Source organism: Macaca fascicularis, chromosome 15 (assembly GCF_037993035.2).
Source record: "Macaca fascicularis isolate 582-1 chromosome 15, T2T-MFA8v1.1".
NCBI classification, from domain to species: domain Eukaryota; kingdom Metazoa; phylum Chordata; class Mammalia; order Primates; family Cercopithecidae; genus Macaca; species Macaca fascicularis.
The window spans coordinates 45,067,053-45,139,141 of NC_088389.1; the positions used below are offsets into that span (position 1 = coordinate 45,067,053).

A 72,089-nucleotide genomic window follows, 5' to 3' on the forward strand; every position below is an offset into this window, starting at 1 on the left:
ACTGGTAACTTTTATCTTTAGTAACTGAACACAGCCCAGCCCAGCTGCAGCTTCCTAACAGGGTGACCACACAGCCATACAAGAATCAAAGGTTTCTCATTCCCCACCCTTTTATCCTTTCTCTTCCTATCCATTTAGTTTCAGCTATACCATTTTTTCATTCATTTTGAAGAAATCTTACTTTTCCTTTAGCAAAAACCACATTGTCATGCTTATTAGCTTAATAAAAAACATATCTTTATACACGTTGTATGTAGAATTGTTTTCCATGTCTAGTAGTTTTATTGCATATATTCTACTATTCTAACTCTTAATGACACAAATTTCTCATTTTTTTCATTAAAATTTCTTTCTCCATGACCTCATATTGGAAATGTAGCTTTTTTTTTGTGAGACTGGGTCTTGCTCTGTCACCCAGGCTGGAGTGCAGTGGTGTAATTTTTTAATTTTTAATTTTTAGTAGAGACAAGATCTCACTATGTTGCCTAGGCTGGTCTTGAACTCCTGGGCTCAAGCAGTCCTCCTGCCTCAGCCTCCCACAGTGCTGGGATTACAGGCATTAGCCACCCTGCTAGGCCAATAACCCTAATTTCTATTGAAAAACTAGGATTACTTAATTTAATATAATGACTTTAACATTTTAAATTACTGAAAATAATTTTGAAACTAGTTTTATTTACCAAAGATTACTAAAATCACATGAACTAAAAGGCATTTGAGCTAGCTTCATTTTTTTCTGATAAAATATTTCATTTAAGTGCTTATTTTTCTTTAAACCAATCAATTAGAGCTTTTATTATTATTATTATTATTAGTAGTAGTAGTAGTAGTAGTAGTACACTTTAAGTTCTAGGGTACATGTGCACAACGTGCAGGTTTGTTACATATGTATACCTGCGCCATGTTGGTGTGCTGCACCCATCAACTCGTCATTTACATCAGGTATAACTCCCAATGCAATCCCTCCCCCCTCCCCCCTCCCCATAATAGGCCCCAGTGTGTGATGTTCCCCTTCCTGAGTCCAAGTGATCTCATTGTTCATTTCCCACCTATGAGTGAGAACATGCCATGTTTGGTTTTCTGTTCTTGCGATAGTTTGCTGAGAATGATGGTTTCCAGCTGCATCCATGTCCCTACAAAGGACACAAACTCATCCTTTTTTATGGCTGCATAGTATTCCATGGCATATATGTGCCACATTTTCTTAATCCAGTCTGTCACTGATGGACATTTGGGTTGATTCCAAGTATTTGCTATTGTGAATAGTGCTGCAATAAACATATGTGTGCATGTGTCTTTATAGCAGCATGATTTATAATCCTTTGGGTATATAGCCAGTAATGGGATGGCTGGATCATATGGTATTTCTAGTTCTAGATCCTTGAGGAATCGCCATACTGTTTTCCACAATGGTTGAACTAGTTTACAATCCCACCAACAGTGTAAAAGTGTTCCTATTTCTCCACATCCTCTCCAGCACCTGTTGTTTCCTGACTTTTTAATGATTGCCATTCTAACTGGTGTGAGATGATACCTCATTGTGGTTTTGATTTGCAATTCTCTGATGGCCAGTGATGATGAGCATTTTTTCATGTGTCTGTTGGCTGTATGTATGTCTTCTTTTGAGAAATGTCTGTTCATATCTTTTGCCCACTTTTTGATGGGGTTGTTTGTTTTTTTCTTGTAAATTTGTTTGAGTTCTTTGTAGGTTCTGGATATTAGCCCTTTGTCAGATTAGTAGATTGCAAAAATTTTCTCCCATTCTGTAGGTTGCCTGTTCACTCTGATGGTAGTTTCTTCTGCTGTGCAGAAGCTCTTTAGTTTAATTAGATCCCATTTGTCAATTTTGGCTTCTGTTGCCATTGCTTTTGGTGTTTTAGACATGAAGGCCTTGCCCATGCCTATGTCCTGAATGGTATTACCTAGGTTTTCTTCTAGGGTTTTTATGGTATTAGGTCTAACATTTAAGTCTCTAATCCATCTTGAATTAATTTTCGTATAAGGAGTAAGGAAAGGATCCAGTTTCAGCTTTCTACTTATGGCTAGCCAATTTTCCCAGCACCATTTATTAAACAGGGAATCCTTTCCCTATTTCTTGTTTTTCTCATGTTTGTCAAAGATCAGATGGCTGTAGATGTGTGGTATTATTTCTGAGGACTCTGTTCTGTTGCATTGGTCTATATCTCTGTTTTGGTACCAGTACCATGCTGTTTTGGTTACTGTAGCCTTGTAGTATAGTTTGAAGTCAGGTAGTGTGATGCCTCCAGCTTTGTTCTTTTGACTTAGGATTGTCTTGGCAATGCGGGCTCTTTTTTGGTTCCATATGAACTTTAAAGCAGTTTTTTCCAATTCTGTGAAGAAACTCATTGGTAGCTTGATGGGGATGGCATTGAATCTATAAATTACCTTGGGCAGTATGGCCATTTTCACGATATTGATTCTTCCTATCCATGAGCATGGTATGTTCTTCCATTTGTTTGTGTCCTCTTTTATTTCACTGAGCAGTGGTTTGTAGTTCTCCTTGAAGAGGTCCTTTTCATCCCTAGTAAGTTGGATTCCTAGGTATTTCATTCTCTTTGAAGCAAGTGCAATGTGGTGCTGAGAAGAATGTATATTAGGTTGTTTTTGGGTGGAGAGTTCTGTAGATGTCTATTAGGTCTGCTTGGTGCAGAGTTGAGTTCAATTCCTGGGTATCCTTGTTAACTTTCTGTCTCGTTGTTCTGTCTAATGTTGACAGTAGGGTGTTGAAGTCTCCCATTATTATTGTATGGGAATTTAAGTCTCTTTTTAAGTCTCTGAGGACTTGCTTTCTGAATCTGGGTGCTCCTATATTGGGTGCATATATATTTAGGATAGTTAGCTCTTCCTGTTAAATTTATCCCTTTACCATTATGTAATGGCCTTCTTTGTCTCTTTTGATCTTTGATGGTTTAAAGTCTGTTTTATCAGAGACTAGGATTGCAACCCCTGCTTTTTTTTTTGTTCTCCATTTGCTTGGTAGATCTTCCTCCATCCCTTTATTTTGAGCCTATGTGTGTCTCTGCATGTGAGATGGGTCTCCTGAATACAGCAAACTGATGGGTCTTGACTCTTTATCCAATTTGCCAGTCTGTGTCTTTTAATGGGACCATTTAGTCCATTTACATTTAAGGTTAATATTGTTATGTGTGAACTTGATCCTGTCATTGTAATATTAGCAGGTCATTTTGCTTGTTAGTTGATGCAGTTTCTTCCTAGCATCGGTGGTCTTTACATTTTGGCATGTTTTTGCAATGGCTGGTACCAGTTGTTCCTTTCCATGTTTAGTGCTTCCTTCAGGGTCTCTTGTAGGGCAGGCCTGGTGGTGACAAAATCTCTAAGCATTTGCTTGTCTGTAAAGGATTTTATTTCTCCTTCACTGATGAAACTTAATTTGGCTGGATATGAAATTCTGGGTTGAAAATTCTTTTCTTTAAGAATGTTGAATATTGGCCCCCACTCTCTTCTGGCTTGTAGAGTTTCTGCCAAGAGGTCTGCTGTTAGTCTGATGGGCTTCCTTTGTGGGTAACCCGACCTTTCTCTCTGGCTGCCCTTAACATTTTTTCCTTCATTTCAACTTTGGTGAATCTGACAATTATGTGTGTTGGAGTTGCTCTTCTCGAGGAGTATCTTTGTGGCATTCTCTGTATTTCCTGAATTTGAATGTTGGCCTGCCTTACTAGGTTGGGGACATTCTTCTGGATGATATCCTGAAGAGTATTTTCCAACTTGGTTCAATTCTCCCCCTTTTAGGCAGCCCAATCAGATGTAGATTTGGTCTTTTCACATAATCCCATACTTCTTGAAGGCTTTGTTCATTTCTTTTTCCTCTTTTTTCTTTAGACTTCTCTTCTCGCTTCATTTCATTCATTTGATCCTCAATTGCTGATACTCTTTCTTCCAGTTGATCAAGTCGGTTACTGAAGCTTGTGCATTTGTCACGTATTTCTTGTGTCATGGTTTTTATCTCTTTCAGTTCATTTATGGCCTTCTCTGCATTGATTATTCTAGTTATCCATTCTTCCATTCTTTTTTCAAGATTTTTAGTTTCTTTGCGCTGGGTACATAATTCCTCCTTTAGCTCTGAGAAGTTTGATGGACTGAAGCCGTCTCCTCTCAACTCGTCAAAGTCATTCTCCATCCAACTTTGATCCGTTGCTGGTGATGAGCTGCATTCCTTTGGAGAGGGAGATGCGCTCTTATTTTTTGAATTTCCAGCTTTTCTGCCCTGCTTTATCCCCATCTTTGTGGTTTTATCTGCCTTTGGTCTTCGATGATGGTGATGTACTGATGGAGTTTTGGTGTGGGTGTCCTTTCTGTTTGTTAGTTTTCCTTCTAACAGTCAGGACCCTCTGCTGCAGGTCTGTTGGAGATTGCTTGAGGTCCACTCCAGACCCTGTTTGCCTGGGTATCAGCAGCGGAGGCTGCAGAAGATAGAATATTGCTGAACAGCGAGTGCTCCTGTCTGATTCTTGCTCTGGAAGCTTCGTCTCAGGGGTGTACCCCGCTGTGTGAGTTGTGGGATGTCGGTCTGCACTTCAGTTGAAAATGCAGAAATCACCCGTCTTCTGTGTTGCTCGCGCTGGGAGCTAGAGACTGGAGCTGTTCCTATTCGGCCATCTTGCTCCCGAGACCAGAGCTTTTTCTTATAATTTTATTAGTGAAATATCACATAACATGACACATATATACAGACACACAGACAGAAGCAGATCTTATGGATTTATAAGATTCTTAATTGCCAGGCTTCAAATTGTTTCTATCCCCGCTTTAGACTATCAGTCTCTTGATTACCTATTCCATGCCCTAAACAATTGTTAGCTAGGCAACTTTAAATATGCATCTCCAAAGACGTAATTCTTAGGTGAAACTAGGTAGAAAATATACCTAACGAAGGCGTATGGAACACAGATCTAAACAAAGGCAAGCTCTATTATGTAAACCTTAAGCCATTGTCTTCCCTATAGTTAAAGTTCCTAGTGGTTTAGGTGCACAGATAGAGATGCCCTGACAAATAAAGACTTCCTTTAAAGATGTACATTTCTTTGACAAGGAGTTTCAAAGACTGATTCAGTTAAATTGGTGGTCTTTTCAACTAAACTTATTTTGTAATTGGATCACTGGCTTTAGGGTTAATCTTCTTAAGGAAGAGGTCCAAGAAGAAATGCAGTTTTTAGGGGTGGAACCATACTTTTCTTCTCCAAACCTGTGAAGAAATGAGTAGCCTCCTGTAGTAATGTAATCAAGCAGCTTAGCTTCAAACCACATTAAAAAGACCTGCTTTTCTTTCAACCTAAAAGTTTTTCTGTACATTGTGAACTATAACAAGTGGAGGTGTAAACTGACTATAGCCCACACCTGTACCAATCACTGAGTTTTGGCCAGTCAAACGTAGCCAACTATTCAAACTGCGTCTGAATAAGACAAATGTTAAGCTGTAACCAAGCCCGTTATTTCTGTACCTCACTTCTAATTTCTGTACATCACTTCCCTTTTTTTGTCAATACATCTTTTTTTTCACCATGCAAAGACTTCAGTAAGTCTCTCTGAATCTGCTGTGATTTTGGAGGACTGCCCTATTAGTGAATCATTCATTGCTCAATTCAACTCCTTTAAATTAAAAAAAAAAAAAAAGACATGCAGTTAGAGGATAGTGTTCAAAGGTCACTTTGAATAATTATATACCATTGTGGTTATTTTATCAACTTCATATATAATTCATTTCTTCGTTTTTATTTTAGGGGCTTATTTTTTGGACTGAATTTTAATTTTTTAAAAATGTAAAAGTTTTACAAGTTTCAAAAGTTGAAACTATATAGAATGACGTACTCATAAAAGTCTTGCTTTCATTCCTCTCCATTGACTGTTTTTTCCTCAACCTCCACCATTTTAGACAGCCATTTATAATGCCTTCTGGTTCATCGTTCCAGCATTTTTTTTACATATATTCTCTCTTTTATGTTATAGTATGAACATTTTCAGTTATACACATAGAGGCAAATATAAAGAATTTGCCTCAATAGTTATCAACATTTTAAATGTCACATCTATTTCCTCTTACATACTTTTTGTTCTGAGTATTTTAAAGAAAGTTGGCTTTTTTTCCTTCCTGGTTTTCATCCACTTCAGTTTTTAGTTTTTGAAGTTCCAATTCATGGCCATTTTCATGTCCTCAAATGCTTATTTCAGTATATTTAATTTTGTTTGGAGGGCAGACAAAATTTTCTTCTGTCTCGTGCCTAGTTTTGTTTGCTTGTTTATTTTTTGCAGGGGGCAGTTTTCTCTGTTGATTTCTATACAAATTTATTTCCTGATTTTCCATAATAGTTCTCTATCAGCTGTCCTTTTCTTCTCTTCATTTTTATCATATCTCAGGGTTTTTATATGGTTTCTAATTTTGTGGAACCTCTTTCTGTTAACATAGCAAGGTTCACAATACAGTAGCAGGGTTCCTTTCTTTCTTCCTTTCCTCTCCTTTCTTCCTCTTCTCTTCTCCTTCTCTCCTTGTCCTTTCCTCTTCCTCTCTTTCTCCTCTTTTCTCTCCTCCTCTTCTCCATCCTCGTTTCTATGATGGGGGAAGAGTTTCAGGTTTCCTGGTTTTGTGATTCTCATTTGTCTTACAGGACCCTAAAATTTCCCATTTTTCTTTTTTTCTCTGTCTTCACCGCCAAATTACTAGGAAGTGTTTCTTCATTTTTTGCCTTTTTTCTCCCTCTGGATCTATGCTTGTTCTTTTTAAATGAGTTTTGTTCTGTCTTATACCTGGCCTTTATAGGTTATTTGACCCTTTAAAATGCACACACTTTAAAATCCTTTCTCTGTAGTTGTGCTCTAAGTTCTCTGGTTACTTGTGAAGTATTTCTAGATTTAGGGTAGATTTAATCTTTCTTTTGGTCACTTCAGCTCACTCTCACACCCCTTTGCTAGTGTCATTCCTACATCTTTCCTGCAGTTGTACTTTGCTCTGCTTCTGCTATTTATAGAGCCTTGAGGTCAAGTGAGGGTGAGGTGAAGAATGTGGTACTGTGTGAAACTGTGATACTGAATTCATCAGCTCTTCTTTTTTCCACTGTTCTCCTGCCTACTTCTTTTCATATATGTTTCTTCTTCTGTCTTTAGGTTTTATTCTATATCCTTGGGTGATATTCTTTAATTTCAAAGCTGACCATACTTACTGTCAGATTTCCATTAAAATTTCCATTAAAATGAAGAACTTTATTTGACTTTTGTGTTTTGTTTTCTTAAAAGCCAAAGAGCAAAGTAATATTTACATTTGGACTTTATTTTAGACTTTGAAATTAGACCCAAAATTAATGAATTAACTTTTCAAGAGAGAATTTCTAAAAGTATACTCTATAACATAGTATTATACTCAATTTTTGAAGGCTGGATGGAAACTTGAAAATGAGTTAAATAATCGGGAAAACCAAGACAAGCTTTTGAACAAAGTTGTATTTAACAATAAGTCATTGACTGAGTAGATAAACCATTAATAGAGGAAAGCAGTTCCTCTAAACAGAACATCTAATGTACACATCAGCACCTTTATTTAGAAATCACACCTCTTTGCACAACCTCAAATTCTTACTAGCAAGAAGCCATATAAATGTATGCAGTGTGGAAAAGTCAGGACTCACTGTACATCAGAGAATTCATACAAGAGATAAACCATACAAAAGTAATGAATGTGAAAAGGCATTTATTCAGAAGTCACAACTAACTGTACATCAGAGAACTCATACAGGAGAGAAACACTATGAATGAAGTGAGTGTAAGAAAGCATTCATCCAGAAGTCGAACATTCATCCAGAAGTCAAAAAAAGCATTCATCAGAAGATCCACGCAGGGGAGAAGCCCTATGAATGCAGTGAATGTGGGAAAGCTTTCATCAAAAGTCAACACTTATTATCCATCAAAGGGCTCATACTGGGGATAAACCATATGAATGCAATGAATGTGAGAAAGCCTTCATCTGGCACTCTGCTGATAGTACATCAAATAACTCATACTGGGAGAAGCGGCATGGATGTAAGGAGTGTGGAAAAGTCTTCAATAGAAAGTCAGAACTGAGTGTTCACCACAGAATTCATACTGGGGAGAAACCTTTTGAATGTAATGAATGTAAAAAAGCCTTTATTCAGAAATCAGATCTCATCGTACATCAGAGAACTCACACTGGGGACAAACAATGTAAATGCAATGGATGTGGTAAAGCCTTTGTTCAGGGTTCGTAATTCATCAAACATCAGATCATACTGGAGAGAAACCCTACGAATGCACTGAATGTGGAAAAGCGTTCAGCAAGAAATCACACCTCACTGTATATCATAGAAATACTGGAGATAAACCTTATGAACGCAATGACTGTAGAAAAGCCTTTAGCAAGAAATCTACTCTCATTGTTCATCAGAGAATTCATATTGAACAGAAACTTTTAATGGAATGAGGAAACCATAAGTCAGTGATCAAAACTTTGATACATATTATAGAATTTATACAGACTAGAAACTCTATGAATATACTAAGTAAGCATGGGATGCCTTTAACAATAGCTTCAGAAAAGCATGAGAAAATTTATACTGAGAAACAACTACACTAATTTGATGGGTTTGAAAAATCATCTTTCAAAAAAAAATTACACTGGACACCTTGGTTTGGACCTAATACTAGAAGGTTTTTAAAAATATGGTAGAAAAATCTCCATTACCTATGATTAACTTGTTCACTGTGAAGTGCATATTTTTAAAATAAATTTATTAATCAGGAAAACAAAGTGACAAACATAAGTGGCCAGTCTGCAAATGATGTAGGAATGGCATTCCTACAATCTTAAATTATCTGTTGATTGGAGGTGAAAGTGGATATTCACACTGCTTTTTCACACTAAAAGACATATTCCCCACCTCTTAAAACACAAAATGTCAAATGACAGTTTGAGAAAGCAATATGGTTTGTTATTTAACAAGAGAGTAAAAAATGTGTTACATATCACTTTACACTTTCTTGATGTGTAAAGAAGGAAGACAGAATAAATTTAACGTATTTCTATGTAATCCAAAGTCATTTGTAGGCTTTAAAAGTGTAGTTTTCTGTAAAGTATAAAGTGGTAAGAAGGACACCAGAATAACACAAAAGAGGGCAGCAGAGTGGCAGCTGACAGGCTTGGCATGCTACACACTTGAGTAGTTCTGCACACGGAACTCCTGTTCACACACTTCTGTTAGTTTTAACTCAGTATAGTATTTAGACAAATACTGTTATGCAGAGCATGAGTTCTTTGTTTCCTTGTGGTGATCAGAGTGAATTTTTAAAATCTTTTATTGGATGTTTCTACCACACAGGAATTTTGTTAAGCAATTTAGCGTATACTTTTTTAATTTTAAAGACAGGGTCTTGCTCTGCCACCCAGGCTGGAGTGTGGTGGCACAATCATAGCTCACTGCAGCCTCAGCCTCCTGGGCTCAAGCCTCAGATTGTGAAATATCTGGGGCCACAGTTGTGCACCACTGCACCCAGATATTTTTTTTAAGTTTTTTTGTAAAGGTGGGGTTCCACTTTGTTGCCCAGGCTGATCTCAAACACCTGGGCTCAAGCAATCCTCTTGCCTCATCCTCCCAAAGTACTAGGATCATAGGTATGAGTCACTGCACGTGACCTATACTTCTTACTTAATTATTACAAATCTGTGGTCTGTGAGGTACAGAAAATCTGTAAGACTGGCATTTTCTCCATTTTGTAGATGAAGCAAGTGGAGTCCAGGAAGGGTCCCTGCCCCAGCTAAGGCCAGATGGCTGGTAAGTATAAGATGGTGCTTCGGACCAAGTTTTTAGTCCCCACACTGTTCTGTTCCACTGGGCACATGAAAGGATAGGTGCCACATCACCTCAACTCCAAACATTATTGAATTTAATTTGATCAGGCATCATGGCATTTTGTATCCTCTCCCTGCATTTTGTTCAACAAGTTAACAAGAAACATGCATTTTAAAAACATTATTAGATTCATATTCCTTATATGTAGAAGGTATTGGAAATGTTATATTTTGGGGGATATTGCTTCAGGTATGTCAGTTTTACTGCCCTATAAATTTCCTTTTGACCAGCCTGAACATTGGAAGTTATACCGTTATTTTTTAGTTTGAAAAAATTAATCTTTCCTTCATTGAGCTGTCATTTTATTTTCACAACTTTTCCTACAAATTCTGTTATTACCTAAGGCATGATTGCCTTTTGAAGCATAACCTAATCTTACATATTATAAATATTCATTGTCAAGTAAAGGATTGGTATCAAAAAACCTTTTAAGCCTTTTCTTGAGTGAAAATGAAATTGATATACCCTATTGAACTTGAACCCAGTTTTTCTTATATCAAATTTTTCTTTTGTAGATTTATAAATTAAAAATAATGTTTTTAAATTGAACATAGTGAATAACTATGATTTTTAATTTAAATTTTAAAAATTAAAATTTCAAATAATAATTTTTAACTAAGTCCATTGCATTCATGATCTGGGTAATGGTTGTATTAGTCATTTTTGAAGATGAATGTTGAGGTGGGACTGTAAATTGTGACACTGGTTTTCTAAACATGTCAAAATATCTATGTCTGTCTTGCCCTTCAACATTGTCATTTTGGGAAAATAAATGATAATGCAGGTTATGCAGTGACACCAATAATTTGTGGAACACCTGTCTTTTAGAATTTCCTTCAGATCCAGTTTACTATAATGTTTCATATAAAACCAAGTAATATTTTCAGAAAGCAATTATTATTAGAATTCATTGTCTTTCTTGTCCTTATCCCACCCACATAGTCATTACCACCATTTCTATTAATTCTGTGCATGACTGTACTTATGCCCAAGGCTGAACCCTCTGATAAGTTACATCAGAGACGTCATACTATGGAGGAAATATTTTGACTAAAATTGTCTAGCCAAGTTGCTAAACAAGTAAACAAGCAAACAGCAAACCCTGGGAGAAATCCATATCTAAACTTGTTATGATATATTGTCTAAATCACCTACTTTTTGACAAAAATTATGAGGCATGAAAATAATCAGAATGATGTAACCCATACATAGGGGAAAAGCAATCTATAGAAACTGTGAGAAGACACATATGTTAGACAGTACACAAAGACTTCAAATCAGCCATTATGAATGTGCTCAAATAGTTAAAGGAAATTATACTTTACAAAGTGAAGGGTGTTATGACAACCTCATCAAATACAGAATATCAACAGAGACAAAAATGATAAATAAGCAGAATATTTCAGAGTTGAAAAGTATAATTTAAATGAAAAAAATCACTAGTTGTGATTATAGTAGATTTCAACTGGCAGAGGAAAGGATCAGTGAACTTGAAGATAGAGTGATAGAGGTTATGAAATTCAGAAAACAGAGTGAAAAAAGAGTGAAGGTAAATGAACACAGCCTCAGAGAAGTGTGGTATATCATTTAGCACATCAACATATATATATAATGAAAATTTCAGGACAAGAGAAGAGAAAGAAAAATATATGAAAAAAATGATGGCTGAAAACTTCCCAAATTTGATGAAAAACATTACAGGCATGAACTACTGCACCCAGCCTCCCTTCTATCTTTTTGCCATGATTATAAGTTTCCTGAATCTTCCCCAGCTATGCAGAACTGTGAGTCAATTAAATCTCTTCTCTTTATAAATTACCCAGTCTCAGCTAGTTCTTTATAGCAGTGTGAAAATTGACTAATACACCTAGATACATGATATTAAAATGTTGAAATACAGAGAAAATATTGAAAGCAACAAGAGAAAAACAACTTGTCATTAAAAGGGAGCCCTTATAAAATCAATAGCTGACTCCTCATCAGAAAGAAAATGGAGGCTATGATGCAGTGGGACGGCACATTTAAAGTCCTAAAAGAACTGTTGGCCAAGAACGGTGGCTCATGCCTATAATCCCAACACTTTTGGAGGCTGAGGTGGGAGGATTGCTTGAGCCTAGGAGTTTGAGTCCTGGCAACATAGTGAGACCCTGTTTCTGCCCAAATTTTAAAAATTAACCAGGTGTGGTGGTGTGCACCTGTAGTCTCAGCTACTTGAGAGGCTGAGGTAAGAGGATTTCTTGAGCCTGGGAAGTGGAGGCTGCAGTGAGCCATGAATATGTCACTGCTCTCCAGCCTGGCAACAGAGCAAGTCCCTGCCTCATAAAGAAAATTGTCAATTAAGAATTTTATATCCAGCAAAACATAAAACATTTATCTTTCAAAAATGAATGCAAGAGATAATTCATTGCTAACTGACCCGCCTTACAAGAAATAATAAAGGAAGTTCTTCAGGCTGAAAGCAAGTGATCCAAAACACTAATTTGAAAATTTGAATCTATATGCATACATGCATGCATATGCACACACACACATACACACACATACACACACACACACACACACAGAGAGAGAGAGCGAGTGAGCAATAAGAAAGGTAATTTTTTTTAAAAAAAAATCTATATTACCAGGGACAAAAACAGACAATGGATAATGATAAAGGGGTTAATTCATAAAAACATAGCTAGCAATCCTAACTAAAGGTGATTACACCTAATTAAAGAGGTTCAAAATAAAGAGAAAAACTGACAGAATAGAAAGGAGGGTCAGACAGACTTACAGTTATAGAGCTCAGCACTCCTTTCCTTCCCAATTAGTGATAAAACAAATAGACAAAAGTCAGCAGGAAGGTGATAGACATGACCAATCCTATCAAATTCATTTAATTGACATTTATAGAACATTTCACTCAACATCTGCATACTATACGTTATTTTCAAGTGCACGTGACACATTCAACAAGTAAGACCATTTTCTGAATGACTTTTTAAAAGTCATGATACATTTTAAAATATTGAAAAGATTCAGAATATATTCTGTGAACAAACAGGATTAAACTGAAAACCAGTAACCCAAAGATAACTGAAGTATCCTTAAATTAAACATCACAATTTTGAACCACTTATGGGTCAAATAAAAGATCACAAGAGAATCAGAAAATGTTTGGATAATACTGAAATGAAATAAAAAAACAAAAAAAAATTTGGAATGCCCTGGTGCACAGCTTAGAAAAACAATTATAGCTTTATATGTTTTGTTAGAAGAGAATAAATGTCTAAAATCAATGACGTAAAGTTCCACCATATGAAGAAAGAAAAATACAAGCAAATTAAATCAAAATTAAGTAGGAGGATATCAGTAATAAATATAAGAGCACAAATGAGTGAAGTAGAACAAGGGTCAGACAACTGGCCAAATTGGTCCAGTGACCTGTTTTCATAGAGGTCTTAAATTAAGAATCATGTTTGCATTTTTGAAGGCATGTAAAACAAAGCTAACAATATAGACTATGCAGTTTCACAGCTTAGATTAAATGGAAGGTTTTCTTTAAAAATATTTTACCAGTGGCTCATGCCTGTAATCCCAGCACTTTGGGAGGCCAAGGCGGGCGGATCACGAGGTCAGGAGATCGAGACCATCCTGGCTAACATAGTAAAACCCCGTCTCTACTAAAAATACAAAAAAAATTAGCCAGGCATGGTGGCGGGTGCCTGTAGTCCCAGCTACTGGGGAGGCTGAGGCAGGAGAATGGCGTGAACCTGGGAGGCAGAGCTTGCAGTGAGCCGAGATTGCGCCACTGCACTCCAGCCTGGGTGACGGAGCAAGACTCCGTCTCAAAAAAAAAAAAAAAAAATGTTACCAAAACTGGGTAGAGAAGAAATAGAATGCCTAAATGGCCCAATAACAATTAAATAAATTGAAGTAGTAATTTTAAATCTTCCCCAAAAGAAAACTCCAAGTCTAGATGACTTCACTAGAGTATTTTGTCAAATACTTAAGGAAGAAATAATACCAATCCTATAAAAACTCTTTGAGAAAGTAGAAGAGAATTAAATACTTTTAATCTCATTTTAGTGGATCAGTATTATCCTGAAAGCAACACCAAAGACATCATAAATTGGAAAACCTCCAAATCAATATCCTGGATGACTATAGATTTATAAATTCTTCAGAATTTAGTATATTAATTAGTATATTGAATCTAGCAATACATAAAATGTAGAAATTTGTTCTGATTAATTGGAATGGCATTTTGGGAATGCAAGTTTTTAATTTAATTGTGAAAATCAATGTAATTTAGCATAATAAAATAATGGGAAAACTTACACAATTATTTCTATAGAGTCATACAAACATTTTACAAAATTCAACATCTACTCATGATGAAAACTCTGAACAAATGAACAATAGATAGTAAGATTTTTTTTTTTTTTAACCTCTATCAGTTTTCTGGTTACTGCTTTGTATGTAAGATCAAAAACAGAAAAAATTATCTGTTCTCATTTTTATTCAACACTGTAATACAAATCCTGGCCAGTATAGTAAGACAAGAAAAATAAATAAAAAGCAGATGAGTTGAGAAGAAAGAAGTAACACTTACTTATTCACATCAATATGATCATAGACATATAAAATCCTAAGGAATCTACAAATATTAACTAAAACTAATAAATAAATTTATCAAGTTCCTAGGGTAAAAGGCCAATATAAAAAAAGCAACTGTAAGCCACGCATGGTGGCTCACACCTGTAATTCCAGCACTTTGGGAGGCTGAGGCAGGCAGATCGCTTTGAGTTCAGGAGTTCCAGAGCAGCCTGGGCAACATGGCAAAACCCCATGTCTACAAAAAAATACAAAAATTAGCCAGACATTGGTGGCTTGCAGCTGTAGTGCCAGCTACTCAGAGGGTTAAGACCGGAGAGTCGCTGGGCACAGTGGCTCACACCTGTAATCCCAGCACTTTGGGAGGCCAAGGAGGGCGGATCATGAGGTCAAGAGATTGAGACCATCCTGACCAACATGGTGAAACCCCAGCTCTACTAAAAATACAAAAATTATCTGGGCTTGGTGGCGCATGCCTGTCATCTCAGCTACTTGGGAGGCTGAGACAGGAGAATCACTTGAACCCGGGAGGTGGAAGTTGCAGTGAGCCGAGATCGTGCCACTGCACTCCAGCCTGGCAACAGAGCGAGACTCTGTCTCAAAACAGAAAAGACTGGAGAGTCACTTGAGCCCAGGAAGAGGAGGTTGCAGTGAGCTGAGATCACACCACTGCACTCCAGCCTGAGCAACAGAGCGAGACTGTGTCTCAAAAAAATAAAAAAGTAATTGTATTTTACATGTTAAAAATAAAATATTAAAAAATAAAATTTAACAATCCAATTGCAACAGCATGTTAGACTATAAAATACTTAGGAGTAAATTAATGAAGATAAGCTCTGAAAACTGTAAAACATTGCTGAGAGAAATTTTTTAACTTTTATTTTAAGTTCAGGGGTACCTGTGCAGGCTTGTTATGTAGGTAAACTCATGTCATCGAGGTTTGTTGTACAGATCATTTCATCACCCAGATATTAAGCCATAAGTTATTTTCCTTGATCCTGTCCCTACTCCCATCCTCCACTCTGCAGTAGGCCCCAGTATGTGTTGTTTCCCTCTATGTGTTCATGTGTTCTCATTATTTAGTTTCCACTTAAAAGTGAGAACATGCAGTGTTTGTTTTGTTTGTTTGTTTGTTTGTTTCTGCATTAGTTTGCTGAGGATGATAGCCTCCAGCTGCATCAGTGTTCCTGCAAAGGACATGAACTCATTCTTTTTCATGGCTGCATAGTATTTCATGGCATATATGTACCACATTTTCTTTATCCAGTCTACTGTTGATGGGCACTTAGGTTGGTTCCATGTCTTTTGCTATTATAGTGCTGAAATGAACATATGCATGCATGTGTCTTTATGATAGAACAATTTCTTTTCTTCTCCTTTCCTTTCCTTTTCTTTTCTCTTCTCTTCTTTTCTTTTCAAGACAGAGTTTTGCTCTTGTTGCCCAGGCTGGAGTGCAGTGGCGTGATCTTGGCTCACTGCAACCTCCACCTCCTGGGTTCCTGCCTCAGCCTCCTGAGAAGCTGGGATTACAGGCATGTATTGTCATTGAGCAGTAATATTTTGAAAGGAATCTTTCTCTGAGCAACAGTTCTCAACAATGGACTTAATATATTCAGTAAACATGCTATAAAGCAGTGTCATCCTGGCTTTCTTGCTTCATTTGTAGAGCACAGATGGAGTGTATTTAGCACAATTCTTAAGGGCCCTAGGACTTTTAGAATGCTAAATGAGCATTGGCTTCAATTTAAAGTTACCAGCTACATTAACCTGTAAAAAGAGAGGCTGTCCTTTGTAGCTTTAAAACCAGGCATTAACTTCTCTCTAGCTAAGAAAGTCCTAGATGGCATCTTCTTCTAGTATAAGGTTATTTCATCCACACTGAAAATCTATAGTTTGGTGTAGCAACCTCCATCAATTATCTTAGCCAGATCTCCTGGATAACTTTCTGTAGCTTCTACATCAGCATTTGCTGCTTCATCTTGCACATTTATGTTATAGAGAACACTGCTTTCTTTAAATCTCATGAACTAATCTCTGCTAGCTTCCAAATTTTCTTCTGCAGCTTCCTCACCTCTCTCAGCCTTCATAGACTAGAAGAGAGATAGAACCTAGCTCTGGATTAGACTTTAGCATAAGGGATGTTGTGAATGGTTTAATCTTCTATGCAGACCACTAAAACTTCCTCTATATCAGCAATAAGGTTTTTTCGTTTTCTAATCATTTGTGTGTTCACTGGAGGAGCACCTTTAATTTCCTTCAAGAGCTTTTCCTTTGCATTCACAACTTGACTAATGGGTTGGCACAAGAGGCCTAGCTTTTGGCTGATCTTGGCTTTTTATATACCTTCCTCACCAAGCTTAATCACTTCTAGCTTTTAAAAAAATTGTTGGCTGGGTGCGGTGACTTACGCCTGTAATCCCAGCACTTTGGGAGGCCGAGGTGGGCAGATCACGAGGTCAGGAGACTGAGACCATCCTGGCTAACACAGTGAAACCCTGTCTCTACTAAAAATACAAAAAAAAAAAAAAAAAAAAAATTAGCCAGGCGTGGTGGCAGTCACCTGTAGTCCCAGCTACTTGGGAGGCTGAGGCAGGAGAATGGCATGAACCCAGGAAGCGGAGCTTGCAGTGAGCCGAGATCACGCCACTGCACTCCAGCCTCGGCGACAGAGCGAGACTCCGTCTCAAAAAAAAAATTGTTAACAATTTTTGTAGACAAGATATTACTATGTTGCTCAGGCTGGTCTCAATCTCCTGGACTCAAGTGACCCTCCTGCCTCTGACTCCCAAAGTGCTGGGATTATAGGCATGAGCTACCATACTTGGCCTAGCTTTTGATTTAAAGTGAGAGATGTGTGACTTTTCCTTTCACTTGAACACGTAGAGGCCATTATAGAGTTATTCATTGGCCTAATTTCAGTATTGTTTTATCTCAGGGAATAGAAAGGCCCAAGGAGAGAGAAAGAGATGGCAGAATGGCCAGTAGGTGAAGCAGTCAGAACACACACAACAGTGATTAGGTTGGCTGTCGTATATGTGCATGTTCTGTGGCACTCCAAAAGAGTCACAATAATGACATCCATAATTGCTGACCGGAGATCACTATAACAGATATAATAATAATGAAGAACTTTGAAATATTGTGAGAATTACCCAAATGTGACATAGAGACATCAAGCAGGCACATGCTATTGGAATAATGGTACCGATAGGCTTGCTCGGTGCAGGTTGCCACAAACCTTCAATTTGTAAAAATGCATTATCCGCTAAGTGTAATAAAGTGAAGCACAATAAATAAGGTATGCCCATATATAGAAAACTCTAAGGAGTCTACAAAAAATTCTTAGAATTAACAAGCAAATTCTTTACGAATTTGCAGGATACAAAAAAAAAAAACTTGCAGGATACAAAATCAACATATAAAAATCAGTTATGTTTCTATACATTAACAATAATCGATTCAAAAAGGAAATTAAGAAAACAATTCCATTTACAATAGCATCAAAAAGAATAAAATACTTATGAATAAACTTAACCAAGGAAATAAAAAACATAGACATGGAAAACTACACAACATTGGTGAAAGAAATTTCGAAAGACACATAAATGGAAAGACATCCTGTATTTGTGGATTGGAAGAATTACTATTCTTAAAACATCTGTCTTAGTCTATTTTGTGCTGTTACAACAGAATACATTATAAATGACTTGGTCATTTATAATGAACAGATATTTGTTGTCTCACAGTTCTGGAAAATGAAAAGTCCAATATCCAAGTTTCAGCATCTGGATAGGGCCTTTTTGCTACATCATTACATGATGGAAGGCATCATATGACAGAAGAGCAAAGAAAGAGAGAGAAGAGCAAAAGGGAGGCAAACGCATTTTCTTGATAGATAAAGGTATTAGTCCATTCGTGAGGGCACAGCTCTCACGAACTAACCACCTCTTTAAAGTCCCACCTCTCAATACTGTCACAATGGCAATTAAATTTCAACATGAGTTTTGAAGAAGACAAAGATTCAAAGCATAGCAATGTCCATACTTCCAATAGTGCCCTATAGATACAGTGCAATCACTATCAAAATCCCAATGACTTTTTTTTTTTAACAGAAAAAATCCTGAAATTCATTTGGAACCACAAAAGACTCAAATAACGAAGGAAAATTTGAGCCTGACTAACAAAGCTGGAAGTATCACACTCCCTAATTTCAAAAATATGTTACGAAGCTCCATTAATCAAAAGAGTATATGACTAGCATAAAAACAGACATCTAGACTAATGGAACAGAATAGAGAGCTCAGAAATAAACCCACAAGGATGAAAAGATAGTCTCTTCAATAAATAATGTTGGAAAAATTGGATAGCCACATGAATGAAACTGGACCCTTATGTTACACTACATGCAAACATTAACTCAAAATGGATTAAAGACTTAAACATAAAACCTGAAGCAATAAAACGTTTAGAAGAAAACATAGGGGAAAATATTCTAGACATTGTGCTGTCCAATGATTTATTGGATATGACACCAAAGTGGGATTACACTAAGTGGGATTATATCAAACTAAAAACCTCCTGCACTGGCCAGGTGCGGCGGCTCACGCCTGTAATCCCAGAAGGCTGAGGCAGTTGGATCACGAGGTCAGGAGTTTGAGATCAGCTTGACAAACATGGTGAAACCTCCATCTCTACTAAAAATACAAAAATTAGCCAGGCATAGTGGTGTGCACCTGTAATCCCAGCTACTCAGGTGGCTGAGGCAGGAGAATCGCTTCAAACCGGGAGGCGGATGTTGCAGTGAGCCAAGATCATCATGCCACTGTACTCCAGCTTGGGCGACAGAGGGAGACTCCGTCAAAAACAAAAAACAAAAAACAAAAACAAAAACAATAACCCTCCTGCGCAGCAAGAAACAACAAAATAAAAAGATAAAAAAAGCAACCAACAGAATTGGAGAAAATATTTTCAGACCATATATCTGATAAGAGGTTAATATCCAGAGGGTTAATATCCACCTGACAAAGGAATTCCTACACATCAATGGCAAAAAACAAATAACCTGATGAAAATTGGGTGAAGCATCTGTATAGTCATTTTTTCAAAGAAGACATACAAATGACCAACAGGTATATGAACAAGTGCTCAGTGTCACTAGTAATCAGGGAAATGCAAATCAAAACCACAATGAGATATCACCATACTTCTGTTAAAATAGCTATTATAAAAATAAATACATAACAGACAATGTAGAGAAAACAAACCCTGTGTACTATTAGTAGGAATGTAAATTGGTTCAGCCACTATGGAAATCGATATAAATGTACCTCTAAATATAGCATTACCCTTTGATCCAGCAGTCTCACTTTTGGGTATATATCCGGAGGAATGGAAATCTGGATCTCGAAGAGATATCTGCACTTCCATGTTTATTGCAGCAGTAGTCACAATAGCCAAGATATGGAAACAACCTACATATCCATTGGTGGACAAATAAAGAAAATGTGGTATATACTTAAAATGGAATATCATTCAGCCTTATTAATAATGAAATCCTGTCATTTATGACACCATGGATGAAACTGGAGGATATTGTGCTAAGTGAAATAAGTTAGGCGCAGAAAGACAAATATTGCATGATCTCACTTATATGTGGAATCGAAAATAGGGAAATACATAGAAACACAAAGTAAAATGGTGGAGGGGCTGGGTGAGGGAGAAATGGGCAGGTTTTGGTCAAAGAGTACAAAGTTTCAGTACTTATTTATATAAAATAAATAAGATCTGGATGTCTTCTGTACCATAAAGAGCCTACAATTCATAATAGTGTATTCTATACTTAAAAATAAGTAAAGAGGGTAGATCTTACATTAAGTGTTCTTACCACAAAAGGCGGGGGAAGACCAAAGGGGTGTAAACTTTTGGAAATAATAGATGAATTTATGGGATTGATGCCATGACGGCTTGATGGTTTCATAGGTATATATATACTTATCTCCAAACACATCAAGTTGTGTATATTAACTGTGTACAGTTATATCAATCATATCTCAATAAAGCAATTTTTTAAAGTATGTGTAGTTTTATACTTGAGAATATGTAATGATACAGAATTTGTATATATATGCATAGAAATTACATATTTAAATATAGAATAAGGAGTATCTTGGAGTGAACTTTCATCTGACTTTAATTTTGTTCTTTTTTCTTATCTCTATTCTCTGTTATCTACAATCTATCTATCTATATTCGTTTGTTTAGGAAAAAAGTTAGATATGCATATTCCCTCTTCATTATAGTCGTTTCTTGGACGTGTTTGTCAAGAATAGATGTGGAGGAGGGAACAGATTAATCTACAAGGTTGTTCATCAGTATACTATTTTTGGTAGCACTGAAGTGATCATAACCTAAGTTCCTAACAGAAAGAAAAAAGCTAGAAAAAAAATTTACCCCAAAAGTATGACCACATTCTTGGATGGAATCTCTCTGGTGCTTGTTCGCTGTCTCTCTTTCTCTGCCGCCTGTTTTTCCCCCGCCCCGCACCCCACCATCCCCTCAACACACACTCATAACAAAGAAGCTGGCTATAAATCAGAGATTTACTTTTAGAATGCTAAAAAAGAATTAATCACTGCGTTAATAAATATTTCTGCAATGAATTCATCTGGGTAGTTTGCTTTTTTATCTGTTGAATAAAGGGTTATTTATAAATCATCTATTAATGTAGTGAATAGGTATTACTTTTGTGTCGGGGGTGTTGTTAACGCAAACTCTGCATCTCTTTGGATTTAAGTTGTTTCTAGCAAAAGAAAAAAAATCTTTGTTTTTCTTTTCTCTTCTTTTTATTTAAACAACAGTGGAAAAGACTCACGTTCGCAATGCGCAAAGCGTTAGAAATATACCGGTGGAAGACGCAGCTCGCGGGCGCCCTTTGCAGAAGATGCTGGGAAATGTAGTTCCTGTCGGCCGCGTGCGCAGGCGTACTTCTTGGCTTGGGAACCTCATCGTCCGACAGTGCTCTTTATTTTTCCGTGGAGCAGGTGAGCTTTTTCTTTCCCGACCCTTGGACTCCTGTGGGAGGCTGGGAGAGAGGTCTGCTTCAAACACAACCATTCGGGCGGGTCAGCCGAGGCCTGAGAATGCATTGGCCGGGCCCGGGGGCGGAGGCGGGGGCGGAGGAAAGGCGATTAGGTCAGGCTGGGTATTTGGTTCGCGTTGCAGTGATGGCCCAGGGTGATGGTGACCGGGGCCAGCATCCCGCTTCGGGGTGAGGAGGCGGCAAAGCCCTGTGTGCGCACAGCCTTACTAGTCGGGGCCTTGGGTTCTCTTCTGGGTTGGAGGGTCATGAAAACAGAGCTCAGAGCTTTTGGGCCTTGCTTTGACTCTGATGGGGGGCAGTTTATCTGGGGAGAGGCAGCCACCCCAGACCTTGGTGGTAGACCTGGGAATTGCAAGAAAACTGTGATAGGTATTTAGTGCCAACTAGAATTTAGGTTTCCCGACATCCAGTTCTTGCTCTTTCCTCAGAAACTCACCTCCTCGCTAGATGTAGTTTGTTTAGTTTTACTGGTAAATTTCTGAAGTCTCTTCTATAAAGAACTGTGGAATTGATTCCCTACGCTCTGCGGGCAATGAAGAGCAATTGTTTGTTCTTTGAGATGGCATTTGTGGATGCACTTCGAAAAATTGTATATGCTTTACAAGTATTATTATTAACAAATAGGGGGCTGATGTACTCGGTGCCACCCATCATGGGAGGATAAAGTTAGCCCTGTTTCTGGTTTGTCAGATTGGACCAGTGACCAGAGACAGGAATGTAAGTGGCCTTTCACTTCGTACTCTGCAGGGAAACAATCTGTTCCTAGACTCATTCTGACATTTTTACAGAGGGTGCGGGTTATATCCAGGTAGTCAGACAGGCTTCCCATAAAGACAATCCTGATTTCTCAAGGCCCCTTTCCTTTTTCAGCTCTGCTTTCTCAGGTCTCTACTTACTTCTATAAGATGGCATCAAGAAGAAGGACCTGACCACTGGCCCCTGACTACATGGTCTTTGGTGAGCAGAACTTTTCAAGGCATTTCTTAGTAGAAATTAAGCTGGGTTTAATTTCTAAAGTTCCATCTTGCAGTGTGGAAAAATCATATGCAATTAAATGTCCCTTGAGAATCTCTTTTATTGCTCATTATTTGCTTTCTTTTTTTTTTTTTTTTTTTTTTTTTTTTTTTTTTTTTTTGAGACAGAGTCTCGCCCTGTTGCCCAGGCTGGAGTGCAGTGCATGATCTTGGCTCACTGCAACCTCTGCCTCCTGGGTTCAAGTGATTCTCGTGCCTCAGCCTCCTGAGTAGCTGGGATTATAAGCGTGCACCACCACGCCTGGCTAATTTTTGTATTTTTAGTAGAGACGGGGTTTCACCATGTTGTGCAACCTGGTCTTGAACTCCTGACCTCGTGATCTGCCTGCCTCAGCCTCCCAAAGTGCTGGGATTACAGGTGTGAGCCACCGCACTCGGCATAATTTTTCTTTGTAACTGACAAATAAAAATTGTATATATCATGTGTAACGTGTTGTTTTGAAATATGTATACTTGGTAGAATGGCTAAATCAGCTAATGAACATGCATCACCTCACGTACTTTTAATTTTTTTGTGGTGAGAGCACTTAAACTGCTCTCATAGCAATTTTCAAGAATACAATACATTGTTATGAACGATAGTTCATAATGTGTATTTACATGTAGTGTGTATACAACCATGCAATAATATACATTTATAAATGTACCCCAACTATGTTCTTTAAACATTAAAATAACTCAGCATAGCAAGATGCTCACTTACGAGAGGGCTGTGAGAACTGAGACTGAGGAAACAGGAGATGCTCCCATCTCACTCTTACCTTTAGATGACATACTTTCTTGAGCCTGTAGGGCAGATTTGTACAAATAAAATATACATATGTGTCTGTAATGCAGCTCTGCTGTATTTTTTATTTCCTGAAATATCACCTCTGTCCAGAGGGAGGGAAGATTTTCTTTCACTCACTGAATAATATTCATTGAGTGCCTACTTTTTGCCAGCTAATATTCTAAGCATTGGGATATAACAGTGAATAACACAAAGTCCCTGCCTATGTGGAGCTGACAGTCTTGGATGGGACAATAATGTAAACACAGATATTCCTCAACTTAGCATGGGGTTACATTCCAGTAAATGTGCAAGTTGAAAATATTAATTCAAAAATGCACTAATTCACCTAATCTACTGAACATCATTCGTAGTGATGAATAGAGGAAACTATACCAGAGTAATGGGGCTAGGGAAGGCATGGGACAGCCATTATTTAATATAGGGGAGTGGGAGAAAACTTCACTGGTAGATGACATTGAATAGAGACTTACAGAAAATGAGAATATGGGCTGGGCGCGATGGCTCATGCCTGTAATCCCAGCACTTCGGGAGGCCGAGGCAGGCAGATCACGAGGTCAAGAGATTGAGACCATCCTGGCCAACATGGTGAAACTCTGTCTCTACTAAAAATACAAAAATTATCTGGGCGTTATGGCAAATGCCTGTAGTCCTAGCTACTCGGGAGACTGAGGCAGGAGAATCGCTTGAACCTGGGAGGTGGAGGTTGCATTGAGCTGAGATCGTGCCACTGCCTTCCAGCCTGGGCTATAGAGCAAGACTCCATCTCCAAAAAAAAAAAAAAAAAAAAAAATATGAGCGTTGCAGATATTTGGGAAGGGGGAGGAGGAGGATTAAGTTCCTCAGCAGAAGCAACAGCAAATGCAAAGCCTTAAGGTGCAGATATGCTTAACCTTTGTGGGAACATCAGGAAGGCCATGTGTCCTGAGACGGGTGAGTGAGAGCAGCACAGCAGGAGTTGAGATGAGAGAGGTAAGGCATGTAGACCACACAGCACACAGGCTAGTATAGGCCACAGCCAGTTTGGCTTTTGTGTTGAATGAGAAGAGAAAATGTAGGAGGTGATGGTAGTTGGTGTTATTGTTTATTCAGCTCTATTGAGATTTACATATAATTTACCAATTTTCATAGGAGGATTTTGAATAGAGAAGTGACATAACTTGACTTAGTTTAAAGGAACCATTTTGGATGCTCTGTTGAGAATAGAGTATAGGGTACCAAGGTCAGACATGGATACTGGCTAGGAAGCTAAAGCAATCATCCAGGTGAAAGATGGATTTTTCTATTTCCTTCATTATCTGACTTTTTAAGCCAACCAACACTTCATCTACCCCAAACTTCCAATTCCTCTCCCCATCTCCACTCTCATGCTTCCTATTTTACTAAGAGAACTAGCAGAGAACTTCCAAATGCTCTCACCACTACATCCCCTAATCTTCCAGGAAGTATTCCCATTATACTCCAAAGTAACAGGAGGGAGCCTGTCCTCCCTCCTGTTACTATGGAGAAATGGCCTGGACTCTAATTTATGGCCAACTCCTCTACTAGTGCACTAGATCCCACTTTCTCTCAGTTTCCCAGGACAGTGCCTGGGACAATCATTGGGCAAAATTCCTGATAGTTTTGTCATTTATATATATTTTGCTTATTTAGATATATAGACATAATTTTTCAGAAAAATAGAAAAATTCAAATAAAATGCTGGATTTTAAAACCATAAATGATCTAATATCCATCAACACTAATTTGCTGTGAGAGAAATCTGCAAATACATAATGCTTCTATCATTCTTGAGTTGAAAGGGACTTCTGTTAAAAGAGTTCAACTATAATTCCATGGGTTAAAACTATTAATAAATCCATAGAATTTTCTTCCTTTTCATAAATATTTCTTCCTGTTACTTCGTGTTACTCTATGCACCACTCCCTCCCACTTTCCTAGGAAGGAATACAGACATTGGAAGTAGAACACTGAGGTACAATGAATGTAATGATGTAACGAGAGGAAAAGTACAAGGTGCTGTGAGTTCATTTTTGCAGGTAATGTAGCTATTATTAACAATGTGTATGACTCAAAGGTAATTTATTATGAACCTGGTGTGATTATAATGTGACTTTGTAAAATAAATACAAATAAACCTTTTCCACTAAGAGTATATAAGAGCAGCCATTTCCCCAGTACTTAAAACAGTACTGAATATTGCCTGTTTTTAACATTTTTGCCAATCTGATGAATGAAAATTAGTATCTTAATTTGTATTTCTGTGATTAGAAGTGAGCTTGAAAATCTTTTTGTATATTGATCATTTGTATTTCTTTTGTGAATTTCCTGTTCATATGTTCATATCTTTTGCCAGATTTGTATTGCATTATACATTTTTCCTATTTGATTTGTACAAATGCTGTAAAATACAGAAAATTGTCCTTTTTGCTTTATTAGTTGCAAATATTTACTCCCAGTATGTCTTTTGTCTTTTAATTTAGTTGATTGCCTTCTATGTTTGTATAGTCAAATCTGTGAGTCTTTTTCTATATAACCTCTAGATTTTATATTTTATTAAGGATTTCCCCATTGCAAGATTATAAAAATATTCTTCTAGTGGTTTTCCTGGTTCTTTTATAGTTCTAGTTTTATGTTTAAGTCTTTAATTCATCTATAATTATTTTTTATAAAGCAGTGGCTTTAAATTTATTTTTTCCCTAAGTGGATAAACCAGTTGCCCTAAGATTATTTGTTAAATTTTTACCCTTCCTCAAATAATTTGAAATGCTACTTTTAACATATATTAAATCCCTGCAAAATAAAGGGCCTATTTTTAGACTCAGTTTCATTTTATTATTCTTTCAATCTATCTCTGTGCCACTACCACCCTATTTTAAAATTAATGTAACTATAGAATATGTTTGGATGTCTAGTATGGGCAAGTCCCCTACCCTCAATCCTCATCTTTTTTCTTTTTGAAAAGTATGTATTATATAGGTGTTTTAGACAGTTTGGGCTGCTGTAAAAGAATACTATAGACTGCATGGCTTAAACAACAAACATTTCTTTCTCATAGTTCTGGAGTCTGGAAATTAAAAATCAGAGTGCCTTCATGGTCAGGTTCTTGTTGAAGGCCCTCTTCCTGGTTTATAGATGGCCATCTTATTGTTTTCTCACATGGCAGAGAGAAAGATCATTTCTCTCATGTTTCACCTTATAAGGGCACTAATCTCATTGGTGAGTCCTCCATCCTCATGACCTAATTACCTCCCAAAGGCCTCACCTAATACCATCACCTTAGGGGTTAAACTTTCAACATATGAATTTTGAGAGGACACAAACATTTAGTTCTTAGCTAAAGTTTAGTCAGTTAAGTTGGGGTATGCATTAGTAGCCTAGCAGTGCCCTAGCAAAGTACCACAAATTGGGTAACTTAAAACAACATAAATTTATTATCTCACAGTTCTGAGGCTAGAATTCCAAAATCAAGCTGTTGGCAAGGTCATCCTGCCTCTGAAACCTGTAGGGAAATCATTCTTTGCCTCTTCCTAGCTTCAGGTGGTTTGCTGGAAATCTTTGGTATTCCGTAGCTTGCAGCTGTGTAACTCTGTTCTCTGCCCTTTCATCACATGACTTTCTCTATATGTCTGTGGGTCTTCCCATGACCATCTTCTTAAAAGAGCACCAGCCATACTGGATTAGGAGCCCACCCCATTCCAGTGTGAACTCACCTTAACCAATTACATCTGCAGTGATCCTGTTTCTAAATAAGGTCACATTCTGAGGTACTGAGGTTAGGATTACAACATACCTTTTTTGGAGGGACACAATTCAACCCACAACAGGGGAGAATTGACATCTTTAAAATATTAAGTCTTCTCATCCAGAAACATGGCTTTTCAGTTGATTTTCTTGAACTGCTGAGGAGTCAGCAGTCTTATTGTTTCTGCTTTGAAGTTACCCTGCCCTTTTGTTAAATTGCTTTTAAGATTGTTCTCCTTTTCTCTGATTTTCAGGAGTTTGACTATTCTATTCGTGGGTGTAGCTTTCTTTTTATTTAGCTTGCTTATGGTTTGAGGGCAGTGGAATCTGAGTCATTGGTTGCGAAAAATCTATCCCTATTCCCTTAAATATAGCATCATTTCCATTCTTTTTTTTTTTAAGACTCCACTTATGTGTGTGTTAGACCTCTTAAGTAAGTCTCATAAGCCCCATGCTCGTTTTTAAGAGATAAGCTTTATTGAATGTCTGATATATGAAAAGGACTACATAAACTGCATCATCAGGAAGTAAAACATAAAACAAGGTGTATTAGTCCATTCTCATCTGCTAATGAAAACATAGCCAAGACTGGGTAATTTATAAAGGAAATTATAAATTATTAATGGACTCACAGTTTAGTATGGCTGGGGAGGCCTCATAATCATAGCAGAAGATGAAGGAAGAGCAAAGGGACTTCTTACATGATGGTGGGCACGAGCTTATGCAGGCAGAGGAACTCCCATTTATAAAACCATCAGATCTCTTGAGACTTATTCACTACCATGAGAACAGTATGGGGAAACTGCCCCCAGGAAACTGGGCCCATGATTCAGTTATCTCTACCTGGCCCCATCCTTGACCTATGGGGATTATTACAATTCCAGGTGAGATTTGGGTGGGGACACAGCCAAATCGTATCACAAGGTGTCTTGGTTTGTGCTGCTATAGCAAAATACCTGAGACAGGGCAATTTATAAAGAACAGAAATTTATTTCTCACGGTTCTGGAGGCTTGAAGTCCAAGATCATTGTGCCAGCAGGTTTGTTGTTTAGTGAAGGCTCAGTCTCTGCTTCCAGGATGGTGCCTTGTTGCAGAGAACACTGTATCTTTACATGGCAGAAAACATGGAAAGGTACAAACCCACTCCCTCAAGCCTTTTTATAAGGTCCTTAATCCCTTCTATGAGCGCTGTACACTCATGACTTAATTACCTCCCAAAGGCCTCCACCTCCTCATATTATCACATTGGCAATTAACTTTCAACATGTGGGTTTTGGGGGATTCATTTAGAATATAGCACATGGCTAAATGATGATTAAAAGAAAAACATAAGCTATAAGAAAATAGTTGAAATAAATAGGAGATTAACTTAAAAATAAGGTATCTCTTGCTTTTATTAATAAACTTTTTCTTTTAGCATAGTTTAAGATTTGCATAAAATTTACAGATATATTACAGAGAGTTCCCACATCCCCGTAGCCAGTTTTCCCTACTGTCAACATCTTATATTAGTTTGGTACATTCGTCACAATTAGTTAGCCAAGGTTGGTACATTATTATTAACTGTAGTATTTCATTAAAATTTTTTTAGTATTTATGTAATGTCATTTTTCTACTCTCTGTTCTCATTCGAGATACCATGTTACATTTAGTTATATTTTCTCCTTAGGCTTCTATCAGCATCAATATTTTCTTAGCTTTTTAAATTACCATTATTCTTTTCTTTTAGCTCTCTGTACTTCATTTTGTGTATTTTTGTTGATCTGTGTTTCCCTTAGGCTTAGTCTGTTGTTAAACCCATCCTCTGAGTTCTTAATTTCAAGCGTTCTGTTCTAGAATACTAATTTGATTCCTTTTGGTTGATTCCAAATTGGTATTGAAATCTTCCAGTCTTTTCTCTATTTTATCTATTCTTCTATTTTGTTTCCTCTTATCTGTCCTGTAGTATTGACTCTGTATGTCTAGTAAGTTTTGAACGATATATGGAAATACAGCACCACATGTTTATCTTTTGTGACTATCTTGTTTGAACACATATGATACATGTATAACATACATAATATATTGTCATCATGTATGAATGCATCATAGAGGTTCAACTTGATGGCATCTTTCACCAGGAAGGGTCCTCTTTTTTCTAAGAAGATATACTCACTTAGCCCAGCTGAGTTGGGGCTGGGCTGCAGTTTGGATAAGCCTTATTCTGCCTCTCCACTGCTTCTTTTCCTATGGGTGGCTCTCCTGGGCATTCAGTTGAGAATGTGTCAAGTCTTTGTCTCCTTTACCTTGAAAAACTATGGAAGATTTGCCTCTGCCATTCACAGGTTTTCAGCTTAGCTCTTCAAACTCCTGACCCAGCTTCAGAATTCAGCCAATTCCTTGGGAAGAGTCTGGTCATGTGTTTGGAACCCCTTCAGTTCCCAGTTTTGTTACTCTAGTCACTTACAAATGCCAAAATCTATGTTAATTTCTCTGCTCTTGAGTGACCTTCTGCAAGAGGTCAAGCTTGGATTCTCAGCCTCTAGCTTAGGCCAGAATGGTAAGAGTGTAGTTCCCCAAGGTGAGGTGAAAAGAGGCTGTACTTCCCCAGTGTCATTTCACCATTTGTTTAACACTTTCTTCTGCTTGTTTTGTTTTTATGCTCCCTCATTTTCCTGCTAAGTTTCTATAAGACTTTTCTTTGCAAATAGAGTACATATCTTTTAGTAGCAAGTTCTGTTTCTATTATTCCTTTTCTGTCAACCATAGAGTGTAACACAAGGAAGATTCTATTGTGATTATTTAAAAAATGGCAGACAGTGATAACAAAGTTTTCTGGGGAAGTTGGTTGCCTGGTTGACATCCAAGGAATCTCATATTATGGCATTTATCTTGGTGAATTCCTCATCATCTGGGAACTTATCCTTCTTATATTTGCAGTCCCAGAAGCTTGAAATCAGTATATACATGGATTCACACCACACAAGCTTGCAGAGGACAGATGAGTTAAACAGAAAGTGGATTTATTATTTTATGTTGATGTGTTAGTTGGTGTTCTCCAGAAAAACAGAACCAATAGTATATCTACATCTACATCTATATCTGTTTCTCTCTCTTTAGCTTCTCATTTTTCTATACCCTCTTATAATTGCTTTACTTGAATAATCAATTTTTCTTTTATGTGTATCGTTGCCATTAATAGGGTTATAACAAGTACCTTGTTGCACTACCCACTTACGATATTTCCATATTTTCTGTTATTTAAGTTGAGTTTATAGTTTACCTATATTTTATATGTATATATACATATAATTACACATATTTTTTTTAATTTTAGGTGTCTTTATAGGGAAACTTCAGTATTGCTTCTGTATATCCTCAACAGGTAAGTAGTAGACACCAAATAATAAACTTTTGGCCACTCTTGAGCCTAGAATTCTGAACCCTTTTTGAACAACTTAATAGTCCTCCACTTTGTCATTTTTAATTGTTAGCTTTACTCTTTCTTTTGTAAATGTCTGCAGGACTGATCCCTTAATAAGCAGGTACTTGTTTGATGTTTTAGGAACCAGTGGCATTGGAAGATGTCAGAGACATGGCACATGGATGTGATCTTGAAAAACTGTTACAGCTTCATCTCATTGGGTGAGTACAGTTTCTCCAATCCCAAAATATGTAGGATCGTGAGATTTACAGGTGTTCAGCTGAGACTGAGCTTTGAGTTTAGGGACCAGAGACAAGATATTTCTGTACTGAATAGATGATAGTCCTTTTCTTTAAAACTTTATAAATAGATAGTCTTACTTTGTTATCTTAGAAGTATCAACATTTCTCTATCGCAGAATTCCTGAATACTACTTAGGACATAATTCTAGGATCCATGGATGTTATCTTCCAACTAAGAAGAACCATATAAATAGATAACAAAGGAAAAATGGAGAAATGTCACAAAATAACAGCCAGGAAAGAATCAGATAACGAAAACAACCAAGAAGACAGGAATCCTTGTAAATAAGAGTCCATTTATCCATTATGGTGGTGCTAGTAACAATAGTGGTACTAGGAGATAGCTTTTGAAATGTTGGTTAGGGTCCTCTGTGCAGAGCCCCTCATCTGTATTTTAAAAACCTGCATTCATCTAGTAGAAGCAACAGCAACTTCATTTCTATATAACTTTATCTATCTTCTCACATATCTCTTGATCTCAGAGGAAGATTGGCCCTCTTCCGTTGTTAGTCTTTCCATTCTGTACTTCAGATTCCATTATTTTTTACTTATTTTAGGGTCTGATTTAATGACTGTTTCATGATTCAGTCTCTCCACTTCACCAGCTCCTTTCCTTCTACTTTCAGACATTAAAAAGGTTTTCTTGCTTTTAAAATAATATGTTGCCTAAAAATTTTTTATCTGCCTTTCAAAATTATTCTGTCATTACCAAATGTTTCAAACTTGTAGCTAATATCCTCAATTCCTGTTCTCTTTTAATCTTTGGAGTTAGATTCTTGTCTTCTGCTAAAATTATTTTGAGGAGATTCTTGAATTCTTTCTTGATAGCAACCTATTCTTAGTCCTGTGTTCAGACTTTCTGCCGTGTTTGATATTTTGTTTTACCTTGTGTGACATCACCAGATTCTTTTCCATTCTAATCTTTTTCCAAATGCTTTTTTGTTAACTTCACTTGCTCCCTAACATAAACGCATGTGCCTTTATGGTTTATTTTCTACTTGTTTATTTTTTATCTCAAAAAGTTAGTGCATTCTGACATCCTCAAATAGTCCTTCTATGTTAACTTTCTTATATATATTTTTTCAACTTAAGTGTTTCACTTACATTCTATCCCCATATATTCCCCTGCTTAAAGTTTATCTCCATTAGAATGTCGTACTTCACTTTCAATCACTTTAACCTCAATATGGTGAAAGTAAAATCACCAGCTTTCCCTAGGTTGCCTCTCTTTCCTTCTTTTTCTATCATTAGTACCACTATTCTTCCAGCCTTCTTGGCTAGAAACCATTGTATCTTTATGAATCTTGTTTTGTAAAAATTCCCTATAATCTATTTCAGCATTTTTTCTTTCTTCTTTTTTATGTATTATCTACACTTACACCAAATTCTTACTAGTATTATCCCAATCCAGAATCATATTATTCATATTATGCCTTCTTGCTAAGTTTCACCATTGTTCTTTTATTCATTTTAGATAGAATTAACAAGCTTTTAATCTAAAACATCACATCTAAGATATATTTATCCTGTTAATGTTCTGACAGAAAACTTCAGTTTTCCTGTCTCCTGCTAGATGACATTGAATTTCTCTGTTTAAAGTGTGAGAGTTTTTTATTATCTGATCCCATTTCACTTTTCTGGATTTTTTCCTCTGGTTTCCAAAAACATACATACATTTGAATTAGTTCCATTGTCTTTTATTCACAACATTTATTTTACTGAATGTTTACCTTTGATTTTATTATGCACTTTGTCTCAATGCTTCCATTTCTTTGATCACACCTATTGCGATAGCATACGAAATACATCTGGTCTTTGTTTCCAATTCTTGTCACCCAGATTGAAAGCCCTCCAGATTTCCTAAGTGATAGGAATAGATTTTGTTGTTCATAGTACACCTTTTTTAAAGAAAAGGTGTATTATGATGAGTTTATGTTGATGAGGTGAAATAGGGTAGGGCCCCTAGATAGCCTCAATAGTGGGTCTGATCACTAAAAAGACCAAGCAACTAGAGGGTTAGAACTTTCAATTCCACCCACCAACCTCTGGGAAGAAAGATGTGGGGATGGAGATTAAGCTCTATACAAACTCTTAAACAGTGATATTTGATGAGCTTCTAGATTGGTCAACACATCAAGGTGCTGGAAGTGTAGCATGCCCAGAGATGATGCAGAAGCTCTATACCCCTTTCCCTTCTGCCCACCTTGCACTGTGCATCTCTTCCTGAATGGCTTTTTCTGAACTGTATCCTTTATAATAAACTGGTAAATGTAAGTAAAGTGTTTTCCTGAGTTCTGTGAGCCATTCTAGCAAATTATTGAACCAGAGGAGGAGGGGTTATAGGAACCCTCAACTTGTAGCCAGTCGGTCAGAAGTATGGGAGGACCAGCTTGTGATTGTCATCTGAAGTGGAGGCAGTCTTGTGGGACTGAGCCCTTTAACTCGAGGGATATGATGCTTACTCCAGGTAGATAGTGTTGGAATTAGAGTAAATTGTAGGATATCTAGAGTTGGTGTCCAGAGAGTTGGGGAACTGGTCAGAATGGAAAAAATCCCACACATTTGCACATAGAAGTGTTCTGTGTTAAGTATGAGTTATAGAGAGGACAAGGCTGTGGCTATACAATTTGTCAAGAGTTGTTGTGAGTAGAGAAACAGTGTTTTTCAGACATATATATCGATCCATTTCACCTTTAAACTTCCCTATTAATCAGTACTTATATTGAAAAATTTTACATTTTATCATAGCACTATTTTATTTTTATTTTCTGTAACTGATGAGTGAGCCTTGTTTTCTGCCTTTGTATTTCAGAGGAAAGAAATAATATCTTCTACTTAATCCTGGATACTATATCCAAAGTTAGAGCATCCACTCCAAAGCCGAGAATTTCTGAAAAACAAAACAATGTCATCATATGACGTTAGAATCTTTTTTCAAATGATGGTTCCTAATACTTCACGTTAGAAGAACTCGAATTTGATAACGAGTTTCAGAAACACCAGTATAACCAGATTACAGGAAAAAGCAAGTCAAAAGGAAGATCATGAATATAACAACTTTGAGGAAACATTAATCAAAGACCAAAGCTTTTTAAACAACTGAGAGTTTTTATAAGAAAAAGACCTCATGCAGTAGTCCCCAGTTATTCATGCAGTATACATTCCAAGACCCCAGAGAATGCCTGAAATCACTGATGTACCAAACCCTAACCAGGTTCTTAGTATGAGCTACTGAATGACGAATGGGTGGGTAGTATATACAGTGCAGATACACTGGACAAAGAAATGATTCACAGCTCAGGCAGGACAGAGCAGATCACACAAGATTTCATCACAGTACTCAGAAAACCACACCATTTAAAAGTTACGAATTGTTTATTTCTGGAATTTTCCATATAATATTTTTGACCACAATTGCCCGTGGAGAACTGAAACCATGGAAAGTGGAACTGTGGATAAGGCAGGACTACTGTAACTATGACATCAATGGTGGGAACCTGAAGCATAATTCTGCTGTAGTGGATTTTTTCAAAAGGCAACTCATGAATGAAAATAATTTATTAGATATAAGAAAGGATGCATTTGTATCTCAAACTTTACTTATTTACTTATTCTGGAAATAAATGAAAAGCCAACACCTATTACATACCCACAAAAATGAAAAAATAAATAAATATAAAGCCATAGTTCAGTACTGATGGAATCTGAGAAAATTTATATGAGAGCGAACCCATACCTCTGTACTGAATGTGGGAAAGGCTACACTTGTGTTGCATCCCTGACCCAGCATCAGAAAACACATATTGGAGAGAAACCTTATGAATGTAAAATATGTGGTAAGTCCTTTACCCGGAACACTAATCTTATTCAACATCAAAGAATACATACTGGAGAGAAACCTTATGAATGCAATGAATGTGGGAAAGCTTTTAGTCAGAGCACTAATCTTATTCAGCATCAAAGAGTCCATACTGGGGAGAAACCTTATGAGTGTAATGAATGTGAAAAAGCCTTTAGTCATAGGTCATCCCTTAGAAATCATGAGAGAATCCATACTGGAGAAAAACCCTATCCTTGTAATGAATGTGGGAAAGCTTTCAGCCATATCTCTGCCCTTACTCAACATCATAGAATTCATACTGGAAAGAAACCATATGAATGTACTGAATGTGGAAAAACCTTCAGCCGCAGCACACACCTAATTGAACATCAGGGAATTCATTCTGAGGAAAAATCCTACCAGTGTAAGGAATGTCGGAAGGTTTTTTGCCACAGTACATCACTAATCCGACATCAGAGAATCCACACAGGAGAGAAACCATATGAATGTAATGAATGTGGGAAAGCTTTCAGCCACACCCCAGCCTTCATTCAACATCAAAGAATTCATACTGGAGAAAAACCCTATGAGTGTAATGCATGTGGAAAGGCCTTCAATCGGAGTGCACATCTTACTGAACACCAGAGAACTCATACTGGAGAGAAGCCCTATGTTTGTAAAGAATGTAGAAAAACCTTCAGTCGAAGGACACACCTTACTGAACATATAAAAATTCATTCTGGCATGAAACCCTATCAATGTAATGAATGTCAGAAACCGTTTTGCTATAGAACCTCACTAATTCGACATCAGAGGATGCATACAGGAGAGAAACCCTACCAATGTAATGAATGTGGGAAATCCTTCAGCTTAAGCTCAGCTCTGACTAAACATAAGCAAATACATACAAGGGAGAGACCTTATCAATGTAATAAGTGTGGTGATGTCTTTTGTCGTAGTACATCCTTAATTCGACATCAGAGAACTCATTTCAGAAAGGAAACCTTAGCCGAGTAATGGGTGTGGGAAAGCCTGCAGTCAGTTGTAGGTTATTGTCTACACCTGAGCATTCACAGTATAGGAAACTGTAAGATTGTTATGTGAGGAAAATCTTCAGGCAAAACACTCATTTACTTACTATGCTACTTGTACTGAGAAGAAAGACTATTCTTTATAATCTAAAAAATGTGTTATTGAAAGAGAAAGTTATAATGGAAGTGTTCATCCAAAACTAAGGTTTGTTTTTTTAAAGACATATTTAGAAAGTTATTTTCAGAGATAATTTATTAAAATGTATATATTTGCTTATAAAAAAAGCCTTTTGAAGTACACAGAAATCTTAGTAGGATAATGAAAATTGTTCACTGTATACATAATCCCTTTTTATTAAGTCCTATGTTATATTTCAGTGTTCAAGAAACACTTTTGTAGAGTGTTTGAAAATAAAATTGACAGATTTCATTAATAGCCATAGACAAATAATGTTTTCTCCGACAAAGATACTATGCATTATTTTCTAAGATTTATGTAATAGTTTTAATGGAATATATATATATATATATATATATAGTTAAAAAGAAAATTGCAACAAATTCTCAGAGGGAAATATTCAGACACTCCCTAATTATTTTTTCAGTACATTGCAGTAAAAATAGAAATGAAAACAACTAAAAGTAGCACCCCAACATGATTTAGAAATTTAAAATAAGTTTCTAAGTAATTTTGGAGTTAGAGAATAAATCTGTACAGAAAAAAATGTGTGATTATTAGAAGACAATAAAGCTAGAACAAAATTATGCATTGAATTCAGAAAGGAAATAGTATAAACCCAAATAAAATAAAATAAATGCTTTAATAAAGATAAAAACACACATCAATGAAATAGTTACAAAAGGTAGATTTCATAAGGCAGTAGACAAACTTCTAGCAAGTAGGAATGATGGGAAAAGGACAAAAAAATCCAAGAGTAAGAAAATGATTATAAATATATATGGAAAGAAACTTAAATACTCGAAGTCAATCGTTAAGAAATCTAGCAGTTTCATAAAGTCAGTACTAAGGTTTATTTTAGAACTTCTAGACTATTTCAAAAATAGAAATCTACATTAATAAAAACCTATCTTAATACATGCTGTAAAAAGTCATTTAATAAAATTCTATATACACTGGTGACTTTTTTTAAAAATTAGAAAGAAAATTCCTTATATTGATAATGAACATTTATTAGTGTGTGTTCTCCAGAGACAGAAGAGAGAAGGAAGAGAAGGAATGGAGAGAGAGAGAAAGGAAAGATGGGAGGAGAGAGAGAGAGAAAAAGGAAGGAAGGAAAGGAGAGAGAGGGAAAGAAGGAAGGAGGAGAGAAAAAGGAAGGAAGGAAGGAGATGTGCATGGACATTAATGGATGATAAGAAGCCCAAGATCTGCAGTCAGCAAGCTGGAGACTCAGGAGAGCCGATGGTAAAGTTCTAGGCTGAGTTTGAAGGCCTGAGTCTTCTGAAGGCCAGGAAAACTGAAGGTATAAGTTCCGGTCTGAGTCTGCAGGCAGGCAGAAAACCAGTGTCCCAGCTTGAAGACAGGCAGGGAGAGAAGTCTTACTAAGCCTTTTATTCTATTTGGGCCTACAATGATTGGATGAGGTCTACAGCCACATTGAATAGGGAAATCTGCTTTAGTTAGTCTACTGGTTCAAATGTTAACCTCTTCTTTGAAATACGTTCAAAGACACCTAGAAAAAATGTTTATTCAAATACCTGAGCACCACATATTTGGACTGTCAAGTTGACACATAAAATTAACCATCATGGGCTATTCACTAGAAACCTACAAGAAAAACCATGAATAACCCAAAGCACTCTTACCAGAGACAGCAATGAGATAAATGATGTTTGATGCCACCATTATTAGTCAATATTATGCTAAAGATTCCAGGTAATCCAATTAGAGAAAAAAATAAGATAGCAATAATTTAAAGGAAGAGAAAAACTGTTAGGATTTGAAATACATTCAGTATTAGAAAATCCAATTAGTAGAGCTACTAAAATGATATATGTATAAAACAGTATACTAATAAAAAAGTAGGAGAAATAGAAAAGGTAGTAGAAAGAAGTGACATTTACAATTTTGACAAGCTAAAAATATGAGGAATTTAAAAAATCTGAGATGTGTTTATAGAATAAACCTTTTCTAAAAAATATAGAATAATAAATGAAAAGAACTGATTGGGAAAAATAATGTAAAAATGACAGTTTGTATTTCATTTAACTTTGATTTGCAAATTTAATAGAATCTATAAATGGAATTTTAAAAAATGATATCTATATTAAGATACAATTCACAAGAAACAGCTGCAGACAGAGGCTCCCACTGAGAAGAATGAAAACAGTGAGTGAATCCTGCACTGGTGACTGAGGTATCCAGGTTCTCCTATTGGGACTGACTAGGCAATTGGCATGACTCACGGAGAGTGAGGAAAAGCAGGGTGGTGCAACAGTCCACCTGGGAGCCACGCAAGGTAAAGGGAGCTCCCACCTGCAGCCAAGGGAGGCAGTGAGTGAGTGTGCTACCCTGCCCAGGAAACCACACTTTTTCCATGGATCTGTGCAACCCACAGATCAGGAGATCCCCTTCATGAGCCCACACCACAAGGGCCTTGGTGTGTAGCCATGAGGCTGAAGAGAGCCTACCACGGAGCTGTGCAGATTCTCAGCAGCCACTAGGCTGGAGACTGCCTAAGGCTGCTGAGTTCCCAGGGGAAGGAGTGGCTACCATCACTGTGGCTTCCTGCTGCCTAAGATGACTGAGCTCCTGGTGGGAGGAGTGGCAGCCATCACTGCAGCTCCAGTCTGCCATTTTTCCCCTGCCAGTGCTGGGGAGACTGGGCAGTTTGGACCCAGGAGGAATTCCCCACAGCACAGCATAGCAGCTCTCACAGGTTATGACCAGACTGTCTCTTTAGGCCAGACCCTGATCAATCCTCCTCACTGGGTGGGGCCTCCCTGCAGGAACTTCAGCAATTCCTGCCAGGGGTTTAGAAACAGAACTCTGATTTCCGTGAGACTGAGCCCCTGCGGGGAGGGGTGGTTGTCATCTCCATGGATCAACAGACTTAGTCTTTTCCCCCTGCTGGCTCTGAGGAATCCAGGCAGTCTGGACGAGTGGGATTCCACCCAGCACAGTACACCCCCTCTGCGAAGGGGCAGCTAGAGTGATTTGTTAGGTGGGTTCTGGATCCCAAGCCTCCTGACTGGGGGGATCTCCCCAACAGAGGTCACCAGACACTGTATACAGGAGCATTCCTTCTGGTCTTAGGTTGGTGCCCGTCTGAGACAGAAATCCCAGAGGAAGGAGCAGGCAGCAATCTTTGCTGTTTTCCAGCCTCCACTGGTGACACCTCCAAGTATGGGAGGGACCCCCAGCAAACTGCAGCAGCCCTATGGAAGAGGAGCCTGACTGTTAGAAGAAAAACAAACAGCAACAACAGCATCAACAAAAAAGTTCCACAAAAAACTTATCCAAAGGTCAGCAGCCTCAAAGATCAAAGCTAGGTAAACTCATGAAATGAGAAAGAATCAAAAAACCTGAAAACTCCAAAAGCCAGAGTGCCTCTTCTCCTCCAAATGATTGCAATGCCTCTCCAGCAAGGACACAGAACTGGGCAGAGGCTGAGATGGATGAATTGACAGAAGTAGGCTTCAGAATGTGGGTAATAACAAACATTGCTGAGCTAAAGGAGCATGTTCTAACCCAATGGAAAGAAGCTAAGAACTGTGATAAAACATTACAGAGATTGTTAACCAGAAAAACCAGTTTAGAGAGGAACATAAGTGACCCAATGGATCGGTAAAACACAACACAAGAACCTCACAATGAAGCCACAAGTATTAATAACCAAATAGACTGGAGAAAAGAATTTCAGAGCTTGAAGCCTATCTTGCTGAAATAAGATGGGCAGAGTGGATCAGGAGAATGAATACACATACACACACACACCCCCCCCCCCCCCCACATACACACATACCCTGTCACTCTCCAAAAGCTAAGCCAGGGCCTTGTGCCCTCTGCAGTGCCATCTGCTCTCCTGTCTGGTTTATCCTTTCCTCTCTCTTGGTTGGGCATGGTGGCCCCTTCACTTTCTTTTCATGGTCTCATTTCCTTTGTGGCACCTGCAGAGATTTCTTAACTGGCCTCTTTGGCCTGCTGCCCAGGCTTGGTGAGAGTGGGGTGCAGAGAGAGGGACAGAAAAGAGTGAATGGGATGCTGACCTCACCATCTTAGTTTGGTGAAATAATTAGACCAGGCTTCAAGTTGCACCAGAAGCCAACTATGGCCCCACTTACAAGTGTTCTGGCTCCACCTAGCAGCCACCAACCTTCCACTCCAGCTTCCCAGAGCCCTGCCTTTTACTGCAACTGCTGATTTGCCTGGCAGTTTTTGCCTCTCATTTTTGCATGCATAGAACCTGGGGCCAGCAAGAGCTCTGCTAGTCTGACAGGGGACTGAAGGGAGTCAGCACTCAGATGCCAGGACATTTCCATTAAAATGGAAGAAAATTAAGAAATGAATTAAATTCTCAAAAAACTAGTAAAAACATTAATATAAAAACAAAAGAAACAAAATAATAAAGATAAAAGCAGATAATGGTGATGTATAAAACAAAAAAGCAGTAGAACTAATATATAAGTAAAAATCCTCATTTATTTACTTGTAATTTCTTTCCCTCCTCTTTATTCCTCCATCTCTTTCTTTTGAACAAGGTGACACATTCAGCTGGAGAGGGAGCGCGTCACCCTCTTCAGTCAGCTATTTGTGTTTTTGCTCACTTTCACCTTGGGATTCTCCTTTTTTTTTTTTTTGAGATGGAGTCTCCCTCTGTTGCTCAGGCTGAAGTGCAGTGGCGCGACCTTGGTTCACTGCAACCTCCGCCTCCCAAGTTCAAATGATTCTCCTGCCTCAGCCTCCCGAGTAGCTGGGACTACAGGTGTGCACCCACCACACCTAGCTATTTTTTTGTTTGTTTGTTTTTGTATTTTTAGTAGAGATGGGGTTTCACCATGTTGGTCAGGCTGGTCTCAAACTCCTGACCTCAAATAATGCGCCCACCTTGGCCTCCTAAAGTGCTGGAATTACAGGCATAAGCCACTGCACGTGGCCCCAGGACTTTCCTTTCATGTTATCCTAGGAGTTCCCTTTACTTCCCTCTTGTGTATAATCTCCTATTTCTTGGATCCCAGATCTTTCTGTTTCTTAGTTTCTTCCCTCATTTCATGAATTTCTTCCTCCAGCAACTTCCCAAGAAAGGATACATGGAAGTAAAATTTTCAGCTTCTCATTTGTAAAACTGTTCCACTCTTACACGTGATGGATAGTTTGGCTGGATATAAAACTCTAGGTTAAATACAGATGTTGGCAGGGTATTAAAAAAAGAAAAACAACATAAAAAAGAACTCTAGGTTAAAAATCATTTTCCTCAGAAATTTGAAGGCATTTCTATATAATTTTCTAGCTTCCAGTGTTCCTGTTAAAAATGTCTTTCTGATTTAGCACGTGACCTTTTTTTTTTTCTTTTTTTGTTTGTTTTTTTGTTTTTTTCAAAGGGAATTTTGCTCAGTTGCCCAGGCTGGAGTGCAGTGGTGCAATCTCAGCTCACTGCAACCTCCCCTTCCTGGGTTCAAGCGATTCTCCTGTCTCAGCCTCCTGAGTAGCTTGGACTACAGGCACATACCATTACACCCGGGTAATTTTTATATTTTCAGCAGGGACGGAGTTCTCCATGTTGGCCAGGCTGGTCTCGAACTCCTGACCTCAGGTGATCCTCCTGCCTCAGCCTCCCACAGAGCTGAGATTACAGGCATGAGCCACCAGGCCCAGCTGGTTCTTTTTCTTGAATGTTCTAAATTTAAGTGATGTGCCTTGTTTTTGGCTTTTTCATTCACTAGTATATAAATCAGTGGTTGTATCATTTTATATTCCATCAACTATGTATGACAATTCTGGTTGCTCCACATTCTTCTACTATTTCATGTTGTGAGGTTTTTGTGTGTTTTTGTCATTCTGGTTAGTGTGTAGAGATATATAATAGCTTTAATTTAAAAATATAAATAATAAAATATCATTTAAACTTTCCCCCCTCCTAAGACAGTAATATTCCTTTTGGTTTAGGAATTTGCAAACTAGACTTTTATATGCTGTTGCTGAAGGTATAAGTTTGTGCAGAGGTTTTAGTGGGGAAATTGTATTAGACCATTCTTGCATTGCTATGAAGAAATACCTGAGACTGGGTAATTTATAAAGAAAGAGGTTTTTAATTGCTTTGTGGTTCTACAGGCTGTATAGGAAACAGTGCTGGCATCAGCTTCTGGGGAAGCCTCAGGGAGCTTTTATGCATGGCAGAAGGAGAAGCAAGAGCAGGCACATCATATGGCAAAAACAGGAGCAAGAAAGAGAGAGAGAGTGAGGGGGAGGTGCCACACTCTTTAAAAATCACCAGATCTGGTGTGAACTCACTTCTCATCAAGGGGATAGCCCCAGCCATTCATGAGGGATCTGCCTTCATGATCCAATCACCTCCCACCAAACCTCACCTCCAACATTGAGGATTACAATTTAACATGAGATTTTGGTGGGGATAAATATACAAAGTGTACCAGAAATTATTTATTCAACATCTATTTTTTTTGAGACAGCATCTCACTCTGTTACCCAGGCTTGAGTGCAGTGGTGCCATCATGGAGTGGAGGGAGCTCACTGAAGCTTCCAACTTGTGAGCTCAAGTGGTCCTCCCACTTCAGCCTCCTGAGTAGCTGAGACTACAGGTGCCCACCACAACACAGGGCTAATTTTTAAATTTTTCATAGTGGTAGGGTCTCACTATGTCGCCCAGGCTGGTCTCCAACTCCTAGCCTCAAGCAATCTTCCCTACCCAACCTTCCAAAATGCTGAGATTACAGGTGTGAGCCACCACACCTGGCCCAGATCTTCATTTAGTGCCTACTATATCATGAGTATAATAGGAAATAAAACAAGTTCATGCCTACACCAAAAAGATAGACAATATAAAAATAAATAAACAAAATCTTACACATTATTTTCAGTTCTAGGAAGAAAATACATAGAGTGCCACAAAGTAAAGAACAAATATGCAAACCTGGATGGCAGGGTCATAGAAGGCTCTTCAAGGAGATAATACTTAAGCAGTTTGTATACATATTTAAAGTTAAAACGTGCTTACTTTTTGACAAGAAAATTCAGCTTCTAGGAATCTGGATTACAGAAATACACACACACACACAAATTTATATGCAAAGATGTTTGCTAGTTCTTCTTCCCTTGCCCCATTCACAATCCATTCTTGCTTATACCATACACTGTGATCTAAAAACTCAAATCTGATAGTTACTTCTTTGCTTAAAACCCTTCAGTAACTTGCACTTTAAATAAAATTCAAACTCCTTATTTTATTTATTTTTTTGAGACTGAGTCTTGCTCTGTCTCCCAGGCTGGAGTGCAGTGGCACGATCTTGGCTCACTGCAAGCTCCGCCTCCTGGGCTCACGCCATTCTCCTGCCTCAGCCTCCTGAGTAGCTGGGACTACAGGGGCCTGCCACCACGCTCAGCTAATTTTTTGTATTTTTTAGTAGAGACGGGTTCACCATGTTAGCCAGGATAGTCTCGATCTCCTGACCTCGTGATCTGCCCGCCTCGGCCTCCCAGAGTGCTAGGATTACAGGTGTGAGCCACTGTGCCAGGCCACAAACTCCTTACTTTATAAGGCCCCACATAATCTAGCCACTCTCCCTATATAGCTTAATTTATTTCATACCATTTTCCCTTTCTCCTTGTGACTCAGCCACCCTGGTCTGTTTTCTGTCACATAGGCCAAGCCTTTGCACTCACTGTTCCCTGTCTGAAAGCCCTTCCCACATGCCTCACATGGTTAACAAATTGTCATACTTTGGGTCTCAGCTCAAGTCTGCCAAGAGTGATCCTCTTGACCACATAGGTGGTTTTTGTTCTGCTAACTTAGTTAAACGGGGAACTATACTTCTCAGAATTACTTTCTGTATGGTTCCAGGTTTGAGTTATTCAAAAAAGGGACTTGCATGAAAAATGGAAAGTATAAGTAAAGCTATGACCATTACTCTCTGCTAGTCATCAGAAAGAATGTGGTGTTTGGTTTTTCTGTTCCTGTGTTAGTTTGCTGAGGATAATGGCTTCCAGCTCCATCCATGTCCCTGCAAAGGACATGATCTCATTCCTCTTTATGGCTGCATAGTATTCCATGGTGTATATGTACCACATTTTCTTTATCCAGTCTATCATTGATGGACATTTGGGTTGATTCCATGTCTTTACTATTGTGAATAGCTGTAATGAACATATGTGTGCATGTATCTTTATAAGAGAATAATTTATATTCCTTTGGATATATACCCAGTAATGGGATTGTTGGGTCAAATGGTATTTCTGGTTCTAGGTCTTTGAGACATCACCACACCATCTTTCACAATAGTTGAACTAATTTACACTCCCACCAACAATGTAAAGGCATTGCTTTTTCTGAACAACCTCACCAGCATCTGTTGTTTTTTGACTTTTTAATAATTGCCATTCTGGCTGGCATGAGATGGTATCTCACTGTAATTTTGATTTGCATTTCTCTAACGCTCGTGATGTTGAGCTTTTTTCATATGTTTGTTGGCTGTATAAATGTCTTCTTTTGAGAAGTGTCTGTTCATGTCCTTTGTCCACTTTTTAATGGGGTTGTTTGCTTTTTCTTGTAAATTTGTTTAAGTTCCTTATAGACTCTGGATATTAGACCTTTGTCAGATAGATGCATTGAAAAAATTTTCTTCCATTCTGTAGGTTGATAGTTTCTTTTGCTGTGCAGAAACTCTTTAGTTTAATTAGATCCCATTTGTCAATTTTTGCTTTTGTTGCTATTACTTTTGGCATTTTCATCATGAAATCTTTGCCCATGCCTATGTCCTGAATGGTATTGCCTAGATTTCCTTCTAGAGTTTTACGGTTTTGCATTTTACATTTAAATCTTATTGGATCCATGTTGAGTTAATTTTTGTAGAAGGTTATCCTATTTCCATCAATTCATTCCTCTTAGCCTCAGTCCAGTTCTATGCCCTTGCTGGAGAGGTGTTGTGGCCATTGGAGAAGAAAAGACACTCTGGCTTTTTGAATTTTCAGTGTTTATATGTTGATTCTTTCTCATCTTTGTGGGCTTGTCTCTGAAACATGTTCCCCCCCAACCCCACACTCAACAATATATAATTTATCTTTAAAGGTCAGTAAAAATACAACCTCTAAAAACTGCCCTTCACAGATCCCCCACCACTGAGCCATGCTGGCTCCAATTCATTGATGCCTGAAAAACTCTCAAATCACATACTTCCAGTTAACACTCCCCCATATCAAATCATTGAAACCATAGATCCCTGAGTCCACAGAAATCCCCTGATTGCAGGCTTTCCTACACCCCTAAATCACAACATCCACAGAAGCCTCTCAACTGAATCCTAGACTCCCCTTCACCACTGATTTCCACTGATCACCAAATGGATCCTGATAGACTCACAAAATATCCAGCAATTCTCCAATAATTGACTTCTACAGTCATCAATCAAGAGCAAATCACAGTGGACTCTCAAATAACTCACGTCACTAACTTCACAGTACCTCCTGTAAATTCCTGATTGTCATAGCTTCCACCAACAAAGAAATATCCCAAGCATAGACCCCACAGATCCTAATAACCATTACCCACAGGCAACCCCAATCACTAATTCCCAGAAGTATCTCTTCACTGACCACCACTGGCCCCTCCAAACACTGAATCCCACAACTTCCTCCAACCCCTGAATTCTGTATATCCCAACCAATCCACAAACAGCAAATCACTGACCTCTATAGACTGTCAACACTGAATCCCTAAAAATATCCCCCAAACCTGAGCCTCTGGCCCCCACAATCACTAAAACCTATAGTTCTCTAATTTACTAACTTCTCACAAGTCGTCCCATTCATTTATCTCCTACCAACACACTCCCCATAGGCCTCAGATTTTTCAGCTCTGCAGATGCTGTCAATTATTGATCTTCACCAAACTTCAGTAGATTCCTCATCCAACTCCTTCACAGTCCTTCCTCCCAAAGGTATCACCTGAAATCTCAGCATCCCCAAATTTAAGACACCCATTTTCAGATCTCCCTCCATCTGAGAATCCCCAGGGAAGCCCATGAACCCCAAATCTCCAGAGTGATGGGAAGACGCTGGAGATTTTGAGCAGTGGAGTGAAGCGATCTCACTCATTTCCACTCTTAGAAGTTTGCTTTGGAAGTTGTGTAGAAGACAGTTTCCTCTTGTGAGTGGAAATCAATGAAACGAAGATTAGAGCCAATAGCCATTGCCATGTTTCTCAAAGTTGTCAAAATAACAGACTTTTCCATTTTTAAAAGGGACCATAATGTGTACCAGTCCTGTAGTTTGTACTGTAAATTCTATTTATATATAAATAACAAAAATAAACCAACATTTAATACCCCTAATCACAGAAACCTTCTCACAATACACAGAGGAAGAAAGGAAGTACCACCCACATTAGGTGGCTGTGGGATGCAGCTCAGCTTCTGGCTGACCTGTTGGGGGCAATCCTGCGCCTTGCTTCACTTGCAGCCTCTGGTCCCATCAGCCAAGCATCAAATCAGTCCGTCTTCCTCTTTGCTACCCTCAACCAGCTTCAACTGTATCCCAAGCTGCTGATAGAAAATGGAGTTATTAATTCTTCTCCTCTCATCTGTAGATGAGCAGGAACAGACAGAAGCACAGACAATGGCAGAGATTTTGGTGAGGCTGCTGCCTCCGCACCCCATAGGTACAGGTCTTTCTAAGGCCACCTGTTATCTCCAGGATACAAAATCAGATGGACATATTTTCGGTCCTTATTTTACTTGACTTTTCAGCAGCATTTGACCTGCCTCCCTCTTTCCTTCAATTTTTTATATGCTACATTATCAATACATCACAACAGGCGACTTCCTAAGTCCATTTCACACATTTCCTCATCAATTATCCTGCAGAAAACTAAAATCTCTCCTATTCTGCCACCTTGTGGCTACTTTGTTTTCCTGCTTTGCTAGTTTTTAATAAAAAGAATCACGTGGTTTTATGAAGCCTGCTTTCCCAGAAGAAAAATGGTTTGGTGTCTTGGCTTAAAGGACTTGCTTTCTTTTCCCTTTTCAAGGCAAAAGGGGGAGCTGATAGGGAAACTAGGTTTGGTTTAAAAATGTGTAAGTACCCAGGAGGAAGCCAGAAACAGATAATGTAAACCAGCTGTTTGAAGGGACAGTGTCCACTGGCGGGGGATGTGGTTGCAAGGCCACGAGCAAAAGAATGGAGAAAAGAGGAGTTGTTTGAAAGGAACTCAGAATGCAACTAGCTGGCTGATATGGTTTGGCTGTGTGTCCCCACCCAAATCACATGCTGAATTGTGATTCCAAGTGTTGGAGGTGAGGCCCGGTGGGAGGTGATTGGATCATGGGGCTGGTCTTCCCCCTTGCTGTTCTCGTGATAGTGAGTTCTCACAAAATCTGTTTAAAAGTATCTCTCTCTCTCTCTTTCCCTCTCTCTCCCACGCTCTACTCTCTCTCTCTCTCTCTCTCTATCTCTCTCTCTCTCTGATGAACTGTGTTGGATGAAACAGTTCCACCTTGTGGGGGACTGGCCTGCTCACTGAAGGGGGTTTATCACCTCTGGATCCAGGATACCAAATGTCATTCTCTCCAGTTACTGTAAATACCAAAAATGCTCCCCCTACCCCATTTCCAAAACCTCTTCTAGAACTAGTGCTGTCCTGACTTAAGAAACTCTGAATCTTTTCATTTTTATCAATAGGTAAATTGAAGGCCAGAGACAGGAAGACAGGAATTTGCCTAAATCACAGATAAGACATATATATATATATAAAAAACAGTAAAAGATGATTTGATTTATTGAAAACCCACTACACAGAGCTCAGGGACACAAGGAGTACCAGATATGGTCTCTATCTTCAAAAGAAGAGAGGAAACCTGTGAAGGAACCAATATTTATTGGGAATCAATTGCTTTCTAGCCCTTTCTAAACCTTTTCATGTTATCTTTGCAACAACTCTGAGGAGACTGAAGATCACAGAGGTCGAATTGTGAGGTCAGAATTTGAACCCAGGTTTCAATTATCTTTTCACTGTTACCTTTCCAATGTATGCGCGACCATAGAAACTAGTGTTTTGAAGAATTATACAAAAATTGAAAAAAGGTAAAAAGGTAAAAAATTGAAAAAAGGTAAAAAGGTAAAAATTATACAAAAATTGAAAAAAGGTAAAAATCGTCTTTTTAGAGCACTATTTTTTTTTTGAGACACAGTTTCTTTGTCATCCAGGTTGGAGTGCAGTGGCATGATCTCAGCTCACTGCAGCCTCCATCTCCCAGGTTGAAGTGATTCTCCTGCCTCACGCTCTCAAGTAGCTGGGATTACAGAGGTGAGCCATCGCACATGGCCTAGAGCACTATCTAATAAGCCTTCATAGGCTCATCTGGCTCTCCTGGCAAATGTGACCATGTTTAACTTATTATTTACTATTTTTTAAGAGCCAGACTCTGAAATTAGAAAGTAATTTTAAAATCTGAGAAAGTGAAAATCATTTTGTTTGGTAGGTATGTAAATAATTTCTGTGCAATCAAGAAGATAACCACAAAGTTGTACATTTATTGTCTTTAGGACATTAACCACTCTCTATCTAACTTAGCAATTTCATTCCAGAATTTTTTTCTTTTGCTGATTTACATCAGCTTCTCATCAGCTTCTCATAGCCTCCTTTGGATAAGCTGTCATTCTTCTGGTTCCTTAAATCATGAGTTAAACGATTAAATCTGACACATGCTCCTATAGAGCATGGTTGTTTCAGGGTTATGTTTCTCAACTCTTTGTGAATTATATTTTGATAATAACATGAGCCAATAAGTAGTTGGCTGCTGTTGTGTGAAAATAAAGCTCTATATGCTATGGAGACTATTAAAAGAAAAAACTTCAGACAAATTAAATTTAACAGAGTTTAACTAAGCAAATAAATATTTATAAGTTGGGCAGCCCTCAGAACCAGAAGTTCAGAGGGTTCCACTCCTCAGGATGCACAGGCAACATTTATGAACAGTAAATGGAAGTGAGGTACAGAAGTAACTTGATTGGTTACGGCTCTGCCTTTCTCTGATTTCAACATGGTCTGATCAGTTGATGCCTGTGATTGACAAGCTTGGCTGCTGTGACTGGCTGAGATTAAGCTATTTGTTACAAAAGTATCCTCCTACTTAGGTTTTCAGTTGGTTGCATTGTTGGGACTAGCTGTACAGGGTCTGTGGGTTTTTCTCCCCGTGTGCAGAGACAAGAGATCATAGAAATAAGACACAAGACAAAGAGAAGAAGAGACAGCTGGGCCCAGGGGACCACTACTACCAAGGTGCGGAGACTGGTGGTGGCCCCGAATGCCTGACCACACTGCTATTTATTGTATACAAGGCAAAAGGGGCAAGGTAAGGAGTGTGAGTCATCTCCAGTGATTGATAAGGTCACGTGAGTCACGTGTCCTCTGGACAGGGGGTCCTTTCCCTTTTAGGTAGGTGAGGCAGAGAGAGAGAGGACAGCTTCCATCATTATTTCTTCTATGCTCTTCACAGAAAGATCAAAGACTTTAGTACTTTCACTAATTCTGCTACTGCTATCTAAAAGGCAGAGCCAGGTGTACAGAGTGGAACATGAAAGTGAAATAGGAGCATGACCACTGAAGCACAGCATCACAGGGAGACATTTAGGCCTCTGGATGGCTGCAGGCAGGCCAGACTGATGTCAGGCCTTCCACAAGAGGTGGTGGAGCAGAGTCTTCTCTAACTTCCGCGGGGAAAGGGAGACTCCCTTTCCCGGTCTGCTAAGTAACGGGTGCCTTCCTTAGGCACTGACGCTACTGCTAGACCAAGGTCAGCTAAGTAACAGTTGCCTCCCCAGGCACTGGTGTTACCGCTAGACCAAGAAGCCCTCTAGTGGCCCTGTCCAGGCTTGACAGAGGGCTCACACTCCTGTCTTCTGGTCACTTCTCACTGTGCCCCTTCAGCTCGTATCTCTGTATGGCCCGGTTTTTCCTAGGTTATAGTTGTAGAGCATCCTCCAGAGATGCCCATTGGGCTAACAGAGGCTTTGTTAGACTTACATCATTGTCTGGCAATTCTCCTTCTCTAATTCTGCTTTCTCTTTTTTCCTTTCACAAGTGTTATTCCCCAATAAACCCTTTGCATTCCTAAGTCTGTATCAGCATCTGTTATGTGGGGCTAGCATCCAGCTGACACAGATGGAGTGTTGGTGGCTCCAAGCGATCTTCTATTGGTAAAAGGAGTAGATATTTTAAAGCACATTTTGAGCCAGTACCAGCAGAATGGATAATCATCCTGGATGCTAGGGGACCAAGGAATACTTCCACTCTGGCACATAAATAAGCGTGTGCTTCTTGCTATCTTCTTTGAACTGAATATGCCTTGGTGTTATATAACAGGACTTAAATATTCCCATTGACTTTCTCAATGAATGAATTGTTCAATTAATCAAAAGTGTGACTGAGAACGTCATTATGTCCATTTCCAGTCAGCTAGTTTCAGTCCAGTTACTTGGTTATAAATGGTCTGTCATTTGGTCATATATGGACTCCATAAACCCCTTACCCACACACTGAGTCATTACTTGGGCCTGTCATTTTTCAACTACCTGGCTGACTTTTCCCTTAGGTTCTATATAAAATGCCCTATATTGAGCAGAAGCATAGTCAGAAGTCACTGTGCTCCATGACTCTATTTGACAGATTGAAGGTGGGTACGGGAGTCATAATGTGATTGATGACCATGTACTTGACACCATAATTGGAAGGGAATAGTTCTTATTTTTTGCTATGAAGACTTCTAATTCATTATTAGGAGAGCAATACTCCCTATTCATTCATCAAATATTTGTTGACCAGGAAAGAGTTATTCCTCTGTCTTCACTTTATCAAACTCTTGTAGCTACCCTCAGTGCCACATTTTTTGTTTGTTTGCTTGTTTTGTGATGGAGTCTTGCTCTTGTCACCCAGGCCGGAGTGCAATGGCATGATCTCAGCTCACTGCAACCTCTGCCTCCTGGGTTCAAGTGATTCTCCTGCCTCAGCCTCCCGAGTAGCTGGGATTACAGTTGACTGCCACCATGCCCGGCTAATTTTTGTATTTTTAGTAGAGATGGGGTTTTGTCATGTTGTCCAGGCTGGACTTGAACTCCTGACCTTGTGATCCACCAGCCTCTGCCTCCCAAAGTGCTGGGATTACAGGCATGAGTCACAGTACCATGTTTTTAAGAAATCTGCATGCAGTTTCTACAGTAGTGACTACCAGGCAGATTCCTCTTAGGGTCTACAGGGTTATTTATTCCTGTTCCTTCTATTCAACCATCTGCCCTTCATGTTAGAAACATTAAGCCATGACCTGTGTAGTGGAATCAAAAAGAGTAGGGGCTTTGAAATCAGTCTTGGGTTCACGCATGGGTTCTCTCATTTATTGGCTATGTGACCTCGGTAAGATTACTTCCCCTTTCTAATTCTTAGTTCATACCACTGTAAAACAGGATATTGATACATACCATGTTGAGCTATTATGAGGATTAAAGAAGATAATGTTTGTAAAACACTCATCAAAACTTACTGAGTTCTTTTATTTCCAGCATCAAAATATTATTTTTGTTTATGTGGCCCCAGGACTGATGAAACTTGTACTGGTGCAAAAATACATCCCAGTCATAACCATTAGTCATGGTAAGTACACTCTGGCACAATTCTGTGCTTGGAGCTCCTTAAGCAAATACGACTTTGAACAAAACCTTCTTTCTTTTATTACCAGATTGTTTCTAAGTCTGTTGAAATCTAAAGGCCACAAATATAAAACTAGCTGATGCAACTTGACTGTTAATACAGCAGTTTGGATTCAGCTGTCAATGCCATGTTCTTAAAAGATTGATCGATTTTTGGGGCCTGAGCAGCTCAGCCTTGGAATGACGTTTTTTGTAATCTTTTTGAAAAATTCTTAATTGACAAGTAAAAATTTGTGTGTATTTGTGGTATACAGCATGTTGTGACATATGTATACATTGTGGAATTCAGTCCTGGAATTAATCCTGACAAGAGTTAGGATCATAATCAGTTGGTCTCATAAAAGAGAAGATCCAAAGGCCACCTCTCTAGGATGGTGACAGATAACTGACGTACACTCGGTCCATCTAGTACTGTTGTACAGACCGAGACTCATTCATCAGAAGCATCGTTCCTCCCCTGGCAGAAAGGAAGGAGCTGCTTCCTTGGGGCTCCCAGGCTTGTAGGACAACTCAACTCACTCCTTTCTCCCTGCTGGAAAGCACAGAACCTTTACTCCAGAGAACCTCCACTGTTTCTCTCTCCACTGTATCAGGAGAGGTCCATTAAAGCTTGCTGACTAGGCGCGGTGGCTCATGCCTGTAATCCCAGCACTTTGGGAGGCCGAGGCAGGCAGATCACTTGAGCTCAGGAGTTCAAGACCAGTCTGGCAACATGGTGAAACTCCATCTCTTCTAGACATACCAAAAAAAAAAATTAGCCAGGTATGGTGGCACATGCCTGTGGTCCCAGCTACTTTCAGGGCTAAGGTGGGAGGATTGCTTGAACCCAGGAGGTGGAAGTTGCAGTGAGCTGAGATGGCGCCACTGCACTCCAGCCTGGGTGACAGAGTGAGACACCTCTCAAAATAAATAAATAAAAAATTTAAAAGCTTGCTATGTTCCACTCTTATGAATTTGTGTGTCTTAGACAAAGTCCTGCTTATCTGTAGGAAAAAAATTTTCTGGCTTCATACCTAGAATTAGGTGGTCAGTCTTTCTCTTGTTATTCCTCTTGTTCATTACTATTGGCACCTCTGTTTTCCTAATTTTTTTCACTTTAGACCTGGTAGTTTATTTGTTTTTAAATCATCCCCACACTGGCCAGGAGTTTCTTGAGGGCACAGCCCCCATCTGGTTTATCTCTTTAGCCCTCAAAGTGCCTAGTATAGGCCTAGCATAGAAGAGGCACTTGATAATGTTAGTCGAATTAAGTCACTATTTTTAAAAAAAATTATTTAATAGCGTCATTTCCTAAAGCAAATTGCTGTACTACAGACAAATTACTCTGAATCCTATACCCTGTGTATCTTGCATTATACAATAGATGTATTCCCTGTAGATGGGTGGTCAAGTGAACTTTTATAAATTAAATCTTTGCTTCATGTATTTATACTTTCTATACTGTCTGGGAGATGCTAACATCAGTGGTTATTCTTTTTCTTTTTTGTCATCCTTCTCTCTCTCTCTACTTCTTCCAATCCTCTCCACTAAAGAAGTCTACAGTTCATTTGATGCAATATTTACTGATCATCTATAATTTGTGAAAGTGTGTCAGGTTATTAATCTATAGTTCCTACCACAAATATTTAAATGCAGCGCTACAGTATTATTTAATGGAATTCTATCATAAACCAAAGCATCCCTCCTGACTGATTTCACATTTTAATATTAGTTCAGCTTTGGTTTGTCTAGGTTTTCTTTCACTAATTGCCTAGCTAGATTGCATCATACCTCTTGGGAATTTTTGCAGCCTTGACCTTGCTATCTCAGTGATCACAGGCTGTCCTGGCAATGCTTAAACCAACCATCAAAAATGTGGTAGGTTTGAAATGGAAGCAAGCAGCCAGAGAGTGAAATATTCAACTCAGATTTTAGTAAGATCATCCAAACATAGGCTCTGATCACAGTCTTCAGTCCTAGATTCTCCCTCTATTCCTGTGGTCCAATAATGTAAATTAGGATGTCATCACCCAAACATAATATTCCTATTTATGAAATGATTTTCTAGAAGGTTGCCTCTAATATCAAGAATCCTTAGTGCTTTTATGATAGGATTTAGTATATAAACATTCCAAAGGTGATACTATGTATTCAGTACCATGGTAGGTACAACAAGGAAGATGTCTCAACTTTCAGAAGGGAATTTACCTTCTCACAGGTAATGAAAACAGAAGCAGAGTCACCATACGGTGCTGTGAGAGTGCAGAGTTAGGAGTGGCAGTGGGAGGGGTTGGATACTGCGGTGGTAGCTGACTCTTCCCTCAGCATCATGACCCAGGAAGAAGGGGGTTCGTTTTGCAAACCTGGTGGCTCACAGGCTGCCATGAGTTCTTGGAGAGAGTCAAATGGAGGAAATCAAGTACACAGCCTTTGTCACCACTTATCAAGCTCAGTTCTTCCATCTCAGGGCCAGGAGAGCCCACAGCCACCTATGATGGTGAAGTTACACAGGCCTCAAAACACCAGTGACTGAACATCGGTTGAGCAGGAACCAGGAAAACTCACACAAGGGTCTGGGATGACTTTTTAAGCAGGCTACAGACAGAATGTCACCATTCCTAGGTTCATTGCCCTGTGCTCAGCTCCTCCCATAATGCCAAACCCTTTTTGGTTTTGGGGATACAGAAGAAGACCATTAGCACAAGGCAGAAATGAGCTATATAACAACCCTGGCTGGTGGCATAAGATCTTATCTCATGATATTCCTCCCTCCCGCAATGCTATTCCCACACGGACACCATATCTCCATACCCTCCCTGACTTTCAACACCTACTACAAGTCCTACCTTATCCTGGAAGCATTCTCTGACCCACCAGCTCAACGTGTGCTAGACATGATGCTGGAGGTTTTACGCACATCACCCCATTGAATCCCTAGCAATGTATTAAACAGGTGTCATCAGCCCTGTTAAGAGGAAACTAACAGGCTGAGCATGGTGGCTCACGGCTGTAATCCCAGCACTTTGGGAGGCCAAGGCAGGTGGATCATGAGGTCGAGAGATGGAGACCATCCTGGCCAACATGGTGAAACCCTATCTTTCCTAAAAATACAAAATTAGCCGGGTGTGGTGGCGCTTGCCTGTAGTCCCAGCTACTCGGGAGGCTGAGGAGGAGAATCACTTGAACCCAGGAGGCAGAGGTTGCAGTGAGCCGAGATCACGCCCATTGCACTCCAGCCTGGTGATAGAGTGAGATTCCATCTTAAAAAAAAAAAAAAAAAAAAAAAAAAAAAAGGAAACTAACAGAAGACTCAGAAGTCACAATCTATCTTCATGGCTTCAAAATGGCAGAGATAGGAATGAAGCCCAAGTCTTCATGACTCCAAAACCTGTGTTCGTAGGCTCTTTTGACATGATACCCCCACTCTGGCCCCTTTTCAATTGTACCATATGAAAAGATGACAGTGTTTGGGCACCTCCATTACTATTATAAACGTTTATTATAGTTTATAATAGTAACTTTATTAGGTTACTCAATTGGGTCATTTCATGTGCTTGTAGGTTTAAATTTTTACCAAGGATGTGAAACATTTTTCCAACTTCACTGAAGGTTCTTTGAAGGAAGGAATAATATCTTGTACTTCCCCTTTTCTCTTATGAGCCCATGTGTATGTCTCTTATGGTAAAGACATACACATAGTGACTAAATATTGGTCACTCATTGTGGGGAAAGGGAAGGCTGCAGGAGTTGGGTTCAGAGAATAAGGAAAAGGAATTTGAATGTACTGAATACCAGACACCATACTTCAAAGACTTTTTTTGTTCAACCCTATTTTAGTGCTTTGTGATAGGTGCTTTCATCTTTGGTAGAACAGTTTGTTTCTGGGGCTTGTAAAAATTGAGTAACTCACCTAATTTCACACCTTGTATAAGAGGTAGAACAGAGATTCTGGCACATCCTGTTTCTCAGTTATGCCCATTCCTGCCACACATAATCGGCTTTCTGATTTTAAGCCAGATCCACAGTTAAATCTAGTTCCAAATGACAGCCCCTTAGAGCATCTGCTATTTTTCTTGATAATGTGTTCTGGGAAATTTGAGGTCACTAGCTAGATCTAAAAGAGATGGAATTGCCAAGTTTCAAAAGGGTAGGAACAATCCTTGGCCACACACCAGTGAAGGAAAGATCATTTCATGGAGGAGGAAGGGAAAGGTAGTGCCCCATGGACAAAAAACTGAACACAGACTGGATATAAAGACAGATGAGCTGGGGAGTGGAGCCACTGCTAGAGAAAGACCCACCCCCAGCAACTGTGGAGGAAGCAGTGCTATCCCCTACCAAGATGATGCTGTTGTTGCTGTGTCTGGGGCTGACCCTCGTCTGTGCCCAGGAGGAAGAAAATAACGCTGTGACAAGCAACTTCAACCTGTCAAAGGTACAGTCATGGAGCACAATGACTTCTGGCTCTGGGGAATGGTTTCAGGGATTCTGAAGCCATGTGGATCCTATTGTAGGGCAGGAGTTCCTTAACATATCAGACAAAAGGGTTGGTTTCTGACCTTGGGTTAAGAGCAATTGTACCATGTGAAAAGATGACAATGCTTGGGGATCTCCATCCTCCCTAAAGGGGAAGTGGAAAGAGCCCTAGGTGTGGTGCCAACTGATCTGAGTTCTAATTCTATCTTCACTTCATTATAAGCCCTGGCCCACAGGCCAGAGTTCAAGGAAAGAAGTGTCTATGTGGTATCCCCACTCCTCTTTTCTTACCCAGTGATCTTATTAATTGCAGATTTCAGGAGAGTGGTATTCGGTTCTCTTGGCCTCTGACTGCAGGGAAAAGATAGAAGAAGATGGAAGCATGAGAGTTTTTGTCGAACACATTGATTACCTGGGGGACTCTTCTCTGACTTTTAAATTGCATGAAATGTAAGTACAGCCTTTTTTAGTTGGGGAAGCAAAAATGGAAGCCTGGGTATGGTCTTGAACACACACACATGCACTGATCCAGGACTTGATGGATCTGGGGCTTTTCCAGATTCAGAGACAAGAGTCAGTAACAAGAATAAATTTAATTGGAGTGGGGGAAGTGGGAGGTAGAGGGATATCAGAATCATAAGTAGTATGACAATATAGCATAGGTTAAGCAAACTGAACTTGGAACTAATAGCCTGAATTTGAATCTTTCAGTTACCAGTTGTGTTACCAAGAAAACAAATCTCTTTCCACCTCCCTTTCCTCATGGGTAAAAGGGAATGAGAATAATTCTTCCTCATGTTTTTTGTTTTGTTTTGTTTTTGTTTTGGGGTGCGTGTGTGTGTGTGTGTGTGTGTGTGTGTGTGTGTACCAAGGCAGATCATATTTGTAAAGCACTTACTTGAGAGGCTGGCATGTGGTGAACACTCAGCTAATGATCTAGACAAGTAGTTGTAGTAATAGCAACAGTGGAAAGTAGCAATAGTGATAGAAGTTGTCATTTAAGTCATTCTTAACATATCAAATCATGTGAAATAATATACATAAAAGGTCTTTGATAATTGTACAAACAAATGTTCAAAAGTCGAATCAGAAACTCAAGTTACTGGTAGAGTAGAAGGTGAGCAAGTCAGCCTCATCAATAGCTCTTGGGCATCAATTTATTGTTTTACAGTGAAAATGGAACATGTACTGAAATTAATTTGGCTTGTAAACCAACAGAAAAGAATGCCATATGTAGCGCTGACTGTAAGTATTTTTTTAAGTCTTTCTAAATTGTACTCCCAACTGCAAGGAATTTACTAAACCCCAGTATCTTCAGGATCTTGATCAATTTCTGATCAATGACTATTTTGGTAATAAAATGGGGGCCATCTAATAGCCAATAACCTGAATTTGGGAGAACCTTTCATGTAAAAGCCAGTGCCTGCCACATAATACAATCAGCCTCAGGAAGGTGACTTGGTCATATGCACCTCCTGCAACAAAAGTTAACTGGCAGGGCAAAAAATATAAATTGGGGCCGGGCATGGTAGCTCATACCTGTAATCCCAGCACTTTGGGAGGCCAAGGCAGGGGGGATCACCTGAGGTCAGGAGTTCGAGACCAGCCTGACCAACATGGCAAAACCCTGTCTCTATTAAAAATACAAAAATTAGCTGGGCATCATGGCGCACACCTGTGATCCCAGCTACTCGGGAGGCTGAGGCAGGAGAACGGCTTGAACCCTGAAGGAGGAGGTTTCAGTGAGCCAATATTGCGCCACTGCACTCCAGCCTGGGTAACAAAGCGAGACCTTGTCTTAAAAAAAAAAAAGTAAATTGGCAGGACAGCTTCTTATTCTCTGCCTGGCTTTCTGATGCCTGATGGTCATCGCCACAGCACATTGTTCAGGATGTAGCATCAAGTAAGTAATGCCAGTGGGGTTTCTAGAGAGGACAGAGACACATCACTGACAGAGATGCTGCTGGAGGTGGGTAGGTCTGGCGGGGGGGTGGATATTAAAGGCTGAGTTGCTGCTGGGGCTAAATTTTTTTGACTACTAGTGATCAACCTACCCTTTTCTCAGAATTTGCCTCATGAAGCCCAGGGCGATGCAAATGGAAGACATTCAGCATCCTCACTATCTCTAATGGGATATGCACTTGAACTTGTGTCATGGGAAAGAACAGGTAAAGGGTTTCAACTGCTTTCTATGGATCAAAGGAGTTCTGAACTGTGTTCTGTTTCCTCCAGATAAGGGACACAATGTCGTTGACATACTTGAAACGGACTATGATAATTATATATTTTTTTATAACAAGAATTTCAAGAATGGGGAAACATTCCTACTGCTGGAGCTCTATGGTAGAGTATTTTCATGCTGACACTCATCTTGGGGTGGGGAAAGGAGAGAAGGCAAGGAACTTAGATACAAAGTGCTCTTCCTCACCTTGTCCTGGGCCATCTCTCCTTCTCTGAAAACAGATGCTTACCTTTGGTAATCCCTCAAGCTCAGTGATAGGAAATAATGATCTTTCATTGTGCTACTGATGTCAACTTTAGGACACATTATATCCCACCCCAACACTTCTGCCTGGGCATCCAATGGGTGCCATTCATTTTCCCATCCGTCTGGAGCCCTGTCCCCTCATTTGCCTCTATGATGAATACCCAAGACATGGCAGTGACTGTCACTCTTCCCACAGCCCGAACACCGGATGTGAGCTCACAACTCAAGGAGAGGTTTGTGAAATATTGTGAAGAACATGGGATTGTTAAGGAAAACATATTTGACTTGACTAAAGTTGGTAAGTTGGGGTTTCCGGCGTTCTCTTCCTAAATTCCCATGTTACAGAAGGGAGTAATCCAGGGGAAGTAATACCTTCCAAATCAGTTCCCTTTGTGCTAACTTGGAGAATCATCTGGTTTCTCTCTGAAAAATAAACTGGTGTCGGTATCTGAATTTGTTTTATTTTCCCTCAACAGATCGCTGTCTCCAGGCCCGAGATGGGGGAGCAGCCTAGGACTCCAGGTTGGTGATCTCTGACTCCGGTGGAGAGAGGGTGGCCCAGGGACCAGTGCCTTCCAAAAGCATTAGGGGTTTGCACCCAAAGACACCATAAAAATAATTTGGTAGGGATGCTTGTGGGAAAAGCTTGAAATCTGGAGTTGGAAGACCTGGATAGAGGACCCAATTCTCCCATGAGCTTTGAGCAAATAACCTAAGACTTTAAAAGGAGACAATGGGCCAGGTATGGTGGCTCACACCTGAAATCCCAGCACTTAGGGAAGCAGCAGTGGGAGGATTGCTTGAGCCCAGGAGCTCAAGACCGCCGGGCGCGGTGGCTCAAGCCTGTAATCCCAGCACTTTGGGAGGCCGAGACGGGCGGATCACGAGGTCAGGAGATCGAGACCATCCTGGCTAACACGGTGAAACCCTGCCTCTACTAAAAAATACAAAAAAAAAAACTAGCCGGGCAAGGTGGCGGGCGCCTGTAGTCCTAGCTACTCGGGAGGCTAAGAAAGGAGAATGGCGTAAACCCGGGAGGCGGAGCTTGCAGTGAGCTGAGATGTGGCCACTGCACTCCAGCCTGGGCGACAGAGCGAGACTCCGTCTCAAAAAAAAAAAAAAAAAAGACCAGACTGGGCAACATAGCGAGACGCCATTCTCCATGAAAGGGAGAAAAAAAAAAAAAAGACCAAAAAAAAAAAAAAAAAAAAGAGGAAACAATGATGCCTAGTTTACAGAGTTGCTGTGTGGATATAATGCTTGTGAAAAGGGCCCAGTAATTGACAATGTGCTAAAAATCACTAAGACTTCATATATGAAATGGAAACATAGTAGTAAGTTGTATGAAACTCAAATACGTTTCTGTTTGTGGACCATCTCCTAGGAGGCCATCTCACCCTCTAACTTACGATCCACATTTCTGCCTTTGTACTCTGTATGTCCTTGACTTCTAACCTGGGAATGGAACTGTCTGACCTTCCCATTTTCCATCAACCCGGAAAATAGACTCAGTTTCCTCAACTACCTTAGATTTATCATAGGGCTTTATTCAGATAATGTATGTGAAAGTCTTAGCAGCTTGCATAAAGCAAGTATTTAATAAGAGATATCTATAGATTTTGCCATTATTCCTCAATTTATCAAAAATTCTTCAAAAATTCTAATGCTGAAGATGGCAGAAACAAACCTAGGACCCTTTATTACTTCCTTTCTCTTTTTCATATAATCACCTGGGGGAAGGTTAAGATGGCACTAGCCATAGCAAAAAAGCAAAAGTCATTTACTCAACATCCTTCCTCCTTCTATTCTAGTATATACCATAAGTTAGAATACAAGGTCAGATCCATTTCTTCATCATTTTTCTCTGTAATAGAATTTCTCTTCATCATTCATGCAATGCAAGGCATATTTAATAAGTTCCTGTGTTCTCTCTCGTCTCTGCTTAATTAGGGCTGAGTGAATACTTCCTCACCTGGACTCCATCTTCCCTTCCTGGTCCCCATGTCCTCTTGTGACAAGTTCTGTGACCTGATTTCCATCATATCACACATGAAGACATCATCCCTGCATCTTTAGGATCTTCCCTAACTGCCTATGAAGACTCAGAAATTCACCAAGAATCAAAGGTTTTCTCTGAATTTCTGACTGTCCTTGTCACACAGCCAGGGGAACTCTACGTGAATAACACCTGACTCTACATGATCAATAAATCATTAACCTTGCAGTCATGTAATTTGTCTTTGTATCTGTGAGGATGTGAGGCTGACAGGGAGCGAATGAAGGGTCTTCCTTGCCCCTGAACCCATAATCTTCCTCTAGTGTCTCATAATCTTCTCTGAGCTTCAGGATTCTCCTTCCTCTGCAGTAATTCCCTGTTAGGTTATCCCAAGTCCCCATGAGTGCTGCTTACCCTTTGATTTGCCAATCTCTTAGTGATCTGATAAGAGCATTATAAATAATATAAGAATATAAGACTTGCCCCATGATTTCTGCATCCTAGAATTCTCTTTTCAGTTGGGGACACTGACAGATAGATGTTGCTGGGGCTGATACCAGCTTGACAGAGATGCCTCTAGATCCCAGCTTCTCTATACCATCCATCCTATAAGATGGGTTCAGGATCCTTTCACACTCTTGAAAAACCCCCTTCAACCACCACAGTTATCTACTGTGAACACAGTAAGTGAGATTTCATTAAATGCAAACAATACCTGTCTTCAGCAACCTGTACTTGGTTTTGTCAGGAGGCATTGATGGGGAATGTTATTAACTTCTTCTTTTGAAAGCTAACAGGCTTGGGCAAAGAGACATGCAAGATCCTTCACCACTAATAACCCTTTCCCATCAACAGCAGATTCAAAAAAAATGTAAAGTTACCCATGGGTGTTAGGGCAGAGCAAGATGGGTCCTGCAAGAAGAATGGCTTAGCCCCTATGGGCATAAAGGTTAATGAGAGGAGGTTTTCTAGGCAGCTGAAGATCCCCATATCTTTCTTTTCTCCCAGATCAGAAGACTAAATTAGGTTCAGATTATTACTCCTGGATCAAATGCTTGGTCTGGTTTGCTGAAATATGGCAAAAGGTTACGTAGAAAGACAACCAGTTATGCTGAAATCTCTCAATTTTTACTGTTGGCATGTAAGAGAGAGAACAGCTGATGCCCAGAAGTGCATGACCTGGCAAAGCCTTGAGAACACTTAGAAAATTAATAACAATAACAACTGAGGACCACTTTGATGATGAGAGATGGCTGGGTAGTGCCACGTATTAGGAAACTACAGCCCAGAGGGAGGCACAAAAAGGCCCTCTGCTATTTCCAAGTCAAGACAGCAGCTTGAGCTCACACTGAAACTTACCCCTTCAACTCCAAACATTTTGTGCAAGTGAGGCATGAAATATTAATACCCAATGGAAAATAGGAAATGTTCGTAGATCAGAAACAGAAACATCCAGAAGAATTCCCCCCTTTTGTTGTTGTTGTTGAGACAGAGTCTTGCTCTGTCACCCAGGCTGGAGTGCAGTGGCGTGATCTTGGCTCACTGCAACCTCTGCCTCCCAGGTTCAAGCAATTCTTATGCCTCAGTCTCCCAAGTAGCTTGGATTACAGGCATGCACCACCATGCTTGGCTAATTTTTGTGTTTTCAGTAGAGACAGGGTTTAGCCATGTTGGCCAGGCTGAACTACTGACCTCAAGCGATCCACACACTATGTTTCATTACAGACATGAAACACTGTGCCCAGCCAACAAGCAGAACAATCTCTTTCCAAAGAAAGAAGAAAAAAGACAAATGGGAATGATAAGGGTAAATGGACCAGAGCAGCATCATTTTTCTGGGTTCTTAGAACAGCTCAGAAGCACCCTGAGTCAATGTAGTGACAGGAACAAGTGTCATAATGGCCAGACAGGGGTGCAGGCTGAAGATGCACACCTCTGAGGAGCAGAATGAGTTTGAGACAGCTCCTCTCCCTCACCTGGAGTCTCAGAGAGAGGCTGGCTGCCTGTGATAAGGCACCATCACTTATTTGAGAAAGAAAAAAAGCAATCCTGGACTCCCACAGCTGGGCTTCAGTGCTATCACAAGCTCTCAAGCAGGGCTGCTGCTCACAGCTAAGCCAGATTGTTATGTTGGACATACACAATCTCATAAAACATCAACATTAAACAAAGTCACTCTGCAATCAATCAAACAGGATCATTGTGCAATCCACAAATATGCCTCTCTTAGCTAAAATGAGTGGCAGCTATTTATTTACCAATTACGGCTTTATCCTCATGCTTGTCTTTCCTCTCTATTGACAATATTTTTTGAGATATCCAATCTTTAAATTTTCCCCTTTTCTGACAACACCAAATCTGGAGCTTTCTTAGTAGGCTTTTTCCAAATCCTATAGCCCTTTTTCTACCTCTCTCTTACTAAGACACACATGGGCTTCCCAATGGTGCGTGTTCTTCCTAGCTGCAATACTCAACCCAATTTGTTCAACTATATGTATGTTTGTGGGGATCTTTGGTTGAAGGATATTAACACTTTTAGGACAAGAGCCCATGCCCGGTCCATGTATCTGCAGCCTAGAATTCTGGGAAGCACTAAGCTAAATCACAATGCAAGACCTGGTTTGATACTGTGCACCTGGTAGGGGCTAGAACGGAATGCCTCCAAGGGCTTTGGACTAAGAAATTAGGAGGATGGAATTGCCATTTACTGCAATCTGCTGGAGGAGTAGGTTTAGTGGGAAAGGATAAATATATCAGTTTTAAACATTTCATTAGTTTATCTAACCTGCTAGATAAACTAGGCTGCTGTAAGAGACTCAATCATAATCCATATAATTTAACGAAGATAGAGTTAATTCTATCTTCTATGAACAATCTAACATAAATGATCCAAGTTGGCTGGCAACTCTGTTCCCTGTAGTTATTCAGGAACCCAGTTCTTTGTTTGTACTATCACCTAGGACATTGTCCTTATTTGCATGGTTAAAGCTGAGTTGCATGTGGTAAAGGAAAAGAGACTGGTGGAAGCATGGTCTTATGTCCACAGGATTCTGTGGCCCCTGACTCTGGAAGGTTCTTTCTTGTCCCTTTCCTTCATGATCGCTACCCATTTCCTGCTTGTGCATATTTGGATAGATTATTTTGAGGAGTAAGGAATCACATGCAGTTAGGCATGGTGGCTCACACCGGTAATCCCAGTGCTTTGGAAGGCTGAGGCAGGAGGATTGCTCGAGGTCAAGAGTTTGAGGCTGCAGTGAGCTGTGATTGTGCCACTGCCCTCCAGCCTGGGCAACAGAGAAAAATCCTGTCTCAAAAAAAGAAAAGATTAACTGGGTATGGTAGCGGTTCCATGCCTGCAGTCCCAGCTACTTGAGAGGCTGAGGTGAAAGGATCCCTTGAGCCTAGGAGTTTGAGGCTGCAGTGAACTGCCATCATGCCACTGACTTCCGGCCTGGGCAACAGGGTGAGACTCCATCATGCTTTTGCTATAGGCCAAGGCTAAATTTCTTTTGACAATACAAATTTCTCAAAAACTTAGTAGACTTCTGCTATATTTGCCTCTCGACTTTTCCATGTGCAGGTAACTACACCGCCCAAGTTTTATCTAGACATAGATTTAAGCCTGGAAACTCTGGTATTTCCTAGATTGGCTTTTATGTTATGCCTATCCCATCCCCTTTTTAAATTTAATTATGGCTACTTTGACACCATCTAAAACAATGGATCTGGGTGAGGTGGATCCTTAAACCCTTTTTTTTTTTTTGCCAGCAGGCTCACAACCTTTCTTGGGCAAGCCTAGATTTTTACTTCACAGCCATTACTTACACTGCTTTGCTTTGGGGTATAGAAGCAGCAATAAATTTTGGGGTATAGAACCCTCAATCAACTTAGAGGAGGCTGAGGGCAGAGGACGCCTACTTTAGTAACGCTCTCCCTACTTGAAGCTTGGCTAACTCCAAGACTCTCTCGCTTATAAGTTTTGCTGAAAGCAGCAAGAAGTTGCCAACATAATACCAATATGCCAATACCTTGAATCATTCCTGTCTATTCCCCCAGCTCTGCAGCCTTTGTCAGCACACGGTCTATCTTCCAAGGTACAGCAAGCAACCATTTGACCAAATGTTTTGCTAACATGTAATTAGAAGTACCAGCTTTCCAGGCTGTGATATCTGAATTCTTGATACCTGGACACCTCTCTGCCTACTGTAGGTCTCCTTAGGAGTCCTCCATCCCCTGCCCCAAGCTAGGCCTCCTCCACACTCCAACCCAACCTCTGTGTACTTACACTTTGTGTATTTTTGTCTCTCTTTTGATTCCAGTATCTCCCCACTATTTTCTAGAAAGTAACATTCCTCTTATTTTCTTCTAAAAAAAAGAAAAAGATAATTACATTACAAATCTATTCATGTCTAGATAATAGAGGTTAGTTTTTATATACATTTGGGGAAAAATATGGAAAACCTCATAATTCACAGGGCATTGGGTAGAGTACTCAGAAATTTCTTACCTCAGGGTAAAGAATAATTAGCCCTCAATTCAATGCTCTTCTTATCCCAACTAACAAATATTAAAAAACAATATCAAAATAAACTGTTTTCAAGTAATTCAACTGTGCTCCAGAACGAGGCTCAAAAATATTTAGAGAAATAGGTAATCCAATCACACTATCTGGCATTCAACTTAAAAAATTGCCTAGTACATAAAGCAGCAGAGAAATATGATTCACAGTGAGGAGAAAAATATAAATCAATTGAAACTGACCCAGAACTTACACGGATGTTAGGCTCAACAAAGACATTAAAATAGTCATTTTAACTGAACTTATATAGATGAAAACTACAACGTGTGAGATGAAACATACACTACTACAAGAAATATTAAAGGAAGCCCTTCAGGAAGAAGAAAAATGTCACCACATAAAAGTAGGACATAGAGCAATGAAGCACATCAGAAATGGTAATAATATGAGTGTGTTTATATTTTTCTTATTTAAAATTTTTGAAAAAGATAACTAAACAACAAAATAATAATGTAATAAGCAGTTTTTTCTTTTTTTGAGACCAAGTCTTACTCTCGTTGCCCAGGCTGGAGTGCAGTGGCACACAATCAAGGCTCACTACAGTGTTGATTCCAGGGCTTAGATGATCCTCCCACCTCAGCCTCTTGAGTAGCTAGGACTACAGGCATGAGCCACCATGCGTGTCTAATTTTTTTTTTAATTTTTCTAGTAGAGATGGGGTCTTGCCATATTTCCCTGGCTGATCTCAAACTCCTGGGCTCAGAAAATCCACCCGCATCAGCCTCCCAAAGTGCCAGGATTATAGGCATGAGCCACCACGCTCAGCAGTAATATGCAGTTTTAACATATATAGTCGTGAAATGCATGACAAAAATAGCAAAAAGGCTAAGGGAGAAAGGAAAGTACACTGATGTAAGATTCTTGTATTATACATGAAGTGGCATAATAATATCATTTGTGGAAGTTAGACTGCCATAAGGTGTAGATGTTTACTATAAACCCTAAAGCAACCATTAAAATAACAGAGTTATAGCTAATAAACAAACAAATCAAATAAAATGGAATTATAACAGATATTCCATCCAAAAGAGGGCAGGAGAAAAAAGGAAGCAACTGATGGGACAAAGGGAAAATAAATAGCAAGATCATAGACTTAAAGCTTCTTTTTTAAAACTTTTAATTTCAGGGGTACATGTGCAGGTTTGTTACATAGGTAAACTTGTGTCATGGGGGTTATACAGATTATTTCATCACCCAGGAATTAAGCCTAGTACCCATTATTTTTCCTGATCCTCTCCGTCCTCCCACCCTCCTCCCTCTGATAGGTCCTAGTGTGTGTTGTTCTCCTCTGTGTGTCCATGTGTTCTCACCATTTGGCTCCCAGTTGTGGCGATTCCTCAAAGACCTAAGGAGAAATACCATTCGACCCAGCAATTCCATTACTGGGTATATACCCAGAGGAATTTAAATTGTTCTATTATAAAGATATGCACATGTATGTTCATTGCAGCACTTTCCACAATAGCAGAGATACAGAATCAACATAAATGCCCATCAATGATAGACTGGACAAAGAAAATATAGTACATACACACAGTAGAATACTATGTAGCCATAGAAAAGAATTAAATCATGTTCTTTACAGGGACATAGATGGAGCTGGAGGCCATCATCCTTAGCAGACTTAAAGCTTCTAATTGCTACCCAGGGCCCCTACAAATGCATCCACCACATGTTACCTCCAGTAACGGAAACTCACATTGCCTCCCCCCTGCCAACCCAATGGTGCTGCAGTGAACATAATTATATATTTCCTCTTCTGGATCTTTGTGCGATTTCTTTGGATATATGCCCCAGAATGGACTTCTGCACCAGAAAGTATGTATATACATGATTTAACTAAGTCCCGAGACTTTCTGCAGAAAGGCTGCACTCATCTACACCTCCACCATCAGTGCACAAGCGTTCCTGCATTTCCATATCTCTTCCAACCTGGCCCTATCCAGCTTTCCCAGGTTTGCTAGTGTAATAGGTGTAAATCGGCATCTCAGTGTTATATAATTAACATTTCTCTGGATACTAATGAGTTGGAAAATCTCTTCCTTTACTTGTTAGCCTTTGGGGTTTCCTCTTCTGTACATTGCTTATTCATGCGATTTTTCCATTCAAATTTCTATCTTTTTCTTGTGCATACATGCAGGAGTTCCTGGAACACCATAGCTTGTTAATTTCATTTATTGCAAATATCTTCTCTCACAGTCACTGTTGATTAACTTTGTCCATGATGTCTTTCAACTTTGATGCAATCAGATTCATCTTTTTTTGGGCAATAGGAGGCTTATGTTTTATGCTTTCAAAGGTTTCTTTTGGAAATTATTTACTGCTTCTAGTACGCAAAAATATTCTCCTATATTTTTTCCGATTAACTTATAGCTTTGTCATTCACATTTCAGTCTTTATCTGGAGTCTACCTTTATATGTGGTATGAAGTACAAATCTAGTTTTCCTGACTCAATTTACTAAACAATCTGTGTTTCCCCACTGATCCTTAGTGCTACATTTATCATATATTAAATCCACAAGGTATTTACCAGGAGAGAATAGAAATATTTTAACTCATTTCATTAAGAGCATGAAATGCCTGTCAATTTATTCAGGTAATCTTCTATGTCCTTTAACATTTTAAAGCTTTCTCCTTGATGATTTTCTTGTGTATTCTTGGTTATTAACTCTATACTTTCAGTTTTTTGGTGTTTGTTGTTTTCTTTTACCATCAGTTAATACCATTAGTTTTTGCTGGTATAGAAAAGTGCTACGTATTTTTTTATTTATTTTTATTTTTATTTTTTGGAAACAGTCTTGCTCTATCGCCCAGGCTGGAGTGCAGTGATGCGATCTCAGCTCACTGCAAGCTCCACCTCCCGGGTTCTCTCCATTCTCCTGCCTCAGCCTCCCGAGTAGCTGGGATTACAGGTGTGTGCCACCACGCCTGGCTAATTTTTGTATTTTTAGTACAGATGGAGTTTCACCATGTTGGCCAGGCTGGTCTTGAATGCCTGACGTCAGGTGATCCACCTGCCTCGGCCTCCCGAAGTGCTGAAATTACAGGCGTGAGCCACTGCGCCTGGCCTGCTATTGATTTTTATAGGATGATCTCTCCAGCAACTTTGATGAGATTTTTTTATTAGTTCTCATAAAATTAGTTCTAACACTTTGTGGATTATGTTGGTTTTACAGGCATATGGTCATATTATCTGCAAATGATGTCACTGTATCTCTTCCAATCTTTATGCTTCATGCTCTCTCTTTTCCTTGTAACTTTGGCCAGAACCTCCAGGACTAAACACTGAAACCATATTTTCTATCCAAGGGGTGAGAAAATTATGGCCCATAGGCCAAATCCAGCCCACTGCCTGTTTTCACATAGCCCATGAGCCAAGAACATTTGCCATTGATGTGATACTAGAAACACTAACTTTCAGCTCCAGTTCAGCCAACTGTTATGCCAAAAAAGAATTCCCTTCTTCTCATTAAAAGACCTGTATTGCAAAATCATTGTATGCAATGTTATATCTTGAGTTTCACCCCCCCAAAAATAGTAGACATATGTTTTGCTGTTGTTATATAAATACCTATATAATATCCTTGATTGCCTCTTGGGCTTCAAAGCCTAAAATATTTTCTATCTAACCCTTTGGAGAAAATGTTTGCTGATCCCCCTTTCTATCAGCCTTTACTACAACTGCCTTTTTTTTTTTTTGGAGATAGGGTCTCACTCTGTCACCCAGGCTGGAGTGCAGTGGTGCAATCATGGTTTCCTACAGCCTCAACTTCCCAGGCCCAGGTGACCCTCCCACCTCAGCCTCCCTAGTAGCTGGGACTACAGGCATGCACCACCACACCAAGCTAATTTTTGTATTTTAGTAGAGATGGGGTTTCACATTGTTGCCCAGGCTGGTCTCAAACTCCTGGGCTCAAGTTATTCACCCACCTCGGCCTCGCAAAGTACTGGGATTACAGGCGTGAGCCACCGCACCTGGCCACTCCAATTGTTATTTACTATAGTTGTTTTGTGCTGCATTTCCCCCCAAATAAAAACGTCTGTCAAAATGAACCACTTAGAATGCCTTTAATAAAATGGGCATTAAATTATACAACTGTGTGGTTAAGGGGCTTTTTTGAAGTAGTCCTGTTACTGCTCATCTTTAAACATTATGAATAATTTAAGCCTGAATGGAAGAAAATTAGATAAATGTCAAATACACTTCCAGAGTAAATATCAAATCAGGACATTCTGAGGTTATTTCAGGAATTCAAGGACAACAATGAAGACTCCAAATTTCTATTCTTGGCATAGAGAACGTTGTTTTTCGACACTCTTATCCCAAGACAGAACTTTCGTTGAAACTGTCTGTTCCTGGAAACAGGCCCATCATAACTAGCTGTTGTTCTTAAAAATCAGTATTTCAGGAATATTGTTCCACTGGTTTCAAAATGTTTATGATGGCTCCGTTTTTGGTTATTAGAACAAGAGACAATTACTGGCTAACCACTTGGTGAAGAGAGAAGTAGAGTGTCTGGTTGATTGGAGAGCCGGGCTTGCACATCTGACCTGGTCAGCAGTACCAAGAGCCATTACCCAGTTGCCCAGATTCCCACAGCCTAACACAACTACCTTCATTTCCCCATGTTCCTGTTATACCTGAATTAGCCCTGAGCACAGTTTTCCTCAAAAACCCAAGAACAATTCCACCTCTAGACTCTTCTCCTTGCAGTTCCCTTTGTCTGAAATACTCATCCCCCAGATGTCTGCACAATGCACTCCCTCACAACCTTCTGGCCCCTGGGGGTCACCTCACAGAGGGTAGCCCCCAGAACCCCAAGAATAAAGGAGTACTCTTTCCCCAACCTCCTTGGCTGATGCCTCATACTTATTTGTTGCCTGTACCCACTACCTCTAGAATGTAAGTGCAACAAAGAATTTTATTTGTTCACCGTGGTATCAGCACCAGAACCAATACCAAGTGTGACACAGGCACTCAGTGTTTGTTGCTTTAATAAGTGGGCTTCTGGCCAGGTGTGGTGGCTCATGTCTGTAATCCCAGCACTTTGGGAAGCCGAGGTTGGCAGATCACTTGGGGTCAGGAGTTCAAGACCAACCTGGGCAACATGGTAAAACCCCGTCTCTACTAAAAATACAAAAATTAGCCAAGCGTGGTGTGTGCCCGTAGTCCAAGCTACTTAGGAGGCTGAGACAGGAGAACCACTTGAACCCAGAGGCAGAGGTTGCAGTGAGTTATGGTCATGCTGCTGCACTCCAGCCTGGGCAACAGAGAGACTCTGTCTCCAAAAAAAAAAAAAAAAAAAAAAAAAAAAAAAAGCGAGCTTCCATGACCTGCATAGGCAGGAGTAGAAAACCCATTCTCTTTCTCCATTTCTTGTCCTAGTATCTTCAGGAGGATGTCTCAGTTCACACTGAAGAATGTGGGCCCTTTCACATTTTGCCCACTGGTGGGATGGAGAGTACTCTAAGATGGCTTCATAAAATCCTGGGCTCTTGGAACAAGGGCCTAGTTATCCCTTACACATACAAGAGCAGGCCTAGCAATCGGCCTCCAAGAGAAGAACTGGGGGCCATGACCCTCCTTCGCCACCTTCTACAACCCTGGTCACAATGCTACGTACCTCGTTCATTCTCCATTCTGTCCCGCCTCCCAGGGGATCTTGATAAAAGTTGGGATTTAAGATGCTAATGAAGTGGTAGACACATAACCGGCCAGATAAAGGGAAACAGGTGTTTCTGGAATATGACTCAGTCTTCTGAGTTCAGTTAGGGTGGGGTAGTGGGGGTTAAGGGCACCAGAGATCTCTAAATATGCAGATAGAAATGAAAAAGTAGATTTGCAAGGTTCAGAAGAAAAGGACTGAGCATGTGGGAGTCTTTACCTACATGTTACTGGTTTCCATTCCCTCAAATCAGTTTCCCAATCAACTCACAGGCTCTTGCAGCAGATAAAGATATGAGACTTTGCTCAACAAAAATAAGGGGATAACCACCTTAGTGGTCATCTTGTATGAAACACATATTGCTATACCTCTTCCCCAAACTGACAGCTATGCCTGCATCTTCACATTCTTTAAAACCAAGAAAAGATATCTCCCCACCATTGAGTTGCTCCTCTCCATACATCTTCACTGTACTTTTTCATCTCAGCTCTAAAGCAAGTAATATAATAAAGATCCATTTATTTGTTTCACAACTGTAAAATGGGAATAAAAATACGTAATGGATTGTTGCAGAGATTAAATATTGCAAAGCACTTGGAATAGTGCCTGACACACAGTAAGCACTATTTGATAAGTTTGCTATTATTTCATTAATACATTTCTTCAGTTTATTTAATTGTAATTTTTATATCTAGTTTCATAATTTTGAGACTCACCATGGTATATTTCTGTGTAATTCATATATATTTTTATGTTAAGGTAATGTTAAATTCATAAAATATATGAGAGTGTTCCATCTGAAAATAATTTTAATGGCTTTGGGATAACCTATTTTAGAGATTATGATTCAAATTACAAAGAATGTATCTGTAAAACTGTCAGGCCATTATCTTTGGTAACTGTCTTTTTTCCGTTTCCTATTTTTCTTGGGCTGTGGTTATTGTGCTGTCCACCTGTGGCATGAGGGTTGCCCCACCAGGTTACTTAAGATTGTATGTCCAATGCCTGAACCCTGAAGGCTGGTCGGTGAGCCGAGGCCTTGGTGCCCAGCAGAGGAGCAGGTGGCCCTCAGACCCCAAACATCCTGGAGAGTATCTGAGAATCTACCAAGAAAAACAACTTCATCACTCAAACACAGTAAGCAAAGAGCCAGAAAATTAGCTTAAAAGCAGTTTAGACACTGGAAGCTGCACAGATCTCTAGAGTTGTCCTGCCGCGGTCCAGGAGTGTCCTGTATGTAAGTCCTAATAAACTCATCTATTCCTCCAGGTAGACTTAGCACAGTCATTCTCTGGTCTCTCAG

The 72,089-nt window shown here is 39.3% G+C and overlaps 2 protein-coding genes across 7 annotated transcripts; both read left to right on the plus strand.

Moving 5' to 3' along the window:
• Positions 1 to 21,689: 21,689 nt before the first annotated feature.
• Positions 21,690 to 36,148, plus strand: ZNF883 (zinc finger protein 883). Of its 2 annotated transcripts, XM_045373655.3 has the most exons (6): positions 21,690 to 21,756; positions 22,459 to 22,545; positions 25,354 to 25,451; positions 30,473 to 30,520; positions 30,701 to 30,780; positions 33,674 to 36,148. In XM_045373655.3, the coding sequence occupies exon 6, from the start codon at positions 34,559 to 34,561 to the stop codon at positions 35,696 to 35,698; it is 1,140 nt and encodes a 379-aa protein (XP_045229590.1). In that variant the 5' UTR covers positions 21,690 to 21,756; positions 22,459 to 22,545; positions 25,354 to 25,451; positions 30,473 to 30,520; positions 30,701 to 30,780; positions 33,674 to 34,558; the 3' UTR covers positions 35,699 to 36,148. The 2 variants fall into 2 exon arrangements, with proteins under 2 accessions (XP_045229590.1, XP_045229588.1); XM_045373653.3 differs by lacking the exon at positions 25,354 to 25,451.
• A 15,291-nt stretch (positions 36,149 to 51,439) lies between these two features.
• Positions 51,440 to 69,967, plus strand: LOC123569172 (major urinary protein 4-like). Of its 5 annotated transcripts, none has more exons than XM_074016798.1 (7): positions 51,440 to 51,545; positions 56,370 to 56,506; positions 57,228 to 57,301; positions 58,122 to 58,399; positions 58,741 to 58,842; positions 59,021 to 59,066; positions 60,495 to 60,768. In XM_074016798.1, the coding sequence occupies exons 4-6, from the start codon at positions 58,192 to 58,194 to the stop codon at positions 59,056 to 59,058; spliced, it is 348 nt and encodes a 115-aa protein (XP_073872899.1). In that variant the 5' UTR covers positions 51,440 to 51,545; positions 56,370 to 56,506; positions 57,228 to 57,301; positions 58,122 to 58,191; the 3' UTR covers positions 59,059 to 59,066; positions 60,495 to 60,768. The 5 variants fall into 5 exon arrangements, with proteins under 5 accessions (XP_073872899.1, XP_073872898.1, XP_045229592.2 ...); XM_074016797.1 differs by having other exon boundaries at positions 58,289 to 58,399; XM_045373657.3 differs by lacking the exons at positions 51,440 to 51,545; positions 60,495 to 60,768 and adding exons at positions 55,754 to 56,015; positions 69,586 to 69,967 and having other exon boundaries at positions 58,289 to 58,399.
• Positions 69,968 to 72,089: the final 2,122 nt, after the last annotated feature.

What these genes read in the sequence shown, in the direction of transcription:
- ZNF883 (XM_045373655.3), top strand. Translation starts at nt 34,559, where the DNA reads ATGGAATCTGAGAAAATTTATATGAGAGCGAACCCATACCTCTGTACT.
- LOC123569172 (XM_045373657.3), top strand. Translation starts at nt 55,842, where the DNA reads ATGAGCTGGGGAGTGGAGCCACTGCTAGAGAAAGACCCACCCCCAGCA. An exon ending in GCAACTTCAACCTGTCAAAG is followed by an intron (nt 56,016 to 56,369) that starts GTACAGTCATGG and finishes TATTAATTGCAG; the next exon opens with ATTTCAGGAGAGTGGTATTC. An exon ending in CCTACTGCTGGAGCTCTATG is followed by an intron (nt 58,400 to 58,740) that starts GTAGAGTATTTT and finishes CTCTTCCCACAG; the next exon opens with CCCGAACACCGGATGTGAGC.